The 50,615-nt window shown below is 37.1% G+C and overlaps 1 protein-coding gene across 1 annotated transcript; it reads right to left on the bottom strand.

Moving 5' to 3' along the window:
- Positions 1 to 11,134: 11,134 nt before the first annotated feature.
- Positions 11,135 to 46,267, bottom strand: SLC15A2 (solute carrier family 15 member 2). The gene is made up of 22 exons (XM_049628266.1): positions 46,022 to 46,267; positions 43,906 to 43,993; positions 43,170 to 43,311; positions 39,617 to 39,709; positions 38,192 to 38,291; positions 36,288 to 36,378; positions 35,942 to 36,019; positions 31,229 to 31,311; positions 30,686 to 30,772; positions 30,425 to 30,514; positions 30,288 to 30,332; positions 29,218 to 29,250; positions 28,441 to 28,529; positions 27,222 to 27,303; positions 26,502 to 26,636; positions 25,176 to 25,340; positions 24,980 to 25,026; positions 24,155 to 24,265; positions 23,459 to 23,555; positions 13,509 to 13,655; positions 12,563 to 12,667; positions 11,135 to 12,226 (listed from the first exon to the last, which is right to left on the bottom strand). The coding sequence occupies exons 1-22, from the start codon at positions 46,157 to 46,159 to the stop codon at positions 12,050 to 12,052; spliced, it is 2,223 nt and encodes a 740-aa protein (XP_049484223.1). The 5' UTR covers positions 46,160 to 46,267; the 3' UTR covers positions 11,135 to 12,049.
- Positions 46,268 to 50,615: the final 4,348 nt, after the last annotated feature.

Below are 50,615 nucleotides of genomic sequence, written 5' to 3'. Positions count from 1 at the left end.
AGTTAAGACATAAAATTCAGGGGTGCCTGGGTGGCCCAGTTGGTTGAGCATCTGACTTCAGCTCAGGTCATGGTCTCCCAGGTAGCAGGTTTGAGCCCCATGTCAGACTCCATGCTGTCAGATCTTCTGAACCCCCTTCTTCTGAGCATCCAACTTTGGCTCAGGTCATGATATCACGGTTCGTGAGCTCAAGCCCTGTGTCAGGCTCTGTGCTGACAGCTCGGAACCTGGAGCCTGCTTTGGATTCTGTGTCTCCTCCTCTCTCTGTCCTCCCCTGCTCACTCTCTTTCTGACTCTCTCAAAAATAAACATTAAAAAAAAATTTTTTTTAATGAGGAAAGGTGTCATTTCAGTAACCGAAGTTTGTGTGTGTGTGTCCTGAGATAAGAATGTCCACACGGAACTGCCTCTGCAACAGGGCTAAACTGGCCATATCTCCCCATGGAATAACTTGATGCCCCTGGATCAAACCGATTTTGGACTGCCCAACAGTTACAACTTTCTGTTCTGGATAATTCAGATCTTCATCAAAGTCTCCTCTCACATTATGAGCATAATCAGCAGTCTTGAAGATAGTCATAACTCTCTTTGGTGCAAAGGTTTCCAGTACACAGAATGCGCTGAACCTTTCCTGGCACCAGCAGTTTTTTTTTTTTAATTTAGCTGGCAGTATGTTGTACCAGTGTGTGATGTCTCTTAATACTAACACCAACATCTTGTCACTGGGCTGTGCTCAGTCACCACAACTGCTACCTCAGGAAATTGGATTTTTAATTAAGAGCTCTCTGAAATGAAATCTCAATGCAGGCCAGATAGTCTCACTGGAGAATAATAGCAAACCTTTAAAAGTATAATTAACACTAAGTTTGTACAGTGTCTTCCAGAAAATAGAAAGGAGGAAATACTCCCAACTCATTTAAGGAGACCAGTGCAAAGCCACTGCAAAAGTCATTACAAAAAAAGAAAACCACAAAAAAATATCTCTTCTGAACTTATATGCAAAAATCATTAACAGACTATTACCAAATATTTTAATACTTAAAAATAATTATACACCATGAATAAATGGGATTTGGCCCATATATGCAAGACTGGTTCACAGCATAGTAAAAGTAATCTTGAAAACAAAATTGGAGAACTTATAGCTTCCAATTTTAAAATGTACTATTGGAGCACCTGGGTGGCTCAGTTGGTTAAGCTTCCAACTCTTGATTTTGGCTTAAGTCATGATCTCATGGTTCATGAATTCAAGCTCTGCATTGTGGAGCCCACCTGGGATTCTCTCTCTTTCTGTCCCTCCCCTGATCATTCTCTCAAAATAAATAAATACCCTTTAAAATAAATAAGTAAATAAATAGTACTATACAGCTACAGTAATTAAGAGAGTGTGGTACAAACATAAGAACAGGCCTATTGGTCAGTGGAACAGAATTGAGAGTCCAGAAATAAATCCTTATATTTATGGTAGACTGATTTTTTTACAAAACTGTTCAGGCAATTTGGTGAGGAAGGGAATGTCTTTTTTGCAAATGGAGCTAGGTCATTTGGATGGCCACACGTAAAAAAATATATTTAGACCCTTCATATGTACACAAATAATTGAAAATGGATAATAGTTCTCTTTTTTTAACTTTTTTTTTTTAATTTACATCCAAATTAGTTAGCATATAGTGCAACAAGGATTTCAGGAGTAGATTCCTTAGTGCCCCTTACCCATTTAGCCCATCCCCCCCCACAACCCCTCCAGTAACCCTCAGTTTGTTCTCTGTACTTATGAGTCTCTTCTGTTTTGTTTCCCTCCCTGTTATTATATTATTTTTGTTTCCCTTCCCTTATGTTCATCTGTTTTGTCCCTTAAAGTCCTCATATGAATGAAGTCGTATGATTTTTTCTTTCTCTGACTAATTTCACTTAGCATAATACCTTCCAGTTCCATCCACGTAGTTACAAATGGCAAGATTTCATTCTTTTTGATTGCCAAGTAATACTCCATTGTATATATATACCACATCTTCTTTATCCATTCAATGGATAATAGTTCTAAATGTAAGAGTTAAAGCCGTAAAACATTTAGAGAAAAAGATAGAAGAAAACCTTTGTTTCCTTTGATTAGGTAAAGATTAGGTAAAGATATAACACCAATAGCATAATCTTTAAAAGAAAAAAAATTGTAAATTGGATTTCATCAAAATTTAACACTTTTGTACTTCAAAAGCCACCATTAAGGAAATAGAAATACAAACCACAAACTTAGAGAATACATTCACAAATCTTTGATAAAAATACTTCTAACATTCATCTCTAAAGAAATCTTACAACTCAATAAGACAAACAACCAAATTTTTAAAAATAGGCAACATTCAAATAGAGATTTCACAATGGAAAACATAAAGATGGCTAATGAGCACATGAAAAGATGTCTCTATCATATCATTATCTTTAGGAAAATACAAATTAAAATTACAATGAGATACCACTTCACACCTGCTAGAATGAAAATAATAAAAGAGACAACAAAAAGTGGTAGCATGGATGTAGAGAAATGGGGATCTTCATGGCTGCTCATGGAAATATGAAATGACTGTAGCTGCTTTGAAAGCCTTTTGACAATTAAAAAATATATATTGGACATAAATTTATCATACAACCCAGAAATTCCACTCCCTGGTATTGCCCAAGAGAAATAATACGTGGACATAAAAACTTGTATAAGAATGTTCATAGAAGCCTCATTTATAATAACTAAAAAAGTAGAAAAAATCCAAATTTCCGTCAACTGGTGAACAGATGAACAAAATGCGGTATAGCCACCCATACAATGGGATTCTATTCAGTATAAAGAAAAACAAATTACTGATACATACTACAACATGGATGAACTTCAAAAACAATATGCTAAGTGAAAGAAGTCAGATACAAAAGACCACATAGCATATAATTCCATTCAAAGGAGATGTGCAGGAAAGACAAATCTATAGAGACAGTAAGTAAATAAGTGATTGCCTAGGAATGGGATTGGAACAGGAATTGACTGCAAATGGACAAGAGGTTTCTTTTTGTGGTGATGGAAATGTTCTAAAATTGCATTGTGGTGATAGTTGAACAGCTTTGTAAACTTATTAAAAATCAGGAATCTGTATGCTTATAATTGGTGAATTCTATGAAATGTACTACACCGTAACAAAAATCTTTATAGTAGGTTGAACGTCATTCCAAAATGCGTTCTCTGATATATAATGAATGATAGAAATCCTTTTAAAATATGTTCATATGAATACTAGTTTTAATTTAAAAAGTTTTTTGTGGGGCCCCTGGGTGGCTCAGTGGGTTAAGCATCTGACTCTGGCTCAGGTCAGGTGCGGTGGTCAGTGAGTTTGAGCCCCGTGTGGGGCTCTGTGCTGACAGCTCAGAGCCTGGAGCCTGTTTCAGATTCTTTGTCTCCCTCGCTCTCTGCCCCTCCCCCGCTCATGCTCTATCTCTCTCCGTCTCTCAAAAATAAATAAATGTTAAATAAATAAATAGCTTTTTCTTTTCTAACAGGAAAAGGGAAATTGAAGCAAAATTGAAAGAATTGTTAAACTTCAAATATTTCACTTGAAGAGATTTTATTTTTGAAAAGACCTCTCTTGGATTATGAAAAAAGACAAAGGAAAATGTTGAGCATTTGGAGTCATTGTGCTTTAAAATCCCAGGTTTCAAATAAACTTCCTGGGGAGAGTGCTAGACACTCTCACTTTCCCTCTAATCTCCACTCACCTCTCCATTTAGTTTTGTGGTCAAAGTAAAATTCCTAGTTACATTTCTTTTTAAAGACCTGTAAGATATAATTTTTATTCAACGTTATTTTTCAAGTTCTGCAGAAAGGATTCAAAGAATTCTCACAGGCATCTTAGAAATCAAAACCTTTTCTGGTCTCTTGCAATACTGTAGAGTAAAACCCTGTGCTTTTTGGGGGGTAATTTCACAGAGGACAGAGTTCATTTTAAGTTCAGCTATATCAAGACAAGAACTAGCTAGCCCTTTGGACTTCTTCCCCTACTCATGCTCTCTGTCTCTCAAAATAGATAATAATAAACTTAAAAAATAATTTCAGCCTAATTGAAATTTATTTTCCTCCACCCCTGTTGTAGTACCCTCATAATTCAGTTCCATGTCTATTCCCCCAGGATTGTACTGATAAATATTAGTGCAATCTTGTAATATATTTTTTTTTTTTTTGCCATGCAGGACACTTGTTCTTGATATGACTTGGTGATTGACCCCACAGGTGTTTTATTATCTGTTGTAAATATGGAGACAATGGAGGAGAGTTTAGTAGGGCATGAGGAGAATGGCATTCCCTTGCCAGGCAATCACCTTAAGTAGGGTCATTACAGGGTCTTCAAGCAAGGCAGGATCACCATCATCAATCAGAGGTAAAGGGACTGCTTTTGCTGGCAACAGGGCCTCAGTGGTGTTTCCAGTTAACAGATATTGTAGTCATCTGAGTCATTTTAGGGTGACCATTCCATTCCTGGGTTCCATTCTTTCTCATTTGATATCCTATCCCCTTATCTTCTTTACTTTTCTCTGAATATCTGTCTCCTTGTTTGTTTTTGTCTCTGTTTCAAGCTGTGTGTCCTCCCACTTCAGCATTTCTTTTGATACTTGCTTATCTGTCTGCTTTGCTGACCACCTTCTTTTACAGGATTCTAATTTCACCCTAACTTTGGCTTACACAAAAGGATCCATGGTGTCCACCCAATCCCCCAACAATCTATAGACCCTTCAATTTGAGTGTCCTATACCATGTGACTGATTCTCTATCCCTTTGTCTCAATTCTAAATTCTCAACTCATGAATCCTACTTGGGCTAATGTCCATTCTTGGTCCAATCTCTAAAGATGGCAGAGTCAATTAGTACCTAGGGCTTGCCCTCATCTGGGTTGTGGCTAGAAAATTTCTCTGAGAGGTTTAGGTAGGGAGGATTCTGTGGAGAATGTAAAAGAAATATTGATATGGTCTTTGTCTTCAGGGAATTTAATACCATGGGCTCAGAGCCTTCTCTGCTTCATTATTAGAATTCTGGCTCCTTTTGAGTTTCTATAATTGAATACTGAAGAGGTCATAGATGGACTTAGCCCAAGGTAAGTCTTCAACAACAAATTCTAAATTACTGAAGATCTGAACTTTCTTCCCTACTCATTAAACTTAACACAGTAGATGGTAGTATTTATGGAGTGCCTACTATGTCCTCCTCAATGCTTTGCACATGTTATTTTATTCTCTCAGAAACTCTATTAAGGTATTATGACTCTTCAGAAATCTTGCCAAAGTTCCTATAGTAGTAAATAGAATAGAGATTCAAACTAGAGTTTGCTACTCCAGAGTCCATGTTCCTTCTAATAATGATACAAAGCTGCCTCCCTAACTAGAGCAATAAGGAACTCATCATTAGCGACTACTAAATCTGCCTCTTCTAGAGGTCCTCGTGTTTCAGAAGACTCCAGAGCAAAGCAGAAATCCGGCGTCTTAAAAGTAGATTGGGTTGGCTTTGTCATGGCCCAGCCATGGAAGTAGACAACATGCCACTACTCAAGCTACACATAGAAAAAAAAAAGTCAATAAAACAAAACCGAAATAATTGTATTTATGTTTTTAGAAAGTAAGTTCACAGGAATCACTTTATTTTTAAAAAAGGAATGAAGGTGGAAGAAGGTGATCAAAAGGTATGAAATTCCAGTTATGTGAAATAAGTACTAGGGGTGTCACGTGCAACATGATGACTGTAGCTAACACTGCTGTATGATACATAAAAAAGTAGTTAAGAGGGCAAATCCTATGTGGTCTCATCCCAAGACAATTTTTCTTTTCTTTTCCTTTCTTTTGTTTATTTTATTTTTATTGTATCTATATAAGGAGATGGATGTTAGCTGAACATATTGTGGTAATCATTTAATAATATATGTAAATCAAACCATCATGCTGTATGTCTTATATAGTGCTGTATGTCAATTATTTCTCAATAAAACTGGGGGAAAAATATACTGCAGTAGGAGAATAACAAAAAAATCCTTGGTTCTTATTTATTTATTTATTTATTTATTTATAATGCACCTTTAAGAACAATTTAGGATTTGTGGTTCTGGACAAGAAGGAGTAGCCACATCCCTTTCTAGTCCTCCCTCTTACAACTAAAAAATTTTGGACATAACATTGCAAACACAGGGAGACTCTGAAAGGTAGAAAGAGAAAGGTGAAGTGCCTAGGGATCTTGGGAATGGTGGTGAATTCCCTGGGTTTCTTTCTTGTTTCCTGTATTTCTGGTACAGGAGGCTGGAGAAGCCTATAGCCGAAACTGCCAACAGGTACAGCCAAAGATGTACTCCATAATGGCTATTCCCCCTGGCCAAAGAACTGGAAAAAGAGCAGTGTAGCAGAACATGAAACATTTTGACAATATCCACCTTATTCCGGCCAAATACCAATGGCAAAACTCTACTACAGTTGTCTGTGGGACTGAGCAGGAAGCTGAACTTTCATTCCTCAACCAATGATAGCATTCTGAATCCCTCACCATGCTGGTGTCCATGGGGTCAAACAGTGATAGCAAACAGTACTCCAGTTCCACCATTGGGTAGTATCAGCATGACCAAGCAAAGAGCTGAGCTTTCAATTCTCACCCACAACTAAGAGGCAAAAAGAGATGATTCAAAGAAGGGTGCTAGTCAGCACCCTTCTTTCTTCCTGCCCCCTGTCAACAGGGCCTAGTGGGAGGAGCTGAACTTCTATTTCTACCAGGCAGTAATGAGATGGAATGAAGTGATGCACACTGACCCTCCACCTTCTCTGTCCTCCCGACCTCCCTATCCTCAGTTTAATTGGCACTCAGCGGAGAGTTGAACTTCCACACCCACCTTCATCCAGTAGCAATGAGGTGGAAGAGGGAAGTGTGAAGTGGTGCTAGTTGACACACTGATCTCCCTTCTGGCATCAGTGGGACCCAGCAGGGAGTAGACTTCCACTGAAACCCAGAAGCAATGAGTTGGTGCCAGTTGGTACTCCACTTTTGCCAGCAAGGTGTCAGAGGACCTAGTGGGGAGCTGAACATCCACCTCCACTTTCCTGAGTCATCTAAAAAGTGTGACTTCTTACCAAAGAAGAAAAAAGATTAAATGATAACCATAATCTAACATAATACACACATGTACAAGATATGGTTGAAATTCACTCATCATCCTAAGAACAGGACAATTAAAATTCGATTGAGAAAAGACAGCAGATGCCAATGGGATGACTCAGATGTTGGAATTATCTGACAAGGATTGTAAAGCAGCAATTATAAAAATGTTTCAGCTAACAATTACACTCATGAAACAAATTAAAAAAATAGAAAGTTTCAGCAAAGAAATAAAGCTATGAAAAAAGAACCAAAGAGAAATTGTAAAACTGAAAATTACAATAAATGAAATAAAACTCACTAGATGTGCTCAATAGTAGATTAGAGATGACAGAGGAAAGAAGATTAATAAAAGAATAGATTATTGAAGTTATCCAATCTGAACAACAACAAATGAGCCAGAGCATCATCTGGCTCAACATCTCCAACTGGACACCAAATTGGTACTGAAGTTCAACACTGACAAAACAAAAAGTCTTACTTACTTTATACCTCACACCTGTTCTTAACCCTAGTCTTCCTACTCCCCCCAAATTGCACCATCATTCATCCTCATTACTCAAGACTCCAAATCTAAAAGTCAGCATTGATTTCTTTCTTTCAAACCATATATGCAAGCCATACTCAGATCATTTCAGTCCTACCTAAGGTTAAATCCAAGTCAAACCATTTCTTCCCACCTTCACTGCTACCACCCTGTCCAAGTAACATTTTTTTTTTGCCTGGACTATTATGAAAGTCTTCTCATTGGAATCCCTGCTTCTATTCCTTCCAGACTATGGACAATTCTCCTCTTAGCAGCCAGAGTTATCCTAAATATAAAGTCAGATTATGTCATTCCCATGTTCTAAACCTCCAACAGTTTCACATCTCACTTAGAATAACATCAAAATGCCTATTCATGTCTTCCGCCCATTTCGTCATTGGATTATTTGTTTTTTTGGGTGTTGAGTTTGGTAAGTTCTTTGTAGATTTTGGACACTAATCCTTTATCAGATGTGTCATTTGCAAATTTTTTCTCCCATTCCATTGTTGATTGTTTCCTTTACTGTGCAGAAGCTTTTTATGTTGATGAGGATGGAACTAGAGTGTATTATACTAAGTGAAATCATTCAGTCAGAAAAACACAAATATCAAATGATTTCATATGTGGAATTTAAGAAACAAAACAGATGAACATAGGGAAAGGGAAGGAAAAATAAGATATAAACTTAGATGGAGGCAAACCCTAAAAGACTCTTAAATACAGAGAACAAACTGAGGGTTGCTGGAGGGGAGGTGGGCGGGGGGATGGGCTAAATGGGTGATGGGCATTAAGGAGGACACTTGCTGGATGAGCACTGGGCATTATATGTGAGTGATGAATCACTGGGTTCTGCTCCTGAAACCAATACTATACTGTATGTTAACTAACTTGAATTTAAATAGATAAATAAAAAAAAAAACAAAACAGTAACATCAAAAGGTCTTACTGTAGTCACAAGGCCCCACATCATCTGGTCATTAGCTTCTTCTGACTGCATCCACTTTCTACCTTATTGGAGCCCTGTAATATTGTCCTTCTTGTTCTTCCTCAATATACCATAACTTCCTCAAGGCTTCTGTTCTTTCTAGGATCTTGACAGTCAGTCAAGATGAGTGAGGTAACCTTTCATATAAGTATAGTAGATTATTCACTTTTGTTTTTCCAATACCTAACTTGGTGAATAGCACATGGTGAAACTCAAAGATGTTTTTGGATAAATAATAGCTCTTTTAAAAAATTGGATATTTTAGCCAACCATCTGGTTGGAATATGAGCATATATCATGGTAGAGTTGCCAAAAACATCTAATATTACCAAAGGTTGTATTAACTGAAGTATATTGTTTACAGAAAGGCAGGTCTTATTTCCTCTAGTCAGACCACTTCTGGTAGTGTATTTAGCTCCAGGTATCATGTTAAGAAGGCTTCTGAGCCACTGCTACATTTCAGGTAAAATACATTTCTCAGAAGAGGTAAAAAAGAATGTTGAAAGGGCTGGACTATGCCCTGTGAAAACCCATTAAAGTAATTAAAGGAGCTGATGGGGCGCCTGGGTGGCTCAGTCGGTTAAGCGTCCGACTTCGGCTCAGGTCATGATCTCACGGTCCGTGAGTTCGAGCCCCGCGTCAGGCTCTGTGCTGACCACTCAGAACCTGGAGCCTGTTTCAGATTCTGTGTCTCCCTCTCTCTCTGACCCTCCCCCGTTCATGCTCTGGCTCTCTCTGTCTCAAAAATAAATAAACGTTAAAAAAAAATTAAAAAAAAAATAAAAAAAATAAAGGAGCTGAGAATCTTTAACTTGATGTACACTCACTTGATGATTGAAGAGGAGACATAAAAGTTCTCCCCAATTGGCAAAAGTTCTGCCATATGAAAGAGGCAATGGTAGGAGGTTTGAGAGAGGAAGGTTTTAGTTCAGCATAAGGAAGAACTGCCTCCCACAGTTTTCCCCCAAACCATTGTTTTGCAGATTACTATACCATTTTGGCTAAACAAAGTGTTTTTACTTTGTCTTTACTGCAGGATTTCTCAGAATCTTTACTATGGAAGAGGATATAATATGCCTCATTCCCAAAATGTATTTGTCCATAGAAACTTTTATTCACAGAGCACTGTTAACTTCTCCTTAAACAATATTTCATAGAGGAGATTGAGTTAAGGCTGCTCAAAAACAAACAATATCTTCTGAAGAAGTAAGGTCAGGTTTACAGCAAGATATCTGGGGAAACTGAATGGTGTTACTATCACTTCAGTATCTCTGAAATCATGGCCAGTAAAACTAAAGTATGTAACACTTGGGAAATTGGAGTAACTTTTCTTATTTGTTACATTTACTGTGTGAGACTCAACACAGTTCTAGATGAGAATAATGGAGCAAAACCAGCAGAAGTGAGGCTCTGTAGTATTGTGGTTCTGAACTTTTTTCCCTAGAAATGCACAGTAGTATAATGACATCCCCATGCCTGTTCACTGGTTCATTCATTGTGTACAAGGTAATGTTTTTGACATTTTAACACAGAAAAAAAAAAACCACCCTGTGTTCTACCACTTTTGTCATCCCCTTACAGATTTTGATAGGATATTTATATGGGACCAAGCCCCTCCACTGAGCATCACCATTTTATAAGCTTAAACCTAGAGTGTTATTATAACTTTTTTAATAAACAAGAAATTCCAAGGCCTAAATGGAGAGACGGCATTTAAAAATTATGTAACTAATGAATGGATCAAGAAGATGTGGTACATATATACAATGGAATATTACTCAGTCCTAAAAAAGAATGAAATCTTGCCATTTGCAATGATTTGGATGGAGCTAGAGATTATTATGCTAAGCGAAATAAGTCAGAGAGAGACAAATACCATATGATTTCACTCATATATGGAATTTAAGAAACAAAACAAATGAACATGGGGGTGGGGAAAGAGAGGCAATCCAGACTCTTAACTATAGAGAACAAACTGATGGTTACCAGAGGGGAGGTGAGTGGGAGAATGGATTAAATAGACAATGGGTATTAAGGAGTGCACTTGTGATGAGCACCCAGTGGTATATGTAGTGATGAATCACTAAATTCTACATCTGAAACTAATATTACACTGTATGTTAAATAACTAGAATTTAAATAAAAAATTGGAAAAAAATTAAAATTATAGGAAAAGACAAATAGGAAAAACTATCAAAACAGACCACTACTTTGAGGCTGAAGAGGGTGATAATAAAAAAGGAAGTTGAATTCATAAAAATATTATTGTTATTAAATATCTGTTGCAATAAACTAGAAATGATGTAATTATAATAAAAAGCTGGCCCAGTGACATTGAAAAGGTATGGTTGGAAAATTATAATAAGTGTCTATACAACTGTCCACAGGAAGGCATAATCCAGCTGAAATTTTGTAGTCCCAAGAAGAATGTGCATTGTAGAAGAATGGCTCAACAGGATTTATTTTTGTAAGAAGTTTATTCATTTATGTTTGAGAGAGAGAGGGAGAGACAGAATCCCAAACAGGCTCCATGCCTTCAGTGCAGAGCCTGATGCAGGACTCCATCTCACGAACCATGAGATCCTGACCTGAACCCTAATCAAGAGTCAGACTCAACCAACTGAGCCACCCAGGCACCCCAAGATTTTTACAAGTTATACTTGTTCTTGATTTCCAGAACCATGCTTAGCATATTTAATTTGGTCTCCAAAGATCTACCAGTATGAAGAAAATGTATTTTGGTTAGTAGATAAAATACTATAATTATCAGAAAGATATATTTCTTCTGTGTATTAATAAAATGTCATTTGTCTCCTACCACCTGTACTGAAAAATTTACTAAAAAGGTCTTATCAAACCTGGGTAGCTGACAGGCCAGCCCCTGAACCAGATTGCACCAGACACACTAATTCATGAGGTCCTAGTAATAGTATAAGTATGTTGCTTACGAAGAAACTTGAAATACCATTTCTGTTATTCTGCAATATTTCCCCGGAATCAGCACCTCAAAGAAAGGAGTCATTAGTTCTAAATGGCAAGTAAAGGGATTCCTACATAACTTTGCATAACCCCAGAAATTAATTTCAATATACATTTGTGTTTTTAATGGACATTTAGAAACACCTAGCCTGCTTCAGCAATACTACACAATGTTTACGAGTTTAGTAATTGATGGGGAGACATAGAGTCTCAGGGGACTTGTACTTTAATGTACTGGAAAATCCAGTCCTAGAACTGCTTCTATCAAAAATGAAGGAGATCATCTCAGATACGATGCTACTTCTATTCCCTGACCAAGTAGGAGAAAAAAATGCTTTAAGATGGATGATGGCCAAGACCAAAGCCAGAGATTGGGGTCTGGGCAGAGGCCAAGGAGCCATTAAAGCTTTGTCTTCTTGGTCTCCAGGTTGATCACGTTTCCTTGGGTATGGAGAATCTGCTTATCTGCTGGCTTCTGTAAATCCTCTGGCTTTATAGGAACATAGTAGTAGCCCATGATGGAGAAGATCAGGCAGACCACCAGCAGGAGACAAGAAAACAAAATGAATTCTGCCCACTGCAGGAAGAAATAAATATAGAGACGAATGTGGAGAAACTTGAAATTAAATGGATCTTTGTAGGATGAGCAGATTGATTCAGGATCACCAGTGTAGGCAGAGGTTTGCTAAAAGAAGAATGGGTTCACTGGCGTCTCCTCCGATGGGCCTATGATGGCCATTATTGCCACTCTTATATGTCTATTTTCCTGGCCATGTCTGTTTATATCTAGCCCATCTCATGCCGCAGCGCTGAGTAGTAAATGTGAGGGGCAAAGGGATAGGGGAACAGGGAGAAAAGGAACTTGGAGGGGAAATCATGTGTAGACAAGTTCCTACTTCCATCAGATCCATACCTGTACCAGGCCACTGAACTGTGCCACAACAAGCACGATGATATTCCCAACTGCAACTGTCAACAACCAGGCTGCCTGGAGTACAGATTTCATGCTAGAGGGAGCCTAAAGAGGACACAGGTTTGTGAGTAAACAAACGCCCTACAGCATCCATATGACCCATGCATCCAGAAAACTTCTCCCACAAAAGTTTCCAAATTTGAACTCCTGCCCCACCCCCCAAGTTCAGCTGTGGTGTTTGATTCAGGGCATGGAAATAATGTTAACAGTAAAAATAAGATGGAGCTCTTAATTGAATATTTTAATTCATTATACCATATAATCTTCATTATACCCTAAGAGATAAATTCTACCAGTATTCTTATTTTATACATAAAGAAAAATAGCATCAGAGATCATTAACTTGCTCAAGTTTTTGCAATAGGTTGTACAGTCAGAATTTGAACATGGCCAGTTTGACTTCACAGTCCTTATTCTTTAAAAAAATTTTTTTTGTGATCTATTTTTATTTTTGAAAGAGAGAGAGAGACAGATCCCGAGTGGGGAGGTGCAGAGAGAGAGAGGGAGGCACAGAATCTGAAACAGGCTCCAGGCTCTGAGCTGTCAGCACAGAGCCTAACACAGGGCTCCAACTCATGAACTGCAAGATCATGACCTGAGCAGAAGTTGGACACTCAACCTACTGAGCCACCAGGCGCTCCCACAGTCCTCATTCCTAAAGTACCCTTTCCTAGATCCCAAAGAGCATCACCTACTATGCTGCCCTGCCATGATCCTGGGAGTCAAGATGACTCTCTGTTCAGGGTCATATGTAAGGAATCTAAGGCCGAAAAATAGAGAGGTCTTGACCAGGATCACATACCTATTTAAGGCAGTGCTAGGATTAAACCTCATCCTTCTCTGAGAAATATATATATACCTCCACTTTTCACTTGGAAAAACTTACCTGAGAATAAGAAAACTCAAGTCCTGTGACAGAGAACATGACCTCCCCAGCTGTAACCAGGGCATATTGTGGTAGCTGCCATGCAATGGACAGTTTGTTGGCTGGAGTGTCTTTCATCTTCCAGGCCTGAGGATCCTGACTGGTGTTCTTAGTGAGAGAAAGAAGAAATAGGCTTATCAGCAGTCACAAGTGAATATTTCTAACCTACAGCATTATGTGATCTTATATCCATCCCCTTTTTGTATTTTCATCCTTCAAGAAACTGAACAAATTCTATACAATTTCAGTTTTTGAAATTCTTTTTGGTAACACTGCACTCACTTACCAGGCTTCAGTCAATCAGATACCATTATTGACAAAGTCCTTAAAATGGCAGAATATTTTGATACTGTAGTTTGGATTTCCATCATTTTGAACTATAGGTATTTTGATCCTGGCTAACATTTTATTTTATTTTTAAAAATTTTTTTAAATGTTTATTTATTTTTGAGAGGGGCAGAGGGGGCAGGGGCAGAGAGAGGGAGACACAGAACCTGAAACAGACTCCAGGCTCTGATCTGTCAGCACAGAGCCCTACACAGGGCTCCAACTCATGAACAGCAAGATCATGACCTGAGCCAAAGTTAGATGCTTAACCAACTGAGCCACCCAGGTGCCCCTGACCAATATTTTAAATATAAAATGGTGTCTAAATTATACAAACACAATGAATTTTCAGCATGTTCTTGAGAAAGTTTACTTCCTTGTCCAGTTTTCTATGTAAACATAATTAAACTGGTTTTGGACATTTTCCATTAAAATTTTTATTTTACTAAAATTAATTTTATCAAAATTAATTATTTTCTTGGTATACCTTACATTAAACATTTTGTTGATCAAAATGTTGGATCAAAATGTTGAAAAATCTATATCAAATAGTGCCTGCTATTTTTAATTCTATTTACTGGCCGTTATTTTTTAACTCAAATCTCACACATTCAAATTATGTGAAAAAGAGATAATTTTTCTGTAGAATTTTGGTCAAAAATATTTTTTTAGGGTCTTTTATTGTTGTTGTTATTAATGTTACCAAATATATGTGATTCTATAATCTTCATTTCTTTGTCTGTAGGTTTTTAGTTATGGTTGGTTTTATTTTATGTAGGCTATGTCTACTAATATTTGTTATAAATGGAATAAAAACTCTAAAATTACATTTATTTCTTGAAGTGAAACCATTATTAGGTAGTAGGTATAATATCTAAAGTATAATGTGATTAAAATAGCAATTAAAACATCAAGATCAAAAGTCCTTGAAATCAAAAGTGTCTGACATCCAAATGTCCTTCATTTTCTGAGTCAAAGGGTCATTAGGTTCAAAATAGGTAAATTTTGCTTCAGTTGATATTATGAACAATACATAGACATATGTTCGGGTTTTCTTAGGCTAATAGAAGACCGTGACTTAAGCTTCTAAATCAAGGTCTCATACTCAAATACCCACAGGCAAACAATTAAGAAAACGAAGCACGCTAAATGGGAATGATGGGGGCTGTGGTAAAGTGGATAGCACAGGCCTCATCTAAAGGGCATAGCCATTACAGCACCAACTAATTGACATGGTAATACTTGTAATTAAATCTTCTGTTATTGTTTTTAAGAAACTTAAGAGAGGAGAGGAGGAGTTAAGATGGCAGAGTAATAAGGGAACCCTGGTCTTGATCCTTGAACACAGCTAGATCAATATCAAACCATTTTGAACAGCTAGGAAATCAAGCTGAGGATTAACAGAACAATCTACATAATTTGAGGGAGAGAATGTGGCAGGTATATGGTGCAGTGAGGTGAAATGGGGGAGAGATGAGCCGTGGTGCTGCAGAGGGGGAGGAAAGCATTTTCACAGAGAGGAGAAAGAGAGGGAGAGAGAGCAGCACATTGGATTTGTGCAAAAAAGCACTCTTCCCTCTGAAAACAGAGAAAGAGTAAAAACATGTACAGGGGACTGCACAAAAAAACTTAGCACGGGGAAAAGAAAAGGAGAAGGTTTCACTACCACCAGGTTTTTATAAACAGTGGAGCACAGAGTCTGAAGTTTCAGAGGTTAGCCCCTCCCTGGTGGTTCTCTGGTGAGAAAGCAGGTCAGAACCCTGGGAATGGGCATCATGGTCTGAGGATTCCCTGGGTTGCACAGGAGAATGGGTTCCCCAGCTTGGAGTGCATTTAGTAGAGGTGATACAGTCTCCCCATGGGCAAGAGACCCAGTGGGCACCATCAAACTGCCACATTCACCCATATAAAAACAGACACTGCCTGAGGGTAGCAAACCCTGGAGCGGGATATGTGTTGCAATTTACCACAAACTCTGAGCTGCTACTGCTGCATAATGGTACAACCATTTCCTGGGACAAGTGGGCCACAGTGCAGCAAGACCCTTTTCTCTGGAACTGTGGAGGTCTTTGAAGTGTGGGGTTTTGAAACACAGCCATTCCTGAGATAAAAATCTGGAGGGAGGCACTCCCTAGTAGGTTGATACCTGGGAGACAGGGGGAAGGCAGGGAGCTGACCGATGCCTGGGAGACAAAAGGGGCAACTGCACATCTGTGAAGGTACAAACTTCACACTCTGGAGACTAGGGAGTGGGGTGAAGGCATTTCCACCATTAGCCCACAAACACTAATCAACTCCAGTGAGCTACACAATGCCACCAAGTGGAGAATGGAGCTGTTACACCAAGCCTCCCTCCTACCATCAACCCCCCCTCCCCCCCACCTCCACTGTGCCCTGGAGGCCCCTCCTGCAGAAGACCAGCACAGATCCCTTCCCTGAGCTTAGTCTACTGATCACAGACTGCTGCAAAGTTTCAGTTATAGGGGAAACTGGATCTAGCTTCATTTTTGTTTGTTTGTTCATTTGCTGTTCCTTCTGTTTTTGTTTTGTTGTTGATGTTGTTGTTTTTCTTTTCTTTTGTTTCTTGTATACAGAAAAAGCACAATTTTTTAATTTTATTTTATTATTCTTTTTATTTTTTAAATTTTAAATTAAATTTTTGTCTCTCCTCTTTTCTCTTTTCTTTTTTTTTCTATCAAGCCTCTCTTAACAAACAGACAAAAACACACCTAGGATCTGGCTCCCTTTATTTTTCATTTTTATTTCATTCTATTATTGTTGTTTTTTCTTCCTCCAAAATGACAAGATAGAGGAAGTCACCTCAAAAGAAAGAACAGGAAGAAATGATGACCAGGTATTTGGTCAATGCAGATGTAAGTAAGATCTCTGAACTAGAATTTGAAACAATGATTATGGGATGCCTGGGTGGCTCAGTCAGTTGAGCCTTGGACTTCGGCTCAGGTCATGATCTCATGGTTGGAGGGTTTGAGCCCCACACTGGGCTTTGTGCTGACAGTGGGGAGCCTACTTCAGATTCTGTCTCCCTCTCTGCCCCTCCCCCCTCTCAAAAATAAATAAACATTTAAAAAATCTTTTAAAATAAATAAAACAATGATTATAAGGATACTAGCAGGGCTTGAAAAAAAGCATAGACGACACCACAGAATCATTTATGCAGAGATAAAAGAACTAAAATCTAGTCGGGCTGAAATTAAAAATGCTATAACAAAGATGTAAACCCAAATGGAGGCCACAAAAGCGAGGATGGATGAGGCAGAAGAACAAATTAGTGACATAGAAGATAAAATTATGGAAAATAATGAAGCTGAAAAAGAAGAGGGAAACAAAGGTTAGAGATCACAAAGGCAGACTTAGGGAACTCAGCAATTTGTTAAAACATAATAACATTTATATCACAGGAGTCCCAGAAGATGAAGAGAGAGAAAAGGGGGCAGAAGGATTATGTGAGCAAATTATAGCTGAAAACTTCCCTAATCTGGGGAAAGACACAAACATCAAAATCCAAGAAGCACAGAAAACTCCCATTAAATCCAACAAAATCTGGCTATAGCCAAGACATATCATAGTCAAATTCACAGTATACACAGACAAGGAAAGAATCCTGAAAGCAGCCGGAGGGGGGGCGGGGGATGTCCTTAACCTACCAGGGAAGACAGACCAGGTTTGCAGAATATCTGTCCACAGAAACTTGGCAGGTCAGAAAGGTGTGGCAAAATATATTCAACATACTGAATGTAAAAAATAAGCAGCCAAGAACACTCTATCCAGCAAGGCTGTTGGAGAGATAAAGAATTTCCCGAACAAAAACTAAAGGAGTTTGTGACCACTAAACCAGCCTGATAAGAAATTTGAAGTGGGACTCTGAGTGGAGGAAAAAAAAACAGACCAAAAGCAAGAAAGACTAGAAAGGACCTGAGAGCATCACCAGATACACCAACTCTACAGGTAACACAATGGCACTAAATTCATGAATTTCAATAATCACTCTGAATGTAAATGGATTAAGTGCTCCAATCAAAAGACATAGAGTAGCAGAATGGATAAAAAAAAAAAAAAGATCTATCAATTTTCTGCCTACAAGAGACTCATTTTAGACCTAAAGATATCTACAGTTTAAAAGTGAGGCTATGGAGAACCATCTATCATGTGAATGGACATCAAAAGAAAGCCAGAGTAGCCATTCTTATATCTAGACAAACTAGATTTTAAGTTTTTTTAATGTTTATTTACTTTTGAGACAATGCGAGAAACAGAGTGCAAGCAACGGAAGGGCAGATAGAGGGAGACACGGAATCTGAAGCAGTCTCCAGGTTCTGAGCTGTCAGCCCAGAACCTGACAAGGGGCTCGAACTCACGAACTGTGAGATCATGACGTGAGCCAAGGTCGACGGTTAACCGACTGAGCCACTCAGGCGCCCCAGACAAACTAGATTTTAAAACAAAGACTGAAATAAGAAATGAAGAAGGGCATTATATCATAATTGATACATAAATCAATTAATAACATAAATAAACTCATTGATAATAATACAATAATAGTAGGGGACTTTAACACCCCACTTACAACAATGGAGAGATCACCTAAGCTGAAAATGAACAAGGAGACAATGGCTTTGAATGACACACTGGACCAGATGGACTTAACATATATTCAGAACATTTCATCTTAAAACAGCAGAATACACATTCTTTTCGAGTGCACAAGGAACATTCTTCAGAATGGATCACATACTGAATCACAAATCATCCCTCAACAAGTACAAAAAGATCAAGATCATACCATGCATATTTTCAGATCACAACGCTATGAAACTTGAAGTCAACCACAAGAAAAAAGAAAATGAAAACGAAAACATCACAGTCCAAAACCTTTTGGATGCAGCAAAGGCAGTCTTAAGAGGGAAGTATATTGCAATTCACGTCTATCTCAAGAAGCAAGAAAGGTCCCAAATGGACAATCTAACTTTACAGTTAAAGAAGCTAGAAAAGGAACAGCAAATAAAGCCTAAAGCCAGCAGAAGAAGGGAAACAATAAAGATTAGAGCAGAAATAAATGGTATAGAACAAAATCCAGTAAAAAGATCGATGAAACTAAGAGCTCTTTCTTTGAAATAATTAACAAAATTGATAACCCTCTAGCCAGACTTAGCAAAAAGAAAAGAGAAAGGACCCAAATAGATAAAATCAAGAATGAAAGAGGACAGATCATAACCAACACCTCAGAAATACAAACAATTATAAAAGAATACCATGAAAAATTATATGCCGACAAACAGGACAATCTGGAGGAAATGGATAAATTCCTAGAAACTCACACAGTACCAAAACTGAAACAGGAAGAAATAGAAAATTTCAACAGATGTGTAACCAGCAAAGAAATTAAATCAGTAATCAACAATTTCTGGCTTCCCAGGGGGAATTCTACCAGATATTTAAAGAAGAGTTAATACCCATTCTTCTCAGACTGTTTCAAAATATAGAAATGGAAGAAAAACTTCTAAACTCATTCTGCAAAGCTAGCATTACCATGATTCCAAAACCAGACAAAGACTCCACTATAAAGGAGAATTACAGGCCAATATACCTGATGAACCTGGATGCAAAAATTCTCAACAAGATACTAGCAAATTGAATTCAACAGTACATTAAAAGAATTATTCACCATAAGTGGGATATGTTCCTGGGCTGCAGGGCTGGTTCAATATCCACAAATCAACCAATGTGATACCCTACATTAATAAAAGAAAGTCTAAGAACCATATGATCCTGTCAATAGATGCAGAAAAAGCATTTAACAAAACACTGCATCCTTTCCTGATAAATACCCTCAAGAAGGTGGGATATATGGAACATACCTCAACATCATAAAGGCCATATATGAAAGACCAACAGCTAGTAACATTCTCAATTGGGAAAAACAGAGAGCTTTTCTCCTACAGTCGGGTATGAGACAAGGATGTCCACTCTCCCCATTACTATTTAATATAGTTGTAGAAGTCTTAGTCTCAGCAATCAGACAACAAAAAGAAATAAAAGGCATCGAAATTGGCAAGGAAAAAGTGCAACTTTCACTATTTGCAGATGACATGATATTCTATGTAGAAAACCTGAAAGACTCCACTAAAAAATTGCTAGAATTAATTCATGAATTCAGCAAAGTTGCAGGATATAAAATCAATGTGCAGAAATCTGTTGCATTTCTATATACCAATAATAAAGCAGCAGAAAAAGAAATCAAGGAATCGATCTCATTTGCAATTGCATTAACACAATGAGATATCTAGGAATAAACCTAACTAAAGAGGTAAAAGATGTATACTCTGAAAATTATAGAACACTTATGAAAGAAATTGAAGAGAACACAAAGAAATGGAAAAGCATTCCATACTCATGGATTAGAAGAACAAACATTATTAAAATGTCCATACTACTCAAAGCAATCTACACATTTTTTATATTAAATATAATTTATTGTCAAATTGGTTTCCATACAGCAATCTACACATTTAATGCAATCCCTATCAAAATACCACCAGCATTTTTCACAGAGCTAGATCAAATCTTAAAATTTGTATGGAACCACAAAAAACTCCAGATAGCCAAAGCAATCCTGTAAAAGAAAAACAAAACTGGAAGCATCATGATTCTGGATTTCAAGCTGTATTACAAAGCTGTAGGCATCAAGACAATATGGTACTGGCACAAAAACAGACACATAGATTAATGGAACAGAACAGAGAACCCAGAAATGGATCCACAACTATACTGCCAACTAATCTTTGACAAAGCAGAAAATAATATCCAATGGGAAAAAGTATTTTCAACAAATGGTGTTAGGAAAACTGGATGTCAACATGTAGAAGAATGAAACTAGGCCACTTTCTTACACCATACACAAAAGTAAATTCAAAATGGATGAAAGACCCAAATGTGTGACAGGAAACCATCAAAATCCTACAGGATAAAATAGGTAGCAAACTTCTTTGACCTCAGCTGAAGAAACTTCTTACTAGACATGTCGCTGAAGGCAAGGGAAACAAAAGCCAACAGGAACTATTGGGACTTCACGATAAAAATCTTCTGCACAGTGAAGGAAACGATCAACACAACTAAAAGGCATCCTACAGAATGGGAGAAGATATTTGAAAATGGCATAACTAATAAATGTTAGTACCAAAAATCTATAAATAACATATCAAACTCAACACCCAAAAACCAAATAACTCAGTTAAAAAATGGGCAGAATACATGCATAGACACTTTTCCAAAAAAGACATCCAGATGGCTAACAGACACATGAAAAGATGTTTAACATCACTCATCATCAGGAAAACAAAAAAATAAACACAATGAAATACCACCTCGCACCTGTCAAAATGGCTAAAATTAACAATGCAAGATATAACAGGTATTGGTGAGGATGCAGAGAAAGGGGAACCCTCATGCACTGTTGGTGGGAATGCAAACTGGTGCAGACACTCCTGAGAATAGTATGGAGGTTCTTTATGAAAGTAAAAATAGAACTACCCTACAGTCTAGCAATTGCACTATTAGGTGTTTACCCAAAGGATACAAAATACAGATTCAAAGGGGTACATGCACCCCAATGTTAATAGCAGCATTATCAACAATAGCCAAACTATGGAGAGAGCCCAACTGTCCATAAACTGATGAACAGATAAAGATTTGGGGTGTGTGTGTGTGTGTGTGTGTGTGTGTATACTATATATATATAGTGGAATATTAGCCATCAAAAAGAATGAAATTTTGCCATTTGCAATCATATGGATGGAGCCAGAATGTATTATGCTAAGCGAAATAAGTTAATCAGAGAAAGACAAATACCATATGATTTAACTCATGTGGAATTTAAGAAACACGACAAATGAACATATGAAAGGAAGGGGAAAAGAGAAGAGAGGGAAACAAACCACAAGATACTCTTAATGATAGAGAATAAACTATGGGTTGATGGAGGGAGGTGGGTGGGAGATGGGCTGGATGGGTGGTGGGTACTAAGGAGGGCACTTATTGTGATGAACACTGAATGTTTTACGTAAATGATGGGTCACTGGATTCTACTCCTGAAACCAGTATTGCATTATATGTTAACTAACTAAAATTTTTTAAAAAGAGAGAAAAATGTTAAGAATCCTGCTTCTTACATGAAATCCACCGAATTTTAAGTATTGTCAACTAATAATGATTATTATTACTTTTGTCAGTCCTGTGCAGGCCAAACAAAATAGGACGATGGAAAAAACTGGGCCCCCAAGCTCCAATTTATGATGTTTACTTTAAATGCTTATTAGATCCTGGCATTCAGAAACAATATGTATGACTTCTATCCTGAGTAGCATACAAAAAACAGAAAACAAAAAGTAGAATAATAACAGGAATACAAGTGTTATGGGTTGAATTGCATCCCCTTAAAACTCATATGTTGAAGTCCTAACCCTAACTGAGTCCTGAGAATGTGACCTTACTTGGATATAGGTTTGTTGCAGATATAATTAGTCATGTGAAAATGGGGTCATTAGGGTGGGTTCTAATCCACTGTGGCTGGTATTCTCGTAAAAAAGAATGTTGGACACAGACAAGCCTTCTCTTGAAGGCAGAGATTGGGGTGATTCTTCTACATATCAAGGAATACCAAATGTTGCCAGAAAACCACTAGAATAGCTAGAGGAGAAAGGGGCGCCTGGGTGGCTCAGTCAGTTGAGCATTCAGCTCAGGTCATGATCTCACAGTTTGTGAGTTTGAGCCCCACGTCGGGCTCTGTGCTGATAGCTTGTAGCCTGAAGCCTGCTTCGGATTCTGTGTCCCCCGCCCGCCCCCTCACAAGCACAATGAGATATTATTCACATCTACTAGGATGGGTATAAAAAAGACAGAAAAAAAGTGTTGGTGAAGATGAGGAGGAATTTCAACCTTCATACACTATTGGTGGGAATGTAAAATGGAATTCATTTTGGAAAAGTTCCTAGTGGTGCCTCAGATGGTTAAAACTTAGAGTTACCATGTGACCCAGAAATTCCACTCATACATATATACCCAAGAGAAATGAAAATGTCCATGCAAAAACGTGTACATGAATGTTCATAACAACATTATTTATAATAGTGAAAAGGTAGAAACAACCCAACTGTCCATTAACTGATGAATTGACAAATAAAATGTGTTACATCTATATAATGGAATATTAATTAATAGTAACAAGAAATGAAGCACCGATACATCCTACAACATGAATGAACCTTGGAAAATATGCCAAATGAAAGAATCCAGACACAAAAGTCCACCTATTATATCATTCTATATTTCTATTATATGCCTATTGCCTATGTTATCTCTTTTAATGTCCCTTATAGAGACCTTAATAGACTTTCTAAAGTCCCAAAAGAACCTATCACTTTACACTAGAAATAAGTATGTGACCCTGCACCAACATACAGTTTTCTTTGGATCCCAGGATAAATACAGATACAGATAATAAATATATAGATATAAATATAGATACAGATATATAGAAGGAGAGAGTAGGGTGGTCATGAGTTACTTACATTAGTAATAACAAACAGATAAGTTGCACCAAAGTCTAGTAGACCCATATTCAGTAAAAAGTCCTTATCTTCTGTTCTACAATGTACTGCAGCATATCTGGAACAGGACAATTTTAGTTAGAATAAACACCACATTTATTCTAGAAAATGCATTCCCATCTCCAGGGAAAGAGTGACCTCATCTCTCTATTCATGGTGAGTCAAGCAGCAAAGCTACCATTTCTCTTTGAAAAGAAGTCTCTAGGAGTGATTGATTTCAATGCCAGGTTTTTCTGACCCTGATCTGAGCTCTTCATTGTCTGTCAGGTAGTTTTTTTTTAACCTTATGCCTGAATAAAGAAGGCACAAATCATCTTCTTTTGTGGACTTCAGGCCCTCAGTCTTCTCATCCAAGCCTTATGTGTTTTTCTCATCCAAGTCTTAAGAATTAGTGAAACAGTATAAAACAGGAAACCTGAGTATACTCAAAATCAATCCCCACACCTATATGCAAAGAAAACATTTAAAAAACAATTGTTATATGTAGGGTGCCATTCCAGAAGACTCTGTTGTGCTATTTGGAACGCAACTGAATTTTATTTGTACAATGACATTGGGCCAGTGGAATAAAATGAAATTGCAAAAATGAAAAATAAAAATAAAAATAAAAAACAATTGTTGATAGAAGTAAAAGGTCCACAAGGGTAATGCTCTTACTCTCCACTTTGTACAGTTATGTAAGCAGACACACCATAGTCTTCACCAACACTGAGGAAGATATCTGTAGTCAGGGAGATGTTGACTTCTTTGTGTAATGTATTAATAAACCTAAGGGTAGAGACATTGTCACACATCAGACAAACCCTCCCAAACAGGGACACCTGTTTACCGCTATATTCCCAGTGCCTAGAACAGTTTTTGGCACACAATAGCAACCACCTAATCTTGACAGCCATAAGCATGTGCATCTCTCTATTTCATGCCTGATTCCTGCTACAGAGACCAGTGACCTCTTGGGTTCTCTATCTCTGTAACTTTCCCTGGATACCTGACATGATTTTTGCCTTATCTGGATTCAAAACCAAAGGTGTTACCTTTACTACACCATAGGGCTTCTACAGGTTTACAAAAAACTATGCTTTAAAAACACAGTAACAATAAGGGATATTCAACCACCAACCATGAAGAAAGGATTATTTGCTCACTTCTAAATTTTTCTCTGGTGATCACAGAGAGGGAAGTACTCAGTTATTTTCCTGAGAGCAAGATAAGTGGATAAAATTCAACAAAAAGGGATGTACACATTAGAGCACCAGGGACATATACAGATACAGGGTCATCTTTTAATACCACATGCGAAAGCAAACCTGTCTCTCATTGTCCTGGAAAATGCCTCTGATACCCATGCCCTTGATATTATAGGAGAGAGAATCTCTGTACAAGACAAATAGAATGTGAGGCTACTTTATCTGAAGCCCCACAGATCAGAAGAGAGACCAAGATTCAAAACAGAGTGGCCTGGGGTCTCCTTGACATCCAAACCTCACAGTTGTCATCCCATTGGCTGTTTTGTTTTCTTCATCCTTCACCTGTAATAGAGGAAAGTAAAAATCAGTTACTGGTGACAACAAGGAACTGATAGTCAGAAATCTGATCATCAGGCATATCTTTGGTAAGATATAAATGATCCAGTCAAAAAAAGATAACAGTTTGGAACCTAGATCATTCCTCAACTTACCATCATGCTGGAAATATTTTTTCCATCTTCTCGAAGGATCAGACTGTACCAGTTCTTCTCCTCCACAGACTGTTTAGTGTAGACGGACAGATTATGATATTTTAGGTAGAAGTGGAAATCCTGGCTTTTTGTCTTTAGGTGGAGTTGGGCATAGTGTGGCATCTTCTGTGGAATGAAGAAATTGTCATGCTCAACTTCTGATGCATTGTAGACATCACAGTCTCATAGCATCCCAGGGCAGGTGAGCTCATCAGATACTTTCAACTTTGCCCTTTAGCCTAGTAATTCTGTTTTTAGGAATATGCTATATTAGAGTAATTGGAGGCATGCATAAAGATTTATAGTAAGGATGTTCATTATAGGATTATGTATAATAAAAAAATCTTAAATACCTATAAGGATATACCTCAGTAAACTATGATATATCCATAAAATGGAATATCATGTGTCCATTAAAATCATGCTCTCGACAAAGAAGGATGATTATGATATGGTTAATGTTAAGAAAAAAATCAAAGTTCAACACAGCATGTAGAGTTTGAGTACTTTTTAAAAACGTATTTATTCATTTATACAAAAATGCTTAACTGATCATCTCTGGGTAGTGGAATTACAGGTGATTTTTATGTCCTTCTACATACTCTTCAGTTTTCAACAATAGATGTATATTATTTTTATTATTAAAAACAATATCTTAAAATAAATATTTCAGAATATTTACAGTAATATTAGTGAAAATATACAAGCCAAATCCTTCCAGAGGATGTGATATTAGGAAGCAGTTTGAAATAACAATACAAATGACAACCCACTGAGAGCTTACAATGTCCCTGACACTAAGTGCTTTACATATAATATTTATCCTTACAACAGCTTATGGCATAAAAATTATTGCCATTTTACAGATGATGAAACTGAGATTTAGAGATAAAGTATCTTGTTCAGGGTCTTATAGCTATGGAATGGCAGAACCAGGAATTGGACTGGGGCCAGTTTGACTCCACAAGTGTGTGCTTCTAACCACTATATTATGCTGTCACCTTGATGCATAATCTGAATGTGTTTCTTTTTTAAAAAATTTGTTTAGTGTTTATTTATTTTTGAGAGAGAGACAGACAGAGGTGAGCCGGGGAGGGGCAGAGAGACAGGGAGACACAGAATCCAAAGCAGGCTCCAGGCTCTGAGCTGTCAGCACAGAGCCCGACATGGGGATCGAACTCACCAACCAGAAGATCATAACCTGAACCGAAGTTCAGGATGCTTAACCAACTGAGCCACCGAGGTGTCCCTGAATGTGTTTCTAATTAATTCAAGTCCATATCTCACCTGAAAGGATCTGAGGGACTCTTCCAGCAGAGTATTGTTTTCATCTCCCAGTACTGTCACCTTCACCTCATCATCTGCCAGATTCAAGACTTGCAGGAAAATCTCTTGAGGACCGGGCTGCGGTGGGGTCATTCTCTTAGGACATAGAATGCATGTCAGAATTACCAACAAATAACCCTTCAAATACAATGAGAACACATAGCTCTGTCCTATCTCTGACAGCCTAGTCCATCTAGTCAAGAGGACAGTTTTCTCCCTCTGAAGAGTATTTGGCTTAGAAAACTCTGAAGGCAGTTTGGAGGGGGAAGCACCAGCTCAGTGTAGCAAGCACTGATGCTACGTAACAAACTCCATGCTTTTTGACTCAGTTGTGGCCTCATACATCATTCCCCAATAATGGCTATTCCATCTGCCAAATATTCAAAAGCCTGTGTTCCCAAAGGGATGACTAGATACCTTGGATATTAGTGTTTGGGAATTCCTTGACAATATACTCTGAAACACTCAGGTGGGAGGTGGGTGTCATTTTACATTGCTGTTCTACCCTTGTATCTACTCGTTTACCACGGATAGGTATGATGCACCCTCTTTAGATCAGGTACTGTCTAGATCAGGTACTGACTGTGCTAGGTCCCAGGCAACCAGGATTGAACAAATCAGAAGAGTGAATACCATAGATATGGTCTTGCCCTCATGGAGCTTTAGATTTATTGAACTCACATTAATTTTTAACTCTACAGCTGCTGCAACTGCAAACGCCAGGCTTGCTAGGATCATACCAACAGCCATTTTCCTAAGTGATCTGCAGAGGAAAGGGAGAGACAATATATCTAAACTTTAAATCTAAACCCTCTAAGCCTACCATTAAAGACCTTTCCTGATTTGGTCCCAGCTACTCCTCACACTGAAGAGTTATCTGTTAATGCACCACATTTTCCCACATCAACTTTTGTTTATGATGGTCTTTCTATACATTATGTCATCATAACCAAAAATAATAGTAGTGCAGCCAGATATATTGAACATTTGCTATATGCCAGGCACTATACATTTTTACCTCATTTTCTTCTTCTTCATAAGTCTTATTTCCCTGGCACTTTGTTTCCCTTCTTACTGCACTTAATATATATCACATTGTGTAATAATTATCTTGCATGTGTTCTACCTCCTTTATTAAACAGTGAACTCCTTCAGGGCTGGATCTATGCTGTTATATTTGCATGGCATTGGTGCTGAACTCAATAATATCTGCTCAATCAATGAGTAAATGAAAAAAGATCATTTGAATACATTTGAATATGATAATGTGGTCATCAAAAAGAAATTGCTATTAAATCAGGAATTAGAGGAGGCTGGAAAACCCTCTGGTCAAATTTACAAAGAATAACACTTCTTTTCTTTTTAAGTTTTTATTTATATTCCAGTTAGTTAACACACAGTGTAATATTAGTTTCATGTCTACAATATTCAACATTTCCATACAACACCCGGTGCTCCTATTTAGAATGGGGCGAAAGCAGTAATTAGGGACAACTCTATTCCCACTTTGTTTCATATAGACAGTAGAAGATTTAAAGGGATTAGTTGTCATGATAGGCTTTATACTTTGAAGAGGCAACATTCAAGAATAAAGCAACAAGTTGATTTAGGATTCTATTCTCACATACTTTTGACTTTCCATGAAGCTTAGATCTACCTCTTCAACATCACACAGTTCAGTCGGCAATAATGGCTTGGACTGTCTATAATAAGAATTAGTTAGCTCTAATTCCCATCCTCCAGTATCAATAGGCATTTAGTTTAACTTAGATACATAGAAGCAGAAAAATTATAAACCAAAACAAATCATGACTAAGTAGAAAAGTACTGACATTAAACTTTTATCAAGCTGAGCAAATATTAAGTCAGTTTAAATAACAAAGGCATAGTGAGCACTTACGAGAAGTTAATTCCACATTTGGACACCAGTCGATAAATGACAAGGTCAAACAATGGAATGAAGATAAGAACCAGAAGGGGATTTAGTACCTGTAACATCATGGTAAAAAGGATTAATTACACATATTCTTCTACCTCAAGTGTAAGTATGTGCTCTCATTTGCTTGTGTGTACTCTAACGTTCAAACATAGTTTCATTGTACTAAGTATGGAATGATTCCACCTCTCTCAGTCCTTTATACCCAGGACTCTATTTGCCCTGCATAGCACCTCAGCTTCTCAATATCCCACAGAACAAATTTCACTCTGAACCTGTTTTTCTGTCCAATCAGTTGGGAATTTTTCCCTCCCAATTTCACTTATCTTTTCCTGTTCCACAGCCCAAGGGAAAATGTGAAGGAGAGAAGGAGAGAAGGAAGAATTGGGGATTATTAAACAAGGGCTAAAAAAAGAACTGGGAGTCACCAAATTGTGTTTTACTCACACAACAAAGCCTTACACTTTCTTGGACAATATTTCCAAAATACTGTCTTGACATGGAAAAAAAAAACCCCGAGCTTATACTTCTCTTGTGAGATCAAAATTCACTCTACTTGGAAGTGGGCAGGATGTGAAAGAGAAGTGTGGGGCAAAAGGAGAATATTTTCACCCCTATCCTTAATCCTCCTCAGCATACAAGGAAACAAACATCCAGTTATATTTGGTAATCCTGATATTACAGGTAGAAGTATAGATAAGGAAAGCCATAAATCCCCATGAGTATAGAGAAAACTCCTACCTGCATCTGGTCAGGCTGAAGCACAAAAACACCCTGAAAAATTATAATAAATTACACTTGGATGGTGGCTAAAGACAAGAATAGCTTAGATCAAAAATATTGCTAATTAGTAGGAGAGATACATAAGATAAAATTCACCAGGTCTTTAGTTCAGGGCCATGGTTGAGCTTCTAAGGGTATTTGGGGAAACAGACTGGGAATGGCTTCAGGCAATGCTTGCTGAAGGCAGGTAGGCCTAAAAGAGAATTTTCTTTTTCGGTGTACTATGGTTTTCTTGAGAGAGAGTAGAGTCAGTGTGTTTTTGTTAATTTCAGTGACTGCAGTTGTAGGTGATAATGTGCAGAACACAATGTTATGGTTAGGATAATGACTTCCACTAACACACAGTGTTTCCAAAGTTGTTCTCCAGGGGTCAACGAGAGAACAACCATAGTAAATTCTGGACAACCAGAGAAAGGGAAAAGGTAAAATTATAGTTTGCAGGCTCCAAATAGACTGGTTAATAAAATCTTGGTATCATTCCACCTGCCCTCTTCACAACTGAGATGGTAGAAAAACAATATAATAATCTAAGTAGAACAACTGAGAGCCTAGATGAGACTCTGAGTTTGCTAAAGAATGGAGATTGGAAAAACAAAACAATGTTTACAACTTTCCCATTCCTTGTCCATGTACAAAGTACCACATTTATAGGTCCTCTACACGAACCTGGGATGGGCTAAATGTGTAGTGGCACCAATCAAATCCGATGCTACTATGCCCCAGGAAGGCTTAGATGGGAGAAAACATTCTCTATCCCAAGTCTCTATCATTTCATTCACTCTCTTCTCACTACTTCCTTGTATACATTTAAACCTTTCCATCTTTATATTCCTGATTTCTAAAGAGAAGATTCTGTGTTTTTATTTCTAGACTAGCTTTTTAAATTTTGCCTACTCAGTGCCTTCATGTTAAAGGCACCTCTCTTATGATCTTAAGTCAGTTTTCAGGCAAAAACACAAAGAAATTAATTTTTCCCTAATATGGATTATAAAGAAAATAATAGACTTCTCTGGAAAATCTTTTCTCACCAGATTCCCATTCATCCTTGTGGCTTGCAAGGTCCATCGTGAGCCCTAGGGGTGACAGATGCTATTATGAGAAATTCCTTTCCTGTGAGAGGAAAGGGGCTGGAATAAGGAGTTGTTTTCAAAAGAACCATTCTTACCTGCTGATCCAAAAGAGCCCAGAACATGGGAAGTGGGATATATAGGAATAGTACCCTGGTCAGTGCCTTCACATCCATAATGAGCTGCTTCTGCAAGAAAGGGAAAGAAGGAACAGGCTGAATTTCTAGAGTTGGTTTTCTTGTTTAGAGTAGAAATGTCCCAGAACAGTAAGAGAAGAAGTCAAATGCAGTAAGAGGGAATCAGTTTGGACATTGAAAATCTCCATGGAGGCATAAGATATTTCTGCACTTCCAACTTACTGGGTATTTCTCAGCTGCCCAGTCCAGCCAGTGCTGTCGCTTAGGAATGTCTCCAGAGCGGTTGTTGAAACGGTTGGAAATAGCAAACTAGGGCAGAGCATAAATATCAGAGCATAGATACCAGAGCATAGATATCAGAAGTGTGACAAAAAGAAAGCCTCCCATGCCTTTTCTAATTCATTATCCCTTCCCTCAGATACACATACTTTAATTGACTTACTCCAACCCTTTGATTTCATCAGACATTGAATACAGAATATTTCAGATATAATTTTAAACTATTCCTGCATCCTATTGGCAACATATATTACATATACACATTTCAGAAGTTTTTTGTCAATTTACAAAAATGGTTACATTATATTTTTTACTTAATGGTTAAGTAGAGACACAGAGGAAGACTGATTAATCTCAGTTTGCCAAAAGGTACAGAAGTAGAACAGAGTCATTGGGAAAAATGTATACCCATGTTTGAAGGCCTATATGCTCAGCATAGCATCTCTCTCCCATTGATTGAAAAAGGCAGGTAAACAATTCACTCACCCAGATACACTTGACAACTTGACTCACTATGTTTCCTTCAGGAGGTGGTTTTCTGTATATTTTGCTTCCCATTGCAAACACAACTGCAGTTGATACACGAACAAGGTTCTTAGCTTCTCATTCAGCACATTCAGTATGTCAGTACTAAGGACAGGCTGCTGACGTGTTAGGAGTGACTGGCAAAGCTTATAAAGGGAGGGGACTGAGTTAAACTTCCTGACTTTGGAATTACACAAATTATGGGATCCCAGAGAAGAATAAAATGGTCAATAGTTAAGAGAAGTAATCTGTTGAGACTTTCTTGTGCCACAGAAATCAAAGTCATTTCTGAATTCTCTCTTTTTCTTCCATCTCTACATCTGATATGTTACCCACTTTAATTGAGACTCTCTTCAACATATTTCCTATCTGCCCCTTTTTTGTATTACTACTGCTAGGACTCTTGTTTAGTACCTTGGAACCTCTACCCTGGATTATTAAAATGGCTACCAACTAGTTTTTCAATCCCTGGTCTCTTCCTTCTCTTATCTGATGCCAAATTAAAACCTTATTTCTAGGACCTACCTAAAAAGCCCAAACTCCTGGCATGAAAGCTCTTCCCAAATTCATTATTATCCTCATGGCTATTATTATCACTATCCATCTATTGAAGGTTTACTATTATATGCAAAGTGTTAAGCATTTTATATATATTAACAGATTTAACCGGAAAAATATGTACTACTCTCTCCATTTTATTGCAGAAATTGAAGATAAAAGAAATTAAGCAATTTGTACAGATTATATAGTTATAAAATGCCAGAAACTGTATTTTTGACCTGAGATTTGTCTGACTCAAAAATAATATATGCTGTTAACAACCATAAAGCATCTCATTCACTCATTCTTACACTAGACACTTTGCTAGATAAAAAAAGACATGGCCCCTGTGGAGCTCACCTCAATCTACTATTTCCTACTTTATGTTTCATTATTTCCCATTAGGTACTCTACACTCTAACCACTATTCATAATTCTTACAAAAATAATTCTGTGCTATTACTGTACTTGAGCTCATTCTCTTTTCCTTACCCCATATTCTTTAACCACATCTTCACAGCTAATTATAAGTGAATTTTATTTTCTTATTTTTTTCTACATTCCAACTAACCAGCAATTAGATGATATTATTTTTATAATTATGAAATACTAAATATTATTTTTTTCAAGCTTATGAACTAAATTCAGCAGGAAGACTCTATCTTGGTACTGTCCCAAATGTATTTCCCTCCTTAATGGATTTCCCAGCTCCAGCAAGATGTCCCTCTAGAAGTTCTTCTACCAAAGGTGTCTTTGTCAGTGACCAGCAGCACTTTATAGTATCTTTATGCACCAGAATGCCTGAGTCCCCTTACTTTTCCTTACCTTAACTTTCTAAATTCTCTTATTCTCAGTCAGATTGCCTTTATCACTTTTTCTTCATTCATCCTCTGTTTCCCCAAAGCTTGTCCAAATAGCACGCTTTACTTACCACGGGCTTCTTATTGTTGACAGAAAAATGGCTAAGAGAAAGGATGCTAATCCTGGGAGACAAGTGGGCTGCAAAAGAGGTATCTAGACAAGAGGAAGATTTTGGAGGGGAAATAGACCACTCCTAAAACTAAGAATGATCCTAGAAAGAGGCTAGAAATATCAATAGTAGAGTGGACAGTGGACTGATAAAAGGAAGGCCAGGTAATTATATGGGTAAGATCACACTTAAATTTCAAAGCCACTTAACTGAAGAAGAGGAGTAGGAACCTTAAGTTTCTCTACTAATTCTTTCTTGCAGTAGATGATGTTGCCTCCTACTTCATAAAGAAAACACAAGCCTTCAAATAGGAATTGTCTCAACTTCCTGACACAAAATCTATTAATTTCTATATCTACAGCTATCCTCTTCTCCCTCCAGTTAGTTGAAGGTGATATTCCTCCTCTGTACAAAGGTAATTCTGCCATGTGTGCTTTCATACTGATTACACTGTCTTTTTCTCACATCTTCAACTTCTTTCTCTACTGGAGTCTTCCTAATGATATTCAAGCATGCCCAACATACTCTCTTGACTCCATGTCCCATTCAGCTATACATACCATTTTCCCTTTCTTACCTCTTATTCACTTCTCATTCTACTCTAATCTGTCTTGAATCCACCAATGTATCATGACTGATATCACCAAATTAGTGACCTTCTTGTTGCTATATTCAATGGGGATTTTTCTCCCTTATCTCACTTTCCCACTTAGTAACATTTGTTACTCTGAACAATTCCCTTCTTGAAATCCTCTTAGAATCCAAGATAGAACCCCTACCATTTTAGCCATTCCTTCTTAGTCTCATTTGTGAGCTTTTTCTTTTTGCCTATCTTGTAATACTGGCATTCCTCAGGGCTCTAACGTAGCCCTCTTTTACTTTAGTTTTACTATCTCTTAGTTATTTAATCTATTTTTATAGCTTAATTGCTCTTCATACACTACTAGCTCCAGATTTTTATCTACAGCCCAAACATTTCTTCTGAGCTTTAAACCTGTATTTCCAGATAGCTCTTTGATAACCCCAATTACATTTTCAAAGACATCTAAAATGTAATATATCCCAAACTAAATTCATTAGTGTAATGATCCCACTATCTACCTAATTGCTCAAGTCAGAACCCTAATATTCATTGATTTATCTTCTCCATCACTTCACATTTCTAATCATATCAAGTTTTGTCAATTTTACCAGGGCTGAGACTAGTCTGAGCTGAGTGAGACACTCACCTTGAGCACAAAATTTTAAATAATGCCAAGAATTCAGTAATCAAGATAAATAATATCCTTACTTCACCCTTAACCCATTCTTTCTCCACATTATGGTCAGAGACACCACTGAGAAATAAAAATCTAACAATCATTCCTCTGTTCAGAATCTTTTTGTAGCTCCCTAATATTTTGATAAAGTTCTAATTCCTTAAGACTTAAAAGGCCGTTCGTTATTTGGTTTTTGTCACTTTTTTTCTCTTTATCTTTCTCATTTATACCTGGGGCAATCTGGAATTCCTCTAAGGCCTTCAGATATGTCACAATTATCTCTCATTTCCTTGTCTTACAGATATCATGTCTTCTTTGATTAACTCCTGCTAATCTTTTAGGCCTCATCTTAGATACCATTTCTTTAGACAAACATTTTCTGAGCTTCAGAGTTTTAGTCAGACATCCCTCCTTCGTGTTCCTACAACCTTTTCTGTACCTCCCCCACTGTGACACTGATCATACTGTATGGTAAATTCCTGTTTACTATGTATGTCTCCCTTTTCCTGCTGGACTATATAAGTTTTTTGAAGGCATAAACTCTGTGGCTCTCTAATTCATCAATGTAACCCCAATTGCTACACAGGATTTGACACATAAAAGGTTCATTAAATAAATGTTTGTTGAATCAATGAATGAAAAGAATAGATGAATAAATTTATAGTGAAAGGCCAGAGAATTATTTATTCGTACCCAGAAAACTGAAGCAGCTAATAATGACAACTAACACTTGTTTAACATTTCATAGTTTATAAAACATTTAACTTATAGTATCTCTTTTTATCTTTATAATTATTCTGATGTGTTAATATTATTATTGTGCCATGATCCAGAGAAGGAGACATAGCACTAAGTGGAAAACCAGGATGATATTTGGGAAAATGTTTGGTTTCAAAGGGAGAAGGAAGCAGGGAATGTATTATCACAGCTCTCCCGGAATAACACAGAAGTTTCCTTGAAATTGGAATTAGAATCTGAGTATTACTATTAACCACCCCCTGGAAGAAAATAATCAGGACTGAACATTGACTCTTTGGGTTCTTTCTTCCTCTATTGAGTTCTTTATGTGTTGTGCTGGATATCTTCCAGGGGGGTGTCACCCAAAGACTCAGAGTGAGAACAGGTTTCCAGGTCAGTGATTAGGAACAATCACATCCAAGTTTCCCCTTAGACTGCATAAACTAAGCAACACACACATCCTCTTTCCTCTTCCATTATTGGGTTGTCGGTGGTAAGGAGAATGCCACTTGATCTAACTTGCATCAGTTTCCACCTACTCATCCAACTCCCCTCATTCCCTTTGATCAAGAGAAAACTCCTTGGGAGCATTGAAGAGCAGGACAGAAATAGCAAAACCTAGAAGCTACTTTAAAAGAATTAAAAATATCTTCCAATAACCAGATAAATAACTATCAGATGAAATAAGCTAGATTGAGAGAAAGGATTAATTATCTTCCTCGCTTCCTTACATATTGTAGTATAGAACGGTGGATCTCAGCCTTGACTACTCTTTAGAATCACCTAGATATTTAAAAAACTATGGATACCTAGCCTCCATCCTGCAGAGATATTGACTTAATTGCTCCAATATAAGGCACAGGGATTAGTCTTTTTAAAAGCTCCCCAGAAAACTTATTAGTTATATAACCTTGGGCATGTTTCTCCCTTTCCTTCCTTCTTTCCTTTGTGTCTTCTTTCTTTCTTTCTTTCTTTCTTTCTTTCTTTCTTTCTTCCTTGGTTTCTGACTTCATTCTGTTAATTTATCTCCAATGTCTAGAGAAAATCCCTACAATAACACTTACCTAATAGGGTTAGTGTGAGGACTGAATAAAATAGTGCTTAGATGATGCTTTTTATGTAGCAGGCATCAGTGATTATTAATTTCCTCTGTCCCAGTGTACTTACCAAGAGCTATCACCATTAGTAATCCTGGAACTCCAAAAGCCAATGCATAGCAGTCTTCCCCAAAACACTGCACATCTCCTAGGCCAGAAGAAAGTAACCTTGAATCTTGAATCTTTGGTGTTCTATTCTGCAAGCTCAAGTTTGTGAGGTCATAGACATAGCCATCCTCTTTCTTCCCATCACCTCATCCATAATCTTTCTTTTGGGCCAGACAAATCAAGATTAAAAGAAATTCTCAGATTTTTAAGCCCTTGTAAAAGTAGAGGATGAAGAGCAGGAAGCCTTGAAAAGATTTTTGACTGGTCAGAGAAAACCTTACACAGGGCCCCTTAGAAAAGATCCTAACCTCTAAGCATGGGTGTGATAAATGTAGAAATCAAGCTCCCTGCATTGATGGAGAGGTAGAAGACTGAGAAATACCTAGTCCGTTCCTCTGCCTGAAAAACAAAAAAACAAAAAATAAGTGTGATGTGCCTCCTAGCTCATCTACCCTACGTTCAGACTAAGCTGGAGGTACATGCACAGAAACAGATTCAGATATTGCCTCCATGATATCTGAAAAACATATTAGATATTTTAACACATAACCCATACAAACATTTACCCATCTTTCAAACCTAGTACAAGCATCTTTAACACTCTTATACCCCTCCTGGGAAAAAAATAATCATCCTATAATACTGTGCCACTTGTGTCCTATATATGTCCTAATATTAATTTCTTTCCATTAAATGTCTGTTTCATTGGGTAGGCTGAGAGTTCCTTTAGCACAGAAATCATATCTTGCTCATTTTTGTGTTCCCTACTACCTAGCATAGTCCCTGACACATATTACAGACTCAACACATTTTTATAGACTGAATTAATTAAGTGAATGATTGAGTTAAATAATAAATTTTATGGAATGTGTGGTATAGGAATAGTACTAGAACATAGGACAGTGGGTTAAATTGTTGATCAAGCAGGGTAGTTCACTTAGTGCTTATGGGAAGTCTGCCAGAGAGTATAAAAGGAAGTCCGTGGGCTTAGAAGTGGTTGGTGGAAACTTGGAAGTAGGTTTGTCTTATTATTCAAATATCTTTGCAGAGCAGTTACTGAATGAAACAACTTTAAAATATAGGCTTTTGTTTGTCTGTTTGTTTTTGTTGTTGTTGTTGTTTTTATTCATTATGCTTCATTCTGGTACCACAGATCTTTTCCTGACATGGTAGCACAATCTGTCCTTCCCTATTTTCTGTTTACAGTGTTTGGTTCCTCTTCTGGTCCCCTTCTAAATCTATTCCACTCACCTATTTGTACAGTTCATTGTGCCTAGAATCCCAAAGGTTGCCAAAGGTCGGTATTTCTCCAAAGTCAGCAAGCAATTATGATCTATGGTACCCCGGGCAGATAGGGAATATAAAATAATAACTCAAGTGGTCCGAAGGGGAGGAGATACACAAGAAGCAGGACACAGAGAAAGAACAGAGAGACAAAAACCAGAAACATGAGAAATTGCTATAGATGAGGGAATAATACATGAAGACAGACAAAAAAGAAAAGTGAGAGCAAAAGAGAGAAAGCCAAAAATGTTGCCTATTTAAAAATAGACTACTTTCCCTGCCTAATTATCAAGCTTCCTCGTTTAGGCCCATTTGCAGCTTATTCATACCTGTTCCCCGCCCTCCCCTCCCCCCCATTAATAGTGGAAAGTAGGAAAAGAGGAAATGATCATTCAGACAAGTTCATCTATAGAATCTCATTCTATTTTATTCTGAACGATCATTTCCCCCTTTCATAGAATTTCAGCCAGATGTACTTAAATCATCTCTACACTGCTTATTATCTCCCATTCTCGAAGTACCTGCCAAGGTTCTTCTCAAATACTTCAAGTGAGAGTAAACTCACTGCTTCAAACTCTTTTGGAATTTTTCCTTCCATCAAGCAAAAAACTTCCTATAGCTTTCACCCACTAGTTCTGATTTAATTACTATCAATATTTATAGACAGTTATAATATTCTCTTTAATTCTTATGTAGGCTGAATATCTCCAATTCTTTCAACCTTTCTTCATAAGATGTGTCTTAGTCCATTCACCACCCTGGTTACTTTCCTTTGAACATGTTTCAGTGTTTCAATTAATGACCAGTACCCAGCACCTAATAGAACTGACCTGTGGATTACTTCAATCTTGGCAAATAGCTACCTGCTAGGTACCTTTTTAATGCCTGCTCTACGTTCTTGAAAACACAGAAATAACAGGTCTCTTACATGTTTTTCTTCAAACTGGTCTCCACCAAAAGCTGCCACGCAGGGCTTGATACCTCCTGTCCCCAAAGCTATTAGACTCAGGCCAACCAATGATAAGACTCTGAAATGGAGAGGTAAGGATATAACCATATTGATATGAAGCACAACTGCAGAAATTGGATGTACAAGAGCAAAGATTCCTTTCACATTTCTTTACATTTCTGCAGGCACTTTCCATCTGCCTTCATTCCTCGGAGAGACCCAGAGACACTTAAAATATTTATGACCTTTGAGCCTCTGCCAGAAAGTATGCATTGCAAGGGGGCATTTTGTCCCTGAGAGCTCCATTTACCCTTTGTGTGCAAGAGATAGAAGCAGATACTGAAGGAATTGCACAGTTAAAGCACTGTTTTCAATCTTGTCTTAATTTAAGGAATATACCGACAGAAGGGCCTTATAAACACCTATCCCATATACCCTTCCTAACCACAAAACAAAATGTTAAAATTCTTTATGATTAATAGGAGAAGTGTCACTTTTTGTTGGGACACTGAGAAGGAGGTATCTAATATTTATTAAATTTTAAAATTCTTAATTCATTAGATAAATACATGTACAGGCAGATTATAAACATGAATACATATGATCTACTTCTTGAACAACTGTAACCCTCCTCTTTACTGACTGAATCAACTGACATCAGTATGTATCAAATGCCTCTGGCCTAATAAACATCAATAGCTTAAATAAAGAGGGATAGAGCAATTGGAATATATGGAACTTAAATGAAAATAATCCAAGCTTTGAATAGGATTTCTGCAATGCACACTATAAAGAAATATTATGCACATTTTTAGTCCTAGCAAAGTACAGATGTATGGGTGGGTGAATAAGTGGGGAAATATGAGGGGCATCAAGTTTTAATAATTGTCTCTAAGAAGGGTGCCTGGGTGGCTCAGTCAATTAAGGGTCCAACTTCTGCTCAGGTCATGATCTCACAGTCCGTGAATTTGAGCCCGCGACAGGCTCTGTGCTGACAGCTCAGAGCCTGGAGCCATATTCATATTCTGTGTCTCCCTCTCTCTGCTCCTCCCCTGCTCATGCTCTGTCTCTCTCTGTCTCAAAAATAAACAAAAACATTAAAAAAATTAAAAAAAATAATTGTCTTTAAGAATATGATGAGTTTTTATGAAAAGGAAACTAGCTAGGCATTCTACAAGTCTCCAAATGTTTAATAAAAACAAATGAGGACAGCTAAAGTAAGCAAGAGTTCAACTGATCACAAAATAATTTTTTTTCTCAACCACTTTGGTAATAAAACAATAGGTTGGAAAATAAAGGGACATCTCTGGTAAGAAAATAGAAAATAACCTGTAATGAATGTGTGAGACATTGACCTGTCTAATGAAAGAAAAGTTGTTCAGTTTATTCCATGATTTTACTCACGTGTGTACCATTTGTCCCCCCAGTATTGGTAAGGCACCCAAGGACTTGACCACATGGCCAAGCACATACACCAAGGAGAGATAGATGATTGTCCTGTTGAGAGAGTTAAATCAGTCAGTCTACAAACAGAATCGAGAGAGTTGAGTAATACAGACTCAGAATTCATACTGTTCTCAGTGCCAGAATAAATGGAATGGAAGGAGGAAGGGGAGGAGGAGGAAAGAATTACCTGAGAAATGTACATAGATATAGGAGTGGTAAATGAAGTAAACAAACCAGAAAAAAGAGAGAGCAACTCTTTACCCGGTAGTGTTAGAGGTAATGGACATTCCCTTCAAGCTTTTTTCTCATATATGACATGTCCTTTTCCCCACTCACTCTACACTGGTTGGATCCACTGGTTGGATTTGCATCCACTGGTTGGATTTGCAGCAAATGACGTTTTAAACTATGAGAACCAGGACAATAGGTTACTTTGACCAGAGGTGTTGTTATCAAGGAACGTCTTTGGCACTAGAAATCAATAGGAATCAAGAAAAAAACTGCAGGTAAATAGGAAAAAAGAATGAGTAACATAAAGAACTTTCTCTAAACCCAACCAATGGGATGGATAAAAAGGCTCTCAGGTTCAGCCTGATTACTCGAACACTTGGGTTAATTGTAACCCCTACCACAGTTACTTCATGTTCAGGTTATCAAGGGTAAGAAAGGAGTCAGGGACTATGAAGAGACTGCCCAGTGATAAAGGTCATGCAGTTGGTAGGGACTTCTTGGGTTGTTTTTCCAAGAAATCTGAACGGCAAATAGGAAGTGGAACAGCGAAGAATTCCAGGAAGAACATATGTAGAGATTTACACACTAAAATATAGCACACTACTACCTTTATGATATATTCCTTATGTGCATTACCATGCCAGCATTCTCTTTAAATATAAGTAGAATGTTAGTACTAGAAAGAACCTTGGAGATTATATAGTTTACACCTGTGATTTTAAAGTGTTATATGCTAATGTGGAATATAAAGAATGAAATGAAAGTATCAGACAGAGGCTGGATATGCCATCAATCTCAGGTTGTGGATTTCTTATTCTAAATGCCTACTCTCTTTCAGTTGGTTCTCCAGGGAAGGGACCTTAGAAGGTTTATAATGGCAAGTAGGGTATAAGAAGTTGGGTGACTAATCCAGGGCATTAATTGCGTATGACAATTAATATCAAAGGAAGGGGACAGGCTTTCCCAAAAGGCATGTAGCATCTTCTGGAGAAGAGTTTTCTTTGTTGGAATAAAAAGAATAAATAGAAGGGGAATGAAAAAGGACTGAAAAAAAGGCCAGTTATCATGAACCCAAAAGAGATGATCTCTGCGAGAAAAAAACAAAAGAAGTGTAAGCTGGAATAATAGAGTCTGAGTAGGGAGATCAGAGCAATATCAGATTGTTGGACTAAAGGGATAAAGGAAGTATAAGTGGTTTAGAAAGAAAATAAGCAACATTTTAGGTGAAAGGCTCAGGAAATTAGTCTAGGATATGAAGAATATAAGAGGAAGCTAATGGTAGGAAACTTTAACAGAAAGAGAAAGAAGTCAAGATAGACTTGGACATTCTGCATTTGAAAGGGGGTCATTGAAATCCTAACCACAGGAAACAAAAGTTTTCTGGATAGACTTGACCAATCTTTCATTTGCAAATGAGGAAGGTGAAATCCTGAGAGGTCGAAGAACCTTCCTAGAGTGACATTCTAATTAATTAGTATTAGGGTTAGGTATAGAACTTCTACTTTCTAACTTACAGCCCAGTGTTCCTTCAGTTTTAATATAGACAAGTTAATGTGGAAAAGGAAAGGAAAGAGGGAGAGGTTTTAAGTTTTATTTCACAACCAGAGCCATTTTTAATGAGAGTTTAGGAACTGAGAAGGAGTATGTGCAGTGATGGCAGAGAAAGAAACCTAGCATGAAGAGGGGCAGCTCTGATGAGACAAAAAATATAGGAGAGGGAAAAAACATGCTATATACCTATTCAGAGAAAGAGAAAGGAGATGGTAGTAAACACATTCATTAAGAGAGTGGCTGTAAGTCCAAACCAATAGGCATGGGGACACAGAGCATAAAAATCACACTAGAGACTATGACTAAAAATGTTTGGCTCTCTTAAAAGCAACTTGACATAAAAAAAAAAAAGCATTCTAGCATGTAGTTAGCCCTCTCAGTAGATGTTTATAGAAATCATGAAAAGCCATATCCATGCTTCAATTTTAAAGGAAGTCATTTTAAAAATAAATAAAAGTACTAGGGCATTTATGGGAGTCTTTTATTCTATAACTGAATAAAGATCATGACTTATACTTTTTATTCTGCATATAGTACCAATCTCCTATCTGGATGGACTTGGTAACCAATATTACATAAGTAGCAAACATAATCCACCATCTTTCTCTCAAGTCAAGAAACTGTATTCACTACTGTGTTATGGTTGTAGTCATATATTAAATGCTAAGTAAACACTTTAGAACAATGAATATATATAAGCCAAGTGAGATATAAACCAATGTTTACTAGAAAGGATTCCTTGGAATACTAGGTCCACAAAATATCCTGAAAAAATATTCCATTGTGAAATAAGTTTGGGAATTACTACATACCATAACACAACATAACATAATCACTACATAACATAACATAACAATTTCTTGTTAATTGTACAGTGTGTATTAGCATGTTAAAGGCTATAAGAAGTCATGCAGTAAAGAAATCTTTTTAACTTTGTTCAGCCTAGCATTTTCCAAACTTATTTGACTATGAGAGCTTTATCTTCCTATATTATACTCATTGTATCCTATCAACCTATTTCAACAAAATGCTCTTTGAGAAATACTAATTAAGACAAATCCATAGATGACAAAGCCATAGAAAATAAGTTGGGAATGGATAGCCAAGATCCATTCATTTCTAGCCTATGAGGATAATGTTGTAGGGGAAACTATAACATCCCATACATGTCTCTTGGTGCTATTTTCAGAGACTTAAAAGGTGCAGAACTGAATAGACCATCAGCGTAATTCATGAATATATTATATTCTTAAGAAACAAACCACAGAAAGAGTTTAGAGAAAAGAAACAGTAAAACAGCTAAAAAGGGGGACTCATAAGAATATACTAAAGGAGTTGGGATGATTCGCTCTGGAGAAGAGATGGAGAGTATATGAAGTAACTACACTGAGGTCTCTAAAATTATAAATTTTCTGGTGGGTAGCAATCTTTATCATCCCTGAGATTATAACAAGAATTGGTCTTAAACTGTAGAATGGGAGATTAAAATTAGATTTAAGAAAAATAAAAATAAAAAAATTCCTGATTGAAAAGGATGCAAAAAAAAAAAAAAAAGGAAGAAAACTGATAATGAAGAGAGATAGTCTTTCTGTGTTGTCAATCTTAAAGAGATACATATTTGTCATGGATGACACAAGTATATTTTTGCTTGGAAGCAAGCAGCAAGAAGTGGAAAAATCTCTGCACAATTAATCTGCAATGTGGGGATGTGACCGCCCATCTTCCTTACTTGAATTTTCCCAGCCATGAGTCAGCAATGGCTGCTCCCAGGATGGGAGTGAAATAACAGAGGCTGCTGAAGGCATGGTATATAGATGTGGAGGTGTCTTCATTCCAGTGCAGGAAATACAGGAAATACAGGGTCAGCACAGCTGAGGTGAAAAGGGATAAAGAAAACAAGACAGATACATTAAAATGATTCATGGAGAAGTATATTTCAGCTCTGGTCTTTGAAGGTGATCTTGACCTTCAACACTACTATCAGTGAAGTGACTGAGGAGTGACTGTCAGGCAATAGAAGCAGGGACCATGGACATTGTGGGAGTGAATGAGGCTATGCTTAGTGTACAAATGTGGTATTTCTCCCTTAAGTCCATGTACATACATAGCATTTAAGCCAATCCCAAAGATGCTTCCAACGTCACGGCCTTCTCCTTCTCAGCAATAGACCTGAGAAACAGGTCTGTTCATAGACCTGAGAAACATGTATGAAAATAGAAGGAAGTTTTCACACTTATATTCTTACAGACTGTTTTCTGGTATCTGTAAGGCCTTTCTGTTCTTGGTTTGTCACTAGGTGAAATCCCATGCAGTATTTATTGGCAATGTTTGCCAGAGGAAAAGATCAATATGGATAAAGGTAGAAAGTGTGGATAAGGGAAATAAGTACATAAAGAAGACCACGTGTTTCCCAACATGGGGTGAGGGTGAGTGGAGAAGAGAAAGAATTTGGGACACAAAATTACCTTTCATGCCATAATAGGAAAAACGCTCACAGAATTCATTCACCACAATGAAGGCAATGCTCAGTGGATAGTTGGAGCCACAAATTTTCTATGAAATAAAAAGGCAGTAGTTCAAGCATGAGCTTTTCCCCTCTATTTAGTCACTAAATTGCTCTATGACACACAAATTCATTTACTTGAAATCATCATGATAGGTAACATGAAGCAAAGGCCCCTACTCTTCATGAAACAGCTATTATCACACTAAAAAGTACTTGTATTGCTGACTTAGGAGTAATAGAAGCTATTTTGAATATTACTTTGTTCCTCATTCATTTAACATGGAACTGCTCAGACATTCCTTGACCCTACATACCAGGACCTCCCATCTACCTACAAGCAACTGAAAAGCCTGGGGCTCTGAGTAGGAGAGTAATCATACTTATTTTTAAGAGCAGAACAAAGAATTAGCCTATAGAGCACTTGACATCCAAGCAGTTACATTTAAATGGGTACTTTTCTTAAAGTTTATTTATTTATTTTGAGAGAGAGAGCACGAGTCGGGGAGGAGCAGAGAGGAGAGAGAGAGAATCCTAAGCAGACTCTGTGCTGCCAGTGGTATTTCTCCCAACATGGGGCTTGAACTCATGAAACTGAGATCATGACCTGAGCTGAAACCAAGAATTGAATGCTTAACCAACTGAGCCATCCAGGCGCCCCCGAAGCAGTTACTTTTAGAGGTCAATAACCTCCTTAGTTCTACTGTTTGAACTAACCTCTCTTGTTCCCACCTTCCCTGTTCATGATACCAGGAGGATCCTGGCAATATGATGGCTTACCATTCAGAGCCTGGTGGAACCAGGCTCAGAGTCCAGCTAGATTCCTAAAGGTAAGCTGATTGATCACCTTGAACTTAGAGAGTTCTTAAATCTTATAACATTAAATGTCCACTCTTCCTATGAAAGTCATTCTATAACATTTTCTTGCTAATCCTATTGGACATTAAAAGGACTATATGCTGTATCAGTCAGTATATAAGGAATGTCATGTTTAATTTCAAATCCCTACCCATTATGATTGCCCAACTTACATGAGGTGGGGAGGGAGATATCTGTACTTTGGACAGTCAAATCTCATCATGAAATTTATATTGCCTCTTATTTCATAAGAAATAACATGCATCTTTGTAAGCAGCCTTAAATTTTCTGGGACCAGAAGAGATATAACTAAATAAATAGATGAAGTAATAAATTAATGTTTTCATTTTTTTTACCTATATAGATGGATATAAACAACCCTCCTAAATATTAATATATATTAATATATTAACTTGCTAAAAAGCTTCTTACTTTCCCATCTCACAGCTTGAGAATTATACAACCTAGAGTTTAGTTAATACACTTTACTGGCTATGTAATACCGTCACTGGCTGTGTTAACATATTAACTCTGGACATACTACTATACCTGTTTTTATGTTTACTTTCATTATTCCAAAGAAATAGGAATACTACCACCTCTTGGCACATAGTGAGAACTAACTAAATATTGGCTATTATTACTATATCCTCTCCACTTACAGGATTTTGATATGAAGGTTGAATGAGATAACGAATTTGGAAGTGTTTCACAAGTATATAATGCAAACATTATTATTTCTTTGTTTCTCTGTCCTGTTTCCACTGTAAACTGGCACACATAATAACAGACACTGCATCTATTCTAAAACTTTCCTTGGTGTCCAGCATAAGACTCTGAATCCAGGGGGAACGAAGGGCTGAGTTTTTATACTGGTAAAGAAAGAACAATTACACACAGTTCTCCAGGCAAGAATGCTTGCCAAGTTTCCCTGGATATTCAAATTGCTTCTTTTTTCACCCCAGAGAAACTCAGAATATACAATGAGATACAGCAAAGTCTTGTATCCCAGCTGAAGAAATCTCACTACCTCTTCCTACTGCTTCTTCTCCTAAGTAAAGAAAACTTCTGGTTAGATTTGGTTTTCAGGTTAATTCTAATTCCAAGTGAGAATAGTTTTTGATACCCTAATACAGCTCAGCCTGACACTCCAGAGGCCAAGAAGAACCAAAAGAGCAAGTCTGTTCCTGTCAGAAGCAGAATTAAATCTGGGGACTCACCGGAGGTGGCTTCTTTGGGAGGCTGAGGGGTTGAGGTGGTACCTCTTCAGTGGAGACAGGTGAAAACAGAGTTTCCTTGGACTCATTTTTCTGGAAGGGATTCATAGCTGGCTCCTTAGTCTCTCTCTCCTCAAGCATTTGGCTTCGGTAGGAAGTTGGGACAGCTGCCAGCCTACTGTGAAAACGGGCACTGGGAGTGGACTAGGTTTAACCCTGTGGGTGTCAGCTTCAGCAGCTGCCTGACCAAAAGCAAAGCACACAGCTATGGGAAAAGAAAGGGTTGGGTCTCAGAGGCTAGTTCAAAATAATGATTAAATAAAAGAGCTTGAGGAAGTAAGAAGAACACATCACAAGATGGGGCAAGACAATGCTGGAGAATTGCAAAAGAGTGCAAAATAGCTAAGAATACCATGCCTCAAGTATAGATTGATTTCAGGATCACAATAGCTGCCATTTATTGAACATCTATTATGGCCAACAATAATATATATGTATTACATATGTATTATATATATAATATCTATCTATCTATCTATCTATCTATCTATCTATATTTTAATTCTTAGTACAATCCCCATTTTATAGGAACTAATGTCCCAACAGGTTGAGTAATTTGTCCAAAGTCGTGTGGTCAGTAAATGGCAGGTCTGGAATTTTAACTGCCATGAGAGATGGGAGATTCATATCAGTAATGCCTATGGACATTATTCAGGAATGGAGGGTATATGGAAATGGAAATGTAGGAATATAGGGGAATTGAAATGCACTGAAGAGAGAAAGTAATCACGAAATTGAATTTGGAAATATAGAAAAGATGTTGATTTTGGTTTTCAACATAATAAAGTTCAACTAGAACTATCCTATAAACAGTTAAAGAGGTGGAGCTAACGAAAATCAGAGAAAAGGGTTGGTGATGTACATTTGGAAATCACTCTTCTTCGCTAAATTCAGCCCTTGTGTTTTCATCACTTCAGGATGAATCCATCATTTTATGAATAAAGGAAATCCAATCTGAGCAAAAATTATGAACTGGTCACTTTCTAGATATGATTGCAATCACGATTTTCATCAATACTTAGTGATGATGACAGATGTATTTTATACAGTAAGTCAATGGGGAACAAAAATGTATGATGCCCTTCCAGTTGTTAGTGAAAAGATAAAAGAAAACTGAGAGAGCTATAAGAAAAATGAGGATAAAACGAACAAGGAGGTCAGAAAACAGGAGAATTAATTATTTTATTTGAGAATATAAGAGAGAACCTAGAACTCTATGTCTTGCGGAATTCTTACATTACCTCTATGAGTAATTTGTTGACAAATAAAGCCAGAATAAACTCTACCCTTCCCTCTCTAAACTCTACCTCAGACTTTGACCATGTCTTCTCAGCTTCTATCATACTCCGCATCGCCCTTCTTTCCCACCAACCTTTACCCAGAGTTCAGCTTCATTTTGGACTGTGGCATTAATGATTAAGCTGTAGTTGTTCTTTCAAAAAGTATTGCTTTTCCTGACCTAGGTTGGTTATAACTCTGGATGCAAAACAGTCATAAGTTACTAGTCAAGTTAACCTTAAGATGCCTTGAAGATCTGATTATATCAATGGCTCCCCCTGCTCCAGCCATATACCTCTAAGAATAGCATTTGATCTGGCAGAGCACCTAGAGATGTAATGCACCTGTAGATGCAATGCTCTGATTTATTTGTGCTCTTAGGTACTCCAAATACCAAACTTCAGAGTATTGGCATTGGTTTTCTGATACTTCTTTCTTTTTAATGTTTATTTATTTATTTTCAGAGAGAGCCAGCAGGGGAGGGGCAGAGTGAGAGGGAAGGAAAGAAAGAATCCCAAGCAGGCTCTGCGCTGACAGCGCAGAGCCCGATGTAGGGCTCAAACTCATGAACTGTGAGATCTTGACCTGAACTGAAATCAAGAGTTGGACACTTAACTGACTGAGCCACCCAGGCACCCCTGATTCTCCTTCTTCTCCTCCTCCTCCTTCTTCTTCTCCTTCTTCTTCTTGTCGTCGTCGTCTTCTTCTTCTTCTTCTTCCTCTTCTTCCTCTTCTTCCCCCTCTTCCCCCTCTTCCCCTTCTTCCTCTTCTTCTCCTTCTCCTCCTCCTCCTCCTCCTCCTTCTTCTTCTTTAGATGAAATTCTTTTTTTGATTATGGCAATACAATGCTAAGATTCATAAAATCAAATAATATCACAGATGGAAGGAATCTTAATCTTGTCCTATGTAAACTAAACTTCCCTGATGGTGAGAGTGATGTTGGGTAATTCATTCATATGTATATTTTTTCATTCATATATATAATGTTTCTATATATATCAGAACAATTCATATGTATATATGTATGCACGTGTACACACACACACAAACACACACAGATTTGCAGGCCTTTTTCTTGAAAATTCTTTTTCAATAGATTTGAGTAGGGATTGAAGAACCTCTGTTTTTAATAAGCACCTCTAATAATTCTTATGACAGGAATTTAGGGAACACTGGTTTGAAATCCCTCTCCCAGCCTAGCTTACAGAATATTATGAAAGAACTCAGAAGGGACAGAACAAGGACTAGAACTCTAGCTTCCTGTGGCCTATTCTAGAGCCATATATTGATCATATATCAAGATGTCTCATTTTTGCTAAGTTGAAATCAGACAGACGAATAAAAAGAAAAAACCAAAGAGAAAGCAATTCCTGAATAGAAATCAGCACAAACTCTTCGGACACAAAAGAGATAATGGCAGTGGAAGAATCTGAAATATCAGTGATAAGAGTGAAAAATATTTTGGGTCTCAGTGATTATGACAGCAGTGATATTTTACACTCATATTTAGAAAGGAGACTGAAGCTGTAAAATAATAAATACTAATATAGTCAGAGAGAGGAGACAAATATGAAATTACAAGAGAACGTGTTAAACAAGGTGTATGAATATAGAGTCAGTACACAGAAATAAATCGTACTTAAATATCAGCAAAAACAAATGGAAAAGGGAATTTAAAAAGTGATATCAGCTATAATTGCATAAAAATACCTAGGAATAAATCTAATGAAAATGTCCAAGACCTCAACGTTAAACACTATAGAACGCTATTGAAAGAAATTAAAGAAGATCTAAATATGTATTTAGATGTATTTAGATTTATGTATGAAGACACATACAATGCTCATGACTTAGAAAGTTCATGTTATACAGATGTCAATATTCCAAATCAACCTATTGTTTCAATACAAAATCCCAATAGGTTTTGTGAGTGTAGAACATGACAAGTTCATTTAAAAAATTTATAGAGGGATGCAAAAAGCCAAGAAGAGCAAAGGCAGTCTTGACGAATAGCAGTGGAGGACTTGCGCTACCCAATATAAGACCTGTTATAAAACTATAATAATTATACCACCATGGAATCAACACCAAGCTAGGTAAGGCAACAATGGAACAAAACAGAATTCAGAAGACATACACGTGTGCTGAGATATCATTAATGACAAAGATGACACTGCGGTGCAGTGGAGGAAATGGTTTTCAATAAATAAACACAATCTGGATATCCATATGGAAAAAATTAATTGTAACCCTTATCTTACACCATAGGTAAAAAACAATTCTATATAGATTGTGGATCTGCTTTTTAAAAATAAAGCTTTTAGAGGAAAACATAGGAGAACATCTCTGTGTTCTCTGTGGGATGTTCTCTGTGGCATATGCCAAGATTTCTTAAATAAGACATAAAAATACATTACCATAAAAGAAAAAAAATTGATATGTTGGACAGTATTAAAATTAAGAAGTTTTGTTCACCAAAATACGCATTAAGAGTGAAAATTCAACTCATAGAGTGCAAGAAAATATTCATATTACATATATCTGTCAAAGGATTTGTGTCCAGGCTATATAAATAACTCCAAAAATCACTAACAAAAAGATGCATATCCAGGTTGTTTTGAGTTTCCTATTTTTAATAATACTGTCATGATAACCTTTTATGTAAGTCAAATATATCTAAAGGATAAATATCTAGAAGTGAGATTGCTAAAAATGTATGTTTTTATAATTTTTAGAACTGCCTATCCATTTCCTTTGCTCATTTTCTTAGCGAGTTGTTTTACCCCTTCTTGTAAGTTTATAAAATCTATATATATTGGTATTAATGGTCTGCCATTAATATTACAATAATATTATTATGCATTGCAAATATTTTTTCTATTGATCTTGTTTTTTGGACTTTTAAAATTAAGTATAACCTAAAATGCACAAATCTTAAGTGTAAAACTCCATTTTTTTACATTACACAAATGTAACATTTTTTACACTACACAACCATCACCCACTTAATATAAAATATGTATATGTATTTCTAGCACCTCAGTGCTAGAATAATACTTGCTGCTTTCCTTCTGTCTCCCAGCCAAACTCTCCTTCCCCAAAGTAATCACTATTCTGACTTATCACCATAGATTTGTTTTGTCAGTTTTGAATTTCACATAGATGGAGTAATACTATTTGTATTCTTTGTGTTTGACTGTGAGACTCGTCTATTTCTTTGTCTGTGACAAGTTTTTTTTTTCCTATTGTTCAGTAGAAT

Source organism: Panthera uncia, chromosome C2, assembly GCF_023721935.1.
Source record: "Panthera uncia isolate 11264 chromosome C2, Puncia_PCG_1.0, whole genome shotgun sequence".
Lineage (NCBI taxonomy): Eukaryota > Metazoa > Chordata > Mammalia > Carnivora > Felidae > Panthera > Panthera uncia.
The sequence above is the reverse complement of the archived record's forward strand: the minus strand, read 5'-3'. Positions and strand labels throughout refer to the sequence as shown.

What these genes read in the sequence shown, in the direction of transcription:
- SLC15A2 (XM_049628266.1), bottom strand. Translation starts at nt 46,159, where the DNA reads ATGCTTGAGGAGAGAGAGACTAAGGAGCCAGCTATGAATCCCTTCCAG. An exon ending in AATGGGATGACAACTGTGAG is followed by an intron (nt 24,266 to 24,979) that starts GTTTGGATGTCA and finishes CTCTACCCTTAG; the next exon opens with GTTTATTAATACATTACACA. An exon ending in ATCTGTTTGTTATTACTAAT is followed by an intron (nt 13,656 to 23,458) that starts GTAAGTAACTCA and finishes TCTCTCACTAAG; the next exon opens with AACACCAGTCAGGATCCTCA.